The sequence below is a fragment of the Salvelinus namaycush genome, unplaced genomic scaffold (assembly GCF_016432855.1).
Source record: "Salvelinus namaycush isolate Seneca unplaced genomic scaffold, SaNama_1.0 Scaffold1254, whole genome shotgun sequence".
Lineage (NCBI taxonomy): Eukaryota > Metazoa > Chordata > Actinopteri > Salmoniformes > Salmonidae > Salvelinus > Salvelinus namaycush.
In genome coordinates, this window is record NW_024057958.1 from 9,955 (window position 1) to 75,665 (window position 65,711).

The window sequence follows — 65,711 nt, forward strand, 5'->3', positions numbered from 1 at the left end:
GTCCTCATGTCCTTCAGGGGTACCTACGGATTATGCCTGATTGAAAAAGAGCTTTTAACTACGAAATTATTTTTTTACCACAGCGATCAATTAAATTAGATATAAACTCAGTATGAGTTGTAAATGAAATTGGTTAGCGATTAAGGTGCATTTACAATGTGGCTGTAACACTGTTGGTAGTCAGCTGTTAGAAACATTACGATAGATAGTTACTGGTCAGTTAGAGACAGTAGGATAGATAGATACTGGTCAGTTAGAGACAGTAGGATAGTTACTGGTCAGTTAGAGACAGTAAGATAGATAGTTACTGGTCAGTTAGAGACAGTAGGATAGATAGATACTGGTCAGTTAGAGACAGTAGGATAGATAGATACTGGTCAGTTAGAGACAGTAGGATAGTTACTGGTCAGTTAGAGACAGTAAGATAGATAGTTACTGGTCAGTTAGAGACAGTAGGATAGATAGATACTGGTCAGTTAGAGACAGTAGGATAGATAGTTACTGGTCAGTTAGAGACAGTAGGATAGTTAGTTACTGGTCAGTTAGAGACAGTAAGATAGATAGTTACTGGTCAGTTAGAGACAGTAGGATAGATAGTTACTGGTCAGTTAGAGACAGTAGGATAGATAGTTACTGGTCAGTTAGAGACAGTAGGATAGATACTGGTCAGTTAGATACAGTAGGATAGTTACTGGTCAGTTAGAGACAGTAGGATAGATAGTTACTGGTCAGTTAGAGACAGTAGGATAGTTACTGGTCAGTTAGAGACAGTAAGATAGATAGTTACTGGTCAGTTAGAGACAGTAGGATAGATAGATACTGGTCAGTTAGAGACAGTAGGATAGATAGTTACTGGTCAGTTAGAGACAGTAGGATAGTTACTGGTCAGTTAGAGACAGTAAGATAGATAGTTACTGGTCAGTTAGAGACAGTAGGATAGATAGATACTGGTCAGTTAGAGACAGTAGGATAGTTACTGGTCAGTTAGAGACAGTAGGATAGATAGATACTGGTCAGTTAGAGACAGTAGGATAGATAGTTACTGGTCAGTTAGAGACAGTAGGATAGATAGATACTGGTCAGTTAGATACAGTAGGATAGATAGTTACTGGTCAGTTAGAGACAGTAGGATAGATAGATACTGGTCAGTTAGATACAGTAGGATAGTTACTGGTCAGTTAGAGACAGTAGGATAGATAGATACTGGTCAGTTAGAGACAGTAGGATAGATACTGGTCAGTTAGATACAGTAGGATAGATAGTTACTGGTCAGTTAGAGACAGTAGGATAGATAGATACTGGTCAGTTAGAGACAGTAGGATAGATACTGGTCAGTTAGATACAGTAGGATAGATAGTTACTGGTCAGTTAGAGACAGTAGGATAGATAGTTACTGGTCAGTTAGAGACAGTAGGATAGATAGATACTGGTCAGTTAGATACAGTAGGATAGTTACTGGTCAGTTAGAGACAGTAGGATAGATAGATACTGGTCAGTTAGAGACAGTAGGATAGATAGTTACTGGTCAGTTAGAGACAGTAGGATAGATAGTTACTGGTCAGTTAGAGACAGTAGGATAGATACTGGTCAGTTAGATACAGTAGGATAGATAGTTACTGGTCAGTTAATAGATAGTGGTCATAAGATCTGCCTGGGCAAAAACAAGGGATGAAATAACCATGTCAAAGGGTGTGAAAGGAAACCTTTTAAAGTATTTTAACACAGACTGAGTCACACAGACTGAGTCACACAGACTGAGTCACACAGACGGAGTCACACAGACGGAGTCACACAGACGGAGTCACACAGACTGAGTCACACAGACTGAGTCACACAGACTGAGTCACACAGACGGAGTAACACAGACGGAGTAACACAGACGGAGTAACACAGACGGAGTCACAGACTGAGTCACACAGACTGAGTCACACAGACTGAGTCACACAGACTGAGTCACACAGACTGAGTCACACAGACGGAGTAACACAGACGGAGTAACACAGACTGAGTAACACAGACGGAGTAACACAGACGGAGTAACACAGACTGAGTAACACAGACTGAGTCACACAGACTGAGTAACACAGACTGAGTAACACAGACTGAGTAACACAGACTGAGTAACACAGACGGAGTAACAGTGTGAAGACCGTACAGTCTTAAGGTGCCCCACTAGTTGCCTGGCTACCCTCCACACTGAGCAAGTCTCAAACAGCCAGGTTGTTCTCTGACCAGTCAGTCAGTCAGTCAGTCAGTCAGTCAGTCAGTCAACTACAACACAACTCAGCACAGTAACGTTACTGTAACTGGGCCAACACGTCACCATGGAAACACAGAAGCACGCAGTCCAACCTTCCTATTAGCAGTCAAAGCTTTTTTTTTTTTTAACGGCGTTAAGGTCATTTAAAAAAAATAAACTATTGTCTAAAGACTGTTTGAAGTGTTCGATGTATCGATTTAAAAAAGGACATTTAAGAAGCACAGATACTGTACCAAACTGTTCCACGACATCTAGTAACTAACAACACTATGTTATAGTCAACTGGGGCCCAGAGTTATCCCTGATCATGTGACCTGACCAGGAGACACGCCAGGCTCTAGTTATAAAAGTCACTGGTTTTATTTGATGTCCCCTTGCAGAGGAAAGTGTTAAGCCACATAAATGTGAAATATGTACATTTCTAATGTATTGTCCTGTGAGGAGACGGGTTAAAGGGCCACCGTATAACCTACAGCGCCTTCGGAAAGTATTCAGACCCCTTGACTTCTTCCACATTTTGTTACATTACAGCCTTACTCTAAAATTGATTCAATTGTTTCCCCCCCTCATCAATCTTCACACAATACCCCATAATGACATCACAATGCCCCGTAATGACATCACAATGCCCCATAATGACATCACAATACCCCATAATGACAAAGCATGAACAGCTTTAAGACATTTTGGCAATTAAAAAAGTTTACTACTGGAATATCACATTAACATAAGACCCTTTACAGCAATTACAGTCTTCTTGGGTATGACGCTACAAGCTTGGCACACCTGTATTTGGGGAGTTTCTCCCATTCTTCTCTGTAGATCCTTTCAAGCTCTGTCAGGTAGGACAGCTATTTTCAGGTCTCTCCAGAGATGTTAGATCGGGTTCAAGTCCAGGCTCTGGCTGGGTCACTCATGGACATTCAGAGACTTGTCCCGAAGCCACTCCTGCATTGTCTTGGCTGTGTGCTTAGGGTCGTTGTCCTGTTGGAAGGTGAACCTTCACCCCAGTCTGAGGTCCTGAGCGCTCTGGAGTAGGTTTTCATCAAGGATCTCTCTGTACTTTGCTCCGTTCATCTTTCCCTCGATCTTGACTAGTCTCCCAGTCCCTGCTGCTGAAAAGATCCCCACAGCATGATGCTGCCACCACCGTGCTTCACTGTAGGGATGGTGCCAGGTTTCCTCTAGACGTGACGCTTGGCATTCAGGCCAAAGAGTTCAATCTTGGTTTCATCAGACCAGAGAATCTTGTTTCTCATGGTCTGAGAGTCCTTTTGGTGACTTTAATTCCTTTGACCTCATGGCTTGGTTTTTGCTCTGTCAACTGTGGGACCTTATATAGACAGGTGTGTGCCTTTCCAAATCATGTCCAATCAATTGAATTTACCACAGGTGGTCTCCAATCAAGTTATAGAAACATCTCAAGGATGATCAATGGAAACAGGATGCACCTGAACTCAATTCAGAGTCTCATAGCAAAGAGTCTGAATACTTATGTAGATAAGGTATTTCAGTTTTTTTATTTTTAATAAATTTGCTAACATTTCTAAAAACCTGTTTTTGGTTCGTCACTATGGTGTATTGTGATGTCATTGTGGGGTTATTGTGATGTCATTCTGGGTTATTGTGATGTCATTCTGGGGTATTGTGATGTCATTCTGGGTTATTGTGATGTCATTCTGGGGTATTGTGATGTCATTCTGGGGTATTGTGATGTCATTCTGGGGTATTGTGATGTCATTCTGGGGTATTGTGATGTCATTCTGGGGTATTGTGATGTCATTCTGGGTTATTGTGATGTCATTCTGGGGTATTGTATGTAGATTGAAGAGGAACATTTTTTATTTAATCCATTTTCGAATATGGCTGTAATGAAACAAAACGTGGAAAACGTCAAGGGGTCTAAATACTTTACAAATGCACTGTATATAGTGAACACTACCCTATGGGCCCTGGTCAAAAGTAGTGCACTGTATATAGTGAACACTACCCTATGGGCCCTGGTCAAAAGTAGTGCACTATATAGGGAACACTACCCTATGGGCCCTGGTCAAAAGTAGTGCACTATATAGGGAACACTACCCTATGGGCCCTGGTCAAAAGTAGTGCACTATATAGGGAATAGGGTGGTTCATTCAAAAGGTGCACCAACGAAAAGGCAACTCCATATAAAAAAAATGGTCCCAGATCTGTTTGTGCTCTTGCCAGCTCCATTGATGTCATTGATGTGGGGCAAGACAGACAGGCTGTCTCTCAGACAGGCTGTCTCTCAGGCAGACTGTCTCTCAGGCAGACTGTCTCACAGACAGACTGTCTCTCAAGCAGGCTGTCTCTCAGGCAGACTGTCTCACAGGCAGACTGTCTCTCAGGCAGACTGTCTCTCAGGCTAGTCTATCCTCTCTCCTTCACATCCCTGTCCTCCTCTCCAAGCTAAGCTTCCAGCTTTAGCGTCGGACAATTCCCCTAATTCTCAGGTTTTCCAGAAAATCCCAACCCTCGACGATTACCGTAATCAGAGGGGGAATAAGCAGGAAACCCTGAGTTCTGCAACTCTAGCCGGGTTTCAGCTTCAGGACCGTTCTGAATCGGAAGTCCTGTTTCAGAAACGTTCCGAACATGGTTCCAACAGGAACACCACAGGGTTCCAACAGGAACACCACAGGGTTCCTATTGGAGCACAACAGGGTTCCATGAGGAAGTTGGGAGTCCACCCCCCCACCCTAAAGAGACTCCATTTTCTAAAGCGATCGCCTCTATCAAATAGTCCTATTTGGCTCAGTCGGTAGAACATGGCACTTGCAACACCAGGGTGGTGGGTTGGATTCCCGCTGGGACCACCTATAGCTTCTACACACTACTGTAAGTGTATGTTTCTAACTTTGAGGCTTTTAACCCCTTAGAGCTAATTAGCATAATAATAATAATAACAAAATCCCCATAAAAATCTGTCCGTTTAAGCTGAGAGATCTGTTGTTTTGTATCCATCCGCCGATGTCTCACTTCTGTATCTGCAGTGAAAGAGGTCGAGCGGGGTTTGTTTCCCAACGGTTTGGCCCCAACAAGCAGATCAACTTCCTGTCTGTAGCGTCCCAACGGTTTGGCCCCAACAAGCAGATCAACTTCCTGTCTGTAGCGTCCCAACGGTTTGGCCCCAACAAGCAGATCAACTTCCTGTCTGTAGCGTCCCAACGGTACCCCCCCCCCCCGGTACCAGTTGAAATGACAGGGCTTAGGCTGCAGAGGGTCAAAGGCAGTGAGTCTAGAGTCCACTAGACAAGAGTACAGGTGATACCGTATAGACCCCTCAAATTATAAACTGGACCTCAAAGCCAATTCCACTGCTATTTTCCACTCTCTCTTAGATCTGGGAGTTTTTCCCTCCATGGTTCCCCTCTAATCAGAGACTGATTTACACCTGGGAGTTTTTCCTGGTTCCCCTCTAATCAGAGACTGATTTACACCTGGGAGTTTTTCCCTCCATGGTTCCCCTCTAATCAGAGACTGATTTACACCTGGGAGTTTTTCCCTCCATGGTTCCCCTCTAATCAGAGACTGATTTACACCTGGGAGTTTTTCCTGGTTCCCCTCTAATCAGAGACTGATTTACACCTGGGAGTTTTTCCCTCCATGGTTCCCCTCTAATCAGAGACTGATTTACACCTGGGAGTTTTTCCCTCCATGGTTCCCCTCTAATCAGAGACTGATTTACACCTGGGAGTTTTTCCTGGTTCCCCTCTAATCAGAGACTGATTTAAACCCGGGAGTTTTTCCCTCCATGGTTCCCCTCTAATCAGAGACTGATTTAGACCTGGGAGTTTTTCCTGGTTCCCCTCTAATCAGAGACTGATTTACACCTGGGAGTTTTTCCTGGTTCCCCTCTAATCAGAGACTGATTTAAACCTGGGAGTTTTTCCTGGTTCCCCTCTAATCAGAGACTGATTTACACCTGGGAGTTTTTCCTGGTTCCCCTCTAATCAGAGACTGATTTAAACCTGGGAGTTTTTCCTGGTTCCCCTCTAATCAGAGACTGATTTAGACCTGGGAGTTTTTCCTGGTTCCCCTCTAATCAGAGACTGATTTAAACATGGGAGTTTTTCCCTCCGTGGTTCCCCTCTAATCAGAGACTGATTTAAACATGGGAGTTTTTCCTACATGGTTCCCCTCTAATCAGAGACTGATTTAAACCAGGGAGTTTTCCCTCCATGTTTCCCCTCTAATCAGAGACTGATTTAAACCTGGGAGTTTTTCCTACATGGTTCCCCTCTAATCAGAGACTGATTTAGACTTGGGAGTTTTTCCTGGACATGATTTGAAACTCAACCCCTACCAGGAAGTGGTGTTTTAACAAGGAACCAAACGGGAACCCATTTGTCCAATAGAAACGGTTGTTTTAGTTGAAGCTGTTCTGATCTACAGCAGCGACGATACGATCCTCCAACCAGCAGCGACGATACGATCCTCCAACCAGCAGCGACGATACGATCCTCCAACCAGCAGCGACGATACGATCCTCCAACCAGCAGCGACGATACGATCCTCCAACCAGCAGCGACGATACGATCCTCCAACCAGCAGCGACGATACGATCCTCCAACCAGCAGCGACGATACGATCCTCCAACCAGCAGCGACGATACGATCCTCCAACCAGCAGCGACGATACGATCCTCCAACCAGAATTTATTGGGAAAAAACCCCCAAAACTTCCGGTAAGTTCCCCAGGGAATTTCCCAATCCAACTCAACCCTAGCTACCAGGCCAGCCTACATCCAGATCGTAAGTCAGATGGCCGTTCTGCCAGCGTAGACAGGTGGTCTTGGGAGTGTTGGTACAGGTCGAAACGCTTGACTCGTTAGCATTTAGCTAGCATCCACTATGGGAATTCTCTACTACTTTGTTAGCATACCGCTAATTTGGCTATTTTTTAAAATTATTTCCCCCCCATTAATTCACAATGCCCGGTAATACCGTATAGCTCCGGTATGGCACAACGATGGTATAAAAGGTATTAAAGTCTGAATACCGTTCACCCCCCCCCCCCCTCTCTACAGTGATCACATCTATCACCTACCCAAGCCTACATCAGTGTGTTGGCCATGTTGCTGTTTTGCCAGCGCAGACATGTTGTCTTGGAGTGTTTGTACAGGTGGGACGACTGGCTGAAACGTTTGCCACACTTGAGGCAGGCGTAAGGTTTCTCCCCGGTGTGCACTCTGATGTGTTTCTTACAGTCGGTCAGGGTGAGGAAAGTCTTACAGCAGATTCTACAGGCGTACTTCCTGGCTCCTTCTACCACCAGGACGTTGTGTTCTGACAGGGCCTTCTTACACTTGGAGAGGACGTCCGCCGAGGCACGGGTCAGCTGGGGATGGGGGTGGTGGGGGGCGGAGGAGGAGGAGGTGGGTGGGCCTGACTCGTACCCCCCCGATCCGTTCAGAAGCAAGGGACCCCCTTCCCCAAGACTGGAGGAAGACAGGGCGTCTTGGAGAACGACCCCCGTTTCTCCTCCTCCTCCTCCTCCCGTGTGGTCGTTTTTAGGTGCGATGCGGCGGTATCCAGGAAAACCCAGGGAGCCCCCTCTAGAGGCGCGGGCCAGGGAGTGCAGGCCCAGGCTGGAGCGCTGGAAGTCCAGAGAAAACGGGTCTGGAAACCCCCCTCCTCCTCTGGGGTTTCCCAGCCCGTCATGCAGGGGATGCAGGAAGAGCGAATCAGCGTCTGTAGAGAATCCCCCGAGACCGTCGCCACCCAGCAGGTGCAGGTGGTTGGCCGACCCGGGACGGAGCATCGAGGCAGAGTTATTGGTCCCAGAGTGTTCCGGGCTCAGCAGGAAACGATGTGCCGCTGCCATCGCCTCGCCGGTTGTCGCGTTGAGGTCGTCGTCCCCGGCATCGACCCCCGCCCCTCCGCTTCCAAAGACCTTGGCGCCGAGGAAGCTAGAAATCCTAAAGCCAGACTTCTCATCGAGATGGCTACTACGGCCAAAACCACCTCCACTCCCCCGACCAAGACCTCCTTTCAGCAGGAGCTGGGAGCTGGGCCGGAGCGGCTGTTGGTCAGAGGAGGAGAGACTACGGTCACTGCTCTGTGGGCTCAGTTCTACCTTCTCCTCCTCTCCTCCTCCTCTACCTCCTCCAGGTCCCAGCTGGTCGCTACCATGGATGGTGATGTCATCAGCTGGCTCTGGGGAGCTCAGAGGCTCACACTTAACCACCACCTGGAGGAGAAGATAGGAGGAAGAGAGGAGAGAAGAGGAGGACAGAGAAGAGGAGAGGAAGAGAGAGGAGAGGAAGGGATAGAAGAGGAGAGAAAAGAGGAGAGGAGATGAGAGAGGAGGAGGAGAGAGAAGAGGATTAGAGGAGAGAAGAGGACGAGAGAGCAGAGAGAGGAGAAGAGGACAGAGGAGAAGAGGACAGAGGAGAAGAGGACAGAGGAGAAGAGGACAGAGGAGAAGAGGAGAAGAGAAGAGGACAGAGGAGAAGAGAAGAGGAGAGAGGAGAGAGAGGAGAAGAGAAGAGGAGAGAGGAGAAGAGGAGAGAGAGGAGAAGAGGAGAGAGGAGAGGAGAGAGAGGAGAAGAGGAGAAGAGGAGAGAGAGAGGAGGAGAGAATAGAGGAGAGGAGAAGAGGACAGAGGAGAAGAGGAGAGAGGAGAAGAGGAGAGAGGAGAAGAGGAGAGAGAAGAGGATTAGAGAAGAGGAGAGAAAAGAGGAGTGATACAGACATGAATGAGGACAACAGGACATGACCCATTACTTCCTACAAGGTTGGGTTTAAACCCTTTATTTAACCAAGGTAAAGCATGAATTACGGCTCGACAGTTGTTTCATACATTGCCAACTCTTAGGGGAAGTATTCGTCCCCAATGACACCCTATAACCTGAGCTATGAGCCCTGGACTAAAGTAGTGCACTATAGAGGGAATAGGGCCCTGGACTAAAGTAGTGCACTATAGAGGGAATAGGGGGATATTCAGGATGCAGGTTAAGTATTTCCTGGTAAAATGTTATTACCTGCCCCTGCTGCTCCAGTACTTCCTCCTCCTCCTCTTCCTCAGTTATCTTCACCTCCACCCCATCACCATGGTGACTCCCTCCATCCAGGGACTCCTTCCCCACACCCGCCTCCCCTCGCTCCTCCCCTTCGCAGCGTCCGCCGTCCGATTGGCTGGGCATCTGGGAGTCATCCTGGGACACGCCCCCTACTAGGCCGGTGATCGCCCCGTCCAGTCTGGTCTCCTCCCCCGTCTTGTGTGAGTCGGGGGAGAGTAGTCCCGCTTCCTCATCCCCGTGGGGTCCGGAGGGGCGGGGCCTTTGCCTGGGCCTGTCCTCAGATAGGCTAAAGCTCAGGGAGGGCTTTCTCTTGTGGAAACGTCGAATGGGGAAGGAAGCTTTCTGCTCCACTACACTGCTAACGCTAACACCGTCGCTACCACCCCTGGCCCCATCCTCCTCCACTCCGCCCAGGGCAGAGCTCACCAGGCTTAGACCCAGCTGCTGCAACAGGAACGACCGCTGGAGCCTGGACGTAGCAGCGTTAGCCGCTAGGTTAGCGTTAGCCGCTAGGTTAGCGTTAGCCTCTAGGTTAGCGTTAGCGGCTAGGTTAGCATTAGCCGCTAGGTTAGCGTTAGCGGCTAACTCGGCGGCTGCCTGCTGCTGCCTAAGTCTCTGCTGTTCTGCGTGGGTGTGTTGGTGCTGGCGGTGTTGTGTGGCCCGGTGGTCTGCCGGCGGGGACATGGGCATGGTGCGGGTGGTCAGGTAGTGCTTGCAGGCCTTGACTACGGCGTTCAGGTGGAGGTGAGAGGCAGCTAGCAGCACGTCCATCACGTTGCTCTCGCCTAGCATCAGGGTGGAGGTGTACATCATGTCCACCAGGGCAGCAAACGCCTCCGCTGTCACCACCTGCAGTAACACACATCATCACCCCTGTTATAAACTCATCCTCATCACCCGTTATAGACTCATCCTCCTCATCACCCCTGTTATAGACTCATCATCCTCATCACCCCTGTAATAAACTCATCCTCATCACCCCTGTAATAAACTCATCCTCATCACCCCTGTAATAAACTAATCATCATCACTCCTGTTATAAACTCATCATCCTCATCACCCCTGTTGTAGACTCATCATCCTCATCACCCCTGTTATAAACTCATCATCATCACCCCTGTTGTAGACTCATCCTCCTCATCACCCCTGTTATAGACTCATCATCCTCATCACCCCTGTTATAGACTCATCATCCTCATCACCCGTGTTATAGACTCATCATCCTCATCACCCCTGTTATAAACTCATCCTCATCACCCCTGTAATAAACTCATCCTCATCACCCCTGTAATAAACTCATCATCATCACCCCTGTTATAGACTCATCATCCTCATCACCCCTGTTGTACTCATCATCCTCATCACCACTGTAATAAACTCATCATCCTCATCACCCGTTATAGACTCATCCTCCTCATCACCCCTGTTATAGACTCAACACCCTCATCACCCCTGTTATAGACTCATCATCCTCATCACCCGTGTTGTAGGCTCATCATCCTCATCACCCATTATAAACTCATCATCCTCATCACCCCTGTTGTAGACTCATCATCCTCATCACCCCTGTTATAAACTCATCATCATCACCCCTGTTATAGACTCATCATCCTCATCAGTTATAAACTCATCCACCTCGTCACCCGTTATAAACTCATCATCCACATCTTAATCATCACCACCTTCATCGTCCTCACCTCGCTGTCCAGTTGTATCATGTTCATGCTGGCGTCTCCCTGGGCGACGGTGAACAGGGCTCTGAAGTGTGTGCTGCAAGCCGCCAGCACTGAGCGGTGGGCCTTAAAATGGCGGCTGCCCACCACAATGACACAGTCACACAGCTGGCTGTGGACGCGTTGGTAGTTCAGCTGCTGGAAGACCTACAATAATAATAATAGGAATCATGTGTTGCTCAGAGCACGGGTCGTGGGTTCGATTCCCGCTGCGTACATGTAAAATGTATGAACGCACCACTGTAAGTCGCTTGGGATAAAAGCGTTTGACAAATAGCATTATACTCTTATATTATATTATTATGAACAATACATTTTATTGTTAGAGCGTTTTTTTTCTCTCCATTTACTGACAGAAATCATAAAGCTGTTTGCATTACCTGGTCGAAGTGGCCCGGGAAGTCCATGACCTGCAGGGAAGGAGGGGAAGAGGAGAGAGAAGGAGGGGGGGAGAGAAAGGGGGGGGGAGAAAGGGAGGAGGAGAGAGGGAGGAGAGAGAGAAAGGGAGGGGGGGAAAGGGGGGAGAAGGGAGTGAGAAAAGGGGGGGAGAAGGGAGAGAGAAAAGGGGGAGAGAGAAAAGGGGGGAGAGAAGGGAGAGAGAAAAGGGGGGAGAGAAGGGAGAGAGAGAAGGGGGGGAGAAGGGAGTGAGAGTTGTAAAAATATCTGTTGTATAATAAATGTGAGGAAAATTAGGTCCTCTTCCTGACAAAATCTTTGATTGATTAATAAATTAGCTTTAAATTGACTGTCACTGGAGGGGACATTACAGTAGACTATGGTTGATGCTTTGTATAATACATGCTGTAGAAGGGTAGTAGCTACACTAACTATCACAATTAATTAGTTGAGTGTATTATTAACAAATAGATAGATGTCCTTGTTGAAGTTATTGCATAGCATAGGCTATTTCACGGTAAGTGAAAGTGGGGAACTAGTAACGATATTGAAGAGAATGTGTGAAATGTGTGAAATGAAAGCCAGTATGTCTACGTGAAGACATTAGTCCAGTACAAGCAAGTTAACGGTTAGCAAGGAAACTGTACAGTTTGTTGACGTCTAGGAGTCGAGTCTAGACAGCTAGCTAACTAAATAACTAACGTTACTGCCGTCTGTTAGCCAAGCCGATCATAGAGACTCCCCCCGTCTGGCGAATACTATCGTTGCTAGCTAAGCTAAGCTAACTAGCAAGCAAGTCAGCAACTGGATATTTAGTTAGCTAGCTAGTTAGCTACTTGCTCACTTTTGAGAAAGGCTGTGTAAAAAATAATTTAAAAAACATTAACACACAGCGATGGCGGTGAAGAAGCTAGCATGACCCCATGTGTGACCGACATTTTGTTTAAAATAACAGCCAAGGACAACAACAAACATCACCTCATCGAAGTAATTATTCTGTTTGCTCGCTAGGTGTATGGCTACAATGGCTATTCGTAATGCTAACTACCTAGCTAGATGTGCTAACGTTAACAGTTAAGTTTCCCCTAGAAAGCAGCAAAGCAACATTGATATAACTTGAGGAAACAATAAACGTGATGATAAATAAAAAAAAACGCAAACAATCAGCTAGCTTGCTAATGTTAGCTACCGGTACCTTGTTGTCGGTGCTACTCCCCGGGTCAGCGTGGACAAGCGGGGTTCATCAAGTCCACTAGACCGGACAGAACGAGGACTACCGACGGCTAGGCGGTCTTCATGGACCGCTAACGCTTCTCCAATGCTCACAGTCACATACTCAATATGCGAAACCCTTGTCCGACTGGTTGAACCCCCAAGGACAGACACAACACAGCTAAATAGCTATGACTCCATGTAGCTACTTTGAACGAATCTAAATTTAGTTTTTTTTTTTTTACCAAAGAGGGTCTTCTCAGGGGGGGGGGCGGTGGCTGGAGCTAAATGGTTGATGTTTTTCTCCCCCCAGACTCTGTAGGTGGCGCTACACTCCAATCACCTCACCGTGTTAACGAGTTGCAGTACCACTCCTTGCCATAGGACGTCGCTGCAGTTTGTGAGGCGAATATCTCTCCGATTGTTTATTGATCCGCGACTGACAACAAACATGGACGCAAACTGCACATTGGTTTGCTGTGAAGAGGAGAGAGAAGACGATAAAGCTGTTATTGGTAAATATACTATTTATGTCACAGGCAAATTATTCATTTTAAATACATGTTTAATTACACGATTGCAATTTAAGCGTCTCCAAGCGTTGACAACACTGAAATCCACCCTGTTCCGTAGTACACGTGGGTGCTCTCATGTTAGCGCAGTAACGTTACATGTGTACTTCGGGATTTTATTCTACTTCCCAATAGTCAAATTAACTAATGGATACCATTTTTATGTCTCTGCATCCAGTATGAAGGGAGTTCAGAGGTAGTTTCGCGAGCCAATGCTAACTAGCATAATGACTGGAAGTCTTTGGAATCTACTAGCGTGCTAGTAGTTACCATAGACTTTAAGTCATTGCGCTAACGCTAGTTAGCAACTTCATTCGAACTGCACGCAGAGACGACATTGGTAAAATTAGTTAGCAAACATTCAATTAACGTTAGCCGGGTGATATTATTTAATATTTAGTTAACATTATTTTTTAGGGACCAAACGGTAACAAACTATATTGATTTATCTTGCACCATCAACCATAGTTAGCCAGCAGAGCCGACCCATTTGCTAACTGCTACGCTAGGGGTCAGACCGCATTCCTGTGTAGATTAAGACAGAGCAGAGCCGACCCATTTGCTAACTGCTACGCTAGGGGTCAGACCGCATTCCCGTGTAGATTAAGACACAGCAGAGCCGACCCATTTGCTAACTGCTACGCTAGGGGTCAGACCGCATTCCTGTGTAGATTAAGACACAGCAGAGCCGACCCATTTGCTAACTGCTACGCTAGGGGTCAGACCGCATTCCTGTGTAGATTAAGACACAGCAGAGCCGACCCATTTGCTAACTGCTACGCTAGGGGTCAGACCGCATTCCTGTGTAGATTAAGACACAGCAGAGCCGACCCATTTGCTAACTGCTACGCTAGGGGTCAGACCGCATTCCCGTGTAGATTAAGACAGAGCAGAGCCCGTGGGAGATATGGCTCGGTTAACATACCAAAATGAGTTGTACTCCCAATTGTTTTATAGAGCCCCACAGTGGTGTCATAATACCCATAAAACCTAGCGGTTAAACAGGGAAATGATTTCAATTGTTGAAGAGTTTCTGTTGTGCCGTTACCGTGTGGTTCGACCGTTAAAGATCTTCTGAGATGTGTATCTCGGGGAACTTGATGGTTTTTTACCGTCTCCGCGGCAACGCAGTTAATGAGGATGGAGGCGTGCTTAGCCTGGTTCCTTCAGCTATTTTTTGTTTTGGTGACGTTGAGGGAGAGGTTGTTGGGTTGTTGTACCTGGCACCACGCCGTCGGTGCCTACCTCTTCCCTGTAGGCTGTCTCGTCGTTGGCGGTAATCAGGCCTACTACTGTCGTGTCGTCAGCAAACTTTTTAAGTTGGAACTGTTTTGAGGCCAAGCAGTCGTGGGTATACAGGGAGTACAGGAGGGGACTGAGGACACACCCTTGTGGGGCCCCCCGTGTTGAGGATCAGTGTAGAGGGGGTAATGTTGCCTACCTTCACCACCTGGGGGGGCGGCCCGTCGGGAAGTCCAGGACCCAGTTGCATAGGGAGGAGTTAAGTTACAGGGCCCTGAGCTTTGTGGTGAGCATAGAAGGCACTATGGTACTGAAGGCAGAGCTGTGGTCGATGAACAGCATCCTCACATTCATATCAATCAATCACCTTTCTCCTCAACAGTTCAGTTCTCTAACGGCAACCTGAGGAACACACAGCAGCTGGACTTCAGCTTCTATAAGAACGTGGATGAGACCAACCCGAGGAAGAAGAACCGACGCATGCTGGTGAGACCACTACACCTGGTGTAGCGTGACGTTGCCTCTAAAACGCTGATCTTGGATCAGTTTTGGATCTGTGCTCAGGAGCATAACACTGAGTTGATAAATATTGGACACTTTGGTAAAAGACCATTCCTTCTTTCTGTGTTTTAAGGTTACTTCTCTCTGACACGGTCTTCTTCCTGTGTTTTAAGGCTACCTCTAACGCGGTCTTCTTCCTGTGTTTTAAGGCTACCTCTAACACGGTCTTCTTCCTGTGTTTTAAGGCTACCTCTAACACGGTCTTCTTCCTGTGTTTTAAGGCTACCTCTAACACGGTCTTCTTCCTGTGTTTTAAGGCTACCTCTAACACGGTCTTCTTCCTGTGTTTTAAGGCTACCTCTCTCTAACACGGTCTTCTTCCTGTGTTTTAAGGCTACCTCTCTCTAACACGGTCTTCTTCCTGTGTTTTAAGGCTACCTCTCTCTAACACGGTCTTCTTCCTGTGTTTTAAGGCTACCTCTCTCTAACACGGTCTTCTTCCTGTGTTTTAAGGCTACCTCTCTCTAACACGGTCTTCTTCCTGTGTTTTAAGGCTACCTCTAACACGGTCTTCTTCCTGTGTTTTAAGGCTACCTCTCTAACGCGGTCTTCTTCCTGTGTCAGGTTGCAGAATCACAGAGACTCTCATATGTTGGGAGTAACTTTGGAACAGAATCCCTAAAATGCAACAACCTTTGCAAGTAAGTTTTTATTTAAGTTAAAAATAAAATAAAAAAATAAAAAAATTCAATATTTTCAAGAGCTCAAAACCATGTGTACCAGTATTTTGTCCTCAGCTGTTTACCAAAACAGTGGCAGGGTCACCATGTGTTATTATATTCCAGGTATTATGTGGGTGTGTTATATTCCAGGTATTATGTGGGTGTGTTATTATATTCCAGGTATTATGTGGGTGTGTTATTATATTCCAGGTATTATGTGGGTGTGTTATTATATTCCAGGTATTATGTGGGTGTGTTATTATATTCCAGGTATTATGTGGGTGTGTTATTATATTCCAGGTATTATGTGGGTGTGTTATTATATTCCAGGTATTATGTGGGTGTGTTATTATATTCCAGGTATTATGTGGGTGTGTTATTATATTCCAGGTATTATGTGGGTGTGTTATTATATTCCAGGTATTATGTGGGTGTGTTATTATATTCCAGGTATTATGTGGGTGTGTTATATTCCAGGTATTATGTGGGTGTGTTATTATATTCCAGGTATTATGTGGGTGTGTTATATTCCAGGTATTATGTGGGTGTGCTGAACAAGGAGACCATGAGGATGGAGGTTCACAGCGCTCAACTCTTCAACATGCAGCCCGTCATCCCAGGTACAGATAAAACCCCTTCAGCTTGGTGTCAATGTGACGTTCCACCTGCAGTCCGTCATCCCAGGTACAGATAAAACCCCTTCAGCTTGGTGTCAATGTGACGTTCCACCTGCAGTCCGTCATCCCAGGTACAGATAAAACCCCTTCAGCTTGGTGTCAATGTGACGTTCCACCTGCAGTCCGTCATCCCAGGTACAGATAAAACCCCTTCAGCTTGGTGTCAATGTGACGTTCCACCTGCAGTCCGTCATCCCAGGTACAGATAAAACCCCTTCAGCTTGGTGTCAATGTGACGTTCCACCTGCAGTCCGTCATCCCAGGTACAGATAAAACCCCTTCAGCTTGGTGTCAATGTGACGTTCCACCTGCAGTCCGTCATCCCAGGTACAGATAAAACCCCTTCAGCTTGGTGTCAATGTGACGTTCCACCTGCAGTCCGTCATCCCAGGTACAGATAAAACCCCTTCAGCTTGGTGTCAATGTGACGTTCCACCTGCTACACCAGAAACCAATTAGATGTGTTATAATTTAAATTCACAAGATAGAAAGGGTCAGCCAATCGAGAATGGAACCTCTGGACGCTGCCATTGGACGTGAGGCGGGAGAGTAGAGCAGCTTTCGTTGATAAGGAAACGTTTCCCTCGACGGCTGACGGCTGTAGTCTAGCAGGGTCGTGAGAATACAGAAGGTCTACTCTCCACAAGGCATCAACCACTGAGAGACAATCACACTGGTGGAGATCTGAGAGGATTTTTCCAGCCCTCTGATAGGCTAGGTGGAGGTTTCACCATATTACCTATCCTGGCCTTTCAATAGGTTGAAACAGGTGAGTTTTCCCCCGGGACTACAACAGTGTGTACTGAGGGCCTGGAGTTGGGCTGTTGGGGGGCCTGGAGTTGGCCTGTTGGGGGGACTGGAGTTGGCCTGTTGGGGGGACTGGAGTTGGCCTGTTGGGGGGACTGGAGTTGGCCTGTTGGGGGGACTGGAGTTGGGCTGTTGTGGGGCCTGGAGTTGGCCTGTTGGGGGGCCTGGAGTTGGGCTGTTGGGGGGCCTGGAGTTGGGCTGTTGGGGGGGCCTGGAGTTGGGCTGTTGGGGGGTACTGGAGTTGGGCTGTTTGGGGGTACTGGAGTTGGGCTGTTTGGGGGGCCTGGAGTTGGGCTGTTGGGGGTACTGGAGTTGGGCTGTTTGGGGGGCCTGGAGTTGGCCTGTTGGGGGGACTGGAGTTGGGCTGTTGGGAGGACTGGAGTTGGGCTGTTGGGGGGACTGGAGTTGGGAAACACTGACCTATACCAATCAAATCTCAGATCTCCACAAGTACCTAGAGGTTGATGTGTGATTGGGTCATCAACTTCTTCTGTTTTTTTTTAAAAAACAGGCTGGATGAATGTCTGTACAAAATCAAATGTGTATTTGTCACATGCGCCCAACACAACCGGTGTAGGTAGACCTTACCGTCAAATGCTGACTGACAAGCCCTTAACCAACAGTACAGTGACGTGCTGCGATCGTGTTGAGCTGGAGCGTCGTCGCTCTGACTTACTTTAACATGTCGTCTGTTTCCCAGGGGAGTCGTCGACAGAGAACGATACGTCCCAGAACACAGATCTTACATACAGGGAAAAGGTACCTTCATTCATTTCTGTTAAAAAATAGAACCTGGAACGGTCTACAGTTCTATCAGCCTTGAACATCTCCCCTCCCCTTTAGTCTCTGGTCCAGGGATTAGAAGTTTCCCCCAATACTTCCTGTCAGGTTTAACACGTTTTAAGTGTTGTTGTTGTGTTACTAAATCCACTACGGGCTACATTATATACACTGCTCAAAAAAATAAAGGGAACACTTAAACAACACAATGTAACTCCAAGTCAATCACACTTCTGTGAAATCAAACTGTCCACTTAGGAAGCAACACTGATTGACAATACATTTCACATGCTGTTGTGCAAATGGAATAGACAAAAGGTGGAAATTATAGGCAATTAGCAAGACACCCCCCAAAAAGGAGTGATTCTGCAGGTGGTGACCACAGACCACTTCTCAGTTCCTATGCTTCCTGGCTGATGTTTTGGTCACTTTTGAATGCTGGCGGTGCTCTCACTCTAGTGGTAGCATGAGACGGAGTCTTTGTTGCCCTCCTACGGCCTCCTCCACGTCTCCTGATGTACTGGCCTGTCTCCTGGTAGCGCCTCCATGCTCTGGACACTACGCTGACAGACACAGCAAACCTTTTTGCCACAGCTCGCATTGATGTGCCATCCTGGATGAACTGCACTACCTGAGCCACTTGTGTGGGTTGTAGACTCCGTCTCATGCTACCACTAGAGTGAGAGCACTGCCAGCATTCAAAAGTGACCAAAACATCAGCCAGGAAGCATAGGAACTGAGAAGTTGTCTGTGGTCACCACCTGCAAAATCACTCCTTTTTGGGGGGTGTCTTGCTAATTGCCTATAATTTCCACCTTTTGTCTATTCCATTTGCACAACAGCATGTGAAATTTATTGTCAATCAGTGTTGCTTCCTAAGTGGACAGTTTGATTTCACAGAAGTGTGATTGACTTGGAGTTACATTGTGTTGTTTAAGTGTTCCCTTTATTTTTTTGAGCAGTGTATATATCTGCATTTGATCACATCAATCATCAGAATGAATAACTAATCCCCCCCCCTCCCACAGTGATGTCATTATGGGGTATTGTGATGTCATTACGGGGCATTGTGATGTCATTATGTCAGAATGAATAACTAATCCCTCCCCTCCTACAGGTGGACTCTCTGATCGAAGCGTTTGGCACCAACAAGCAGAAGAGAGCTCTGTCTTCCAGGAGGCTGAACCAGGTGGGCAGTGAGGCCCTGCAGAGCGCTGTGGCCAAGGCTGCCCACTCCATCATAGACCAGAAGGGCCTGAAAGGTAACACACACACCTGTATACCTACACACACACACCTGTATACCTACACACACACACACACACCTGTATACCTACACACACACACACACACACCTGTATACCTACACACACACACACACACCTGTATACCTACACACACACACACACCTGTATATCTACACACACACACACACACACACCTGTATACCTACACACACACACACACACACACACCTGTATATCTACACACACACACACACACACACACCTGTATATCTACACACACACACACACACACACCTGTATATCTACACACAACACACACACACACACACACCTGTATACCTACACACACACACACACACACCTGTATATCTACACACACACACACACACACACACCTGTATATCTACACACACACACACACACACACCTGTATATCTACACACACACACACACCTGTATATCTACACACACACACACCTGTATATCTACACACACACACACACACACACCTGTATATCTACACACACACACACACACCTGTATACCCACACACACACACCTGTATATCTACACACACACACACACACACCTGTATATCTACACACACACACACACACACACACACACACACACACACACACACACACACACACCTGTATATCTACACACACACACACCTGTATATCTACCCACACACACACCTGTATATCTACCCACACGCACACCTGTATATCTACCCACACGCACACCTGTATATCTACCCACACACACACACCTGTATACCCACACACACACCTACAGTACATTTGGGAAGTATTCAGACCCCTTCCCCTTTTTCCACATTTTGTTACGTTAGTCTTATTACAAATATATATTTTTTTTTTATCCTCAAATCGACACACAATACCCCATAATGACATCACAATACCCCATAATGACATCACAATACCCCATAATGACATCACAATACCCCATAATGACATCACAATACCCCACAATGACAAAGCGAAAATAGGTTTAGAAATGTTTGCATATTTATTAAAAATAAACCAAAATAAGTATTTAGACCCTTTGCTATGAGACTCTAAATTGAGCTCATGTGCATCCTGTATCCATTGATCATCCTTGAGATGTTTCTACAACTTGATTGGAGTCCACCTGTGGTAAATTTAATTGATTGTACATGATTTGGAAAGGCACACACCTGTCTTTATAAGGTCCCAGAGTTGGCAGAGCAAAAACCAAGCCATGAGGTTGATTGTCCGTAGAGCTCTGAGACAGGATTGTGTCGAGGCACAGATCTGGGGAAGGGTACCAAAACATTTCTGCAGCATTGAAGGTCCCCAAGAACACAGTGGCCTCCATCATTCTTAAATGGAAGAAGTTTGGAAACCCCAAGACTCTTCCTAGAGCTGGCCACCCGGCCAAACTGACCAATCTGGGGAGAAGAACCCAGAGCTTCAGAGTTCCTCTGTGGAGACGGGAGAACCTTCCAGAAGGACAACCATCTCTGCAGCACTCCACCAATCAGGCCTTTATGGTAGAGTGGCGGGATGGAACCACTCCTCAGTAAAAGGCACATGACAGCCCGCTTGGAGTTTGCCGAAAGGCACCTAAAGGACTCAGATCATGAGAAACAAGATTCTCTGGTCTGATGAAACCAAGATGAAACTCTTTAGCCTGAATGCCAAGCGTCACATCTTCAGGAAACCTGGCACCATCCCTATGGTGAAGCATGGTGGTGGCAGCATCATGCTGTGGGGATGTTTTTCAGCAGCAGGGACTGGGAGACTAGTCAGGATCGAGGGAAAGATGAATGTACAAAGAGATCCTTGATGAAAACCTGCTCCAGAGTGGTCAGGACCTCAGACTGGGGCGAAGGTTCACCTTCCAACAGGACAATGACCCTAAGCACACAGGCAAGACAACGCAGGAGTGGCTTCGGGACAAGTCTCTGAATGTCTATGAGGCCCAGCCAGAGCCCGGACTTGAACCCGATCTAACATCTCTGAAGAGACCTGAAAATAGCTGTGCAGCGACGCTCCTCATCCAACCTATCAGAGCTTGAGAGGATCTGCAGAGAAGAACGGGAGAAACTCCCAAAATACAGGTGTGCCAGGCTTGTAGCGTCATACCCAAGAAGATTCTAGGCTGTAATCGCTGCCAATGGTGCTTCAACAAAGTACTGAGTAAAGGGTCTGAATACTTTATATACTTTATTTATTTTTCAATTATTTTATTTTTGCCAAAATTGTTAGACCTGTTTTTGTGATGTCATGATGGGGTATTGTGATGTCATGATGGGTTATTGTGATGTCATTATGGGTTATTGTGTGTAGGCTTTGTAGCTGTATATGTCTAGACACAGTCAGACCAGAAGGTAGTGGAATGTAACACACCTGTAGACGTACACACACACACCTGTGCAGTAACGTACACACACACACCTGTGCAGTAACACACACACACACACCTGTACAGTAACACACACACACCTGTAGACGTACACACACAACTGTAGAGGTACACACACACACCTGTACAGTAACACACAGCTGTAACATAGTGAATGTTTCCCCCCTGCAGCAGGAGGTGGTCCAGTCCCAGTAACATAGTGAATGTTTCCCCCCTCCAGCAGGAGGTGGTCCAGTCCCAGTAACATAGTGAATGTTTCCCCCCTCCAGCCCTGCAGCAGGAGGTGGTCCAGTCCCAGTAACATAGTGAATGTTTCCCCCCTCCAGCCCTGCAGCAGGAGGTGGTCCAGTCCCAGTAACATAGTGAATGTTTCCCCCCTCCAGCCCTGCAGCAGGAGGTGGTCCAGTCCCAGTAACATAGTGAATGTTTCCCTCCTCCAGCCCTGCAGCAGAAGGTGGTCCAGTCCCTGTAACATAGTGAATGTTTCCCCCCTCCAGCCCTGCAGCAGGAGGTGGTCCAGTCCCAGTAACATAGTGAATGTTTCCCCCCTCCAGCCCTGCAGCAGGAGGTGGTCCAGTCCCAGTAACATAGTGAATGTTTCCCCCTGCAGCAGGAGGTGGTCCAGTCCCAGTAACATAGTGAATGTTTCCCCCCTGCAGCAGGAGGTAGTCCAGTCCCAGTAACATAGTGAATGTTTCCCCCCTCCAGCCCTGCAGCAGGAGGTGGTCCAGTCCCAGTAACATAGTGAATGTTTCCCCCCCTCCAGCCCTGCAGCAGGAGGTGGTCCAGTCCCAGTAACATAGTGAATGTTTCCCCCCTCCAGCCCTGCAGTAGGAGGTGGTCCAGTCCCAGTAACATAGTGAATGTTTCCCCCCTCCAGCCCTGCAGCAGGAGGTGGTCCAGTCCCAGTAACATAGTGAATGTTTCCCCCCTCCAGCAGGAGGTGGTCCAGTCCCAGTAACATAGTGAATGTTTCCCCCCTCCAGCCCTGCAGCAGGAGGTGGTCCAGTCCCAGTAACATAGTGAATGTTTCCCTCCTCCAGCCCTGCAGCAGGAGGTGGTCCAGTCCCAGTAACATAGTGAATGTTCCCCCCTCCAGCCCTGCAGCAGGAGGTGGTCCAGTCCCAGTAACATAGTGAATGTTTCCCCCCTCCAGCCCTGCAGCAGGAGGTGGTCCAGTCCCAGTAACATAGTGAATGTTTCCCCCCTCCAGCAGGAGGTGGTCCAGTCCCAGTAACATAGTGAATGTTTCCCCCCCTCCAGCAGGAGGTGGTCCAGTCCCAGTAACATAGTGAATGTTTCCCCCCTCCAGCCCTGCAGCAGGAGGTGGTCCAGTCCCAGTAACATAGTGAATGTTTCCCCCCTCCAGCCCTGCAGCAGGAGGTGGTCCAGTCCCAGTAACATAGTGAATGTTTCCCCCCTCCAGCCCTGCAGCAGGAGGTGGTCCAGTCCCAGTAACATAGTGAATGTTTCCCCCCTCCAGCCCTGCAGCAGGAGGTGGTCCAGTCCCAGTAACATAGTGAATGTTTCCCCCCTCCAGCCCTGCAGCAGGAGGTGGTCCAGTCCCAGTAACATAGTGAATGTTTCCCCCCTCCAGCCCTGCAGCAGGAGGTGGTCCAGTCCCAGTAACATAGTGAATGTTTCCCCCCCTCCAGCAGGAGGTAGTCCAGTCCCAGTAACATAGTGAATGTTTCCCCCCTGCAGCAGGAGGTAGTCCAGTCCCAGTAACATAGTGAATGTTTCCCCCCTCCAGCAGGAGGTAGTCCAGTCCCAGTAACATAGTGAATGTTTCCCCCCTGCAGCAGGAGGTAGTCCAGTCCCAGTAACATAGTGAATGTTTCCCCCCTGCAGCAGGAGGTAGTCCAGTCCCAGTAACATAGTGAATGTTTCCCCCCTGCAGCAGGAGGTGGTCCAGTCCCAGTAACATGGTGAATGTTTCCCCCCCTCCAGCCCTGCAGCAGGAGGTGGTCCAGTCCCAGTAACATAGTGAATGTTTCCCCCCTGCAGCAGGAGGTGGTCCAGTCCCAGTAACATAGTGAATGTTTCCCCCCTGCAGCAGGAGGTGGTCCAGTCCCAGTAACATAGTGAATGTTTCCCCCCCTCCAGCCCTGCAGCAGGAGGTGGTCCAGTCCCAGTAACATAGTGAATGTTTCCCCCCTCCAGCCCTGCAGTAGGAGGTGGTCCAGTCCCAGTAACATAGTGAATGTTTCCCCCCTCCAGCCCTGCAGCAGGAGGTGGTCCAGTCCCAGTAACATAGTGAATGTTTCCCCCCTCCAGCAGGAGGTGGTCCAGTCCCAGTAACATAGTGAATGTTTCCCCCCTCCAGCCCTGCAGCAGGAGGTGGTCCAGTCCCAGTAACATAGTGAATGTTTCCCTCCTCCAGCCCTGCAGCAGGAGGTGGTCCAGTCCCAGTAACATAGTGAATGTTTCCCCCCTCCAGCCCTGCAGCAGGAGGTGGTCCAGTCCCAGTAACATAGTGAATGTTTCCCCCCTCCAGCCCTCCAGCAGGAGGTGGTCCAGTCCCAGTAACATAGTGAATGTTTCCCCCCTCCAGCCCTGCAGCAGGAGGTGGTCCAGTCCCAGTAACATAGTGAATGTTTCCCCCCTCGAGCCCTGCAGCAGGAGGTGGTCCAGTCCCAGTAACATAGTGAATGTTTCCCCCCTCCAGCCCTGCAGCAGGAGGTGGTCCAGTCCCAGTAACATAGTGAATGTTTCCCCCCTGCAGCAGGAGGTGGTCCAGTCCCAGTAACATAGTGAATGTTTCCCCCCTCCAGCCCTGCAGCAGGAGGTGGTCCAGTCCCAGTAACATAGTGAATGTTTCCCCCCTCCAGCCCTGCAGCAGGAGGTGGTCCAGTCCCAGTAACATAGTGAATGTTTCCCCCCTCCAGCCCTGCAGCAGGAGGTGGTCCAGTCCCAGTAACATAGTGAATGTTTCCCCCCTGCAGCAGGAGGTAGTCCAGTCCCAGTAACATAGTGAATGTTTCCCCCCTCCAGCAGGAGGTGGTCCAGTCCCAGTAACATAGTGAATGTTTCCCCCCTCCAGCCCTCCAGCAGGAGGTGGTCCAGTCCCAGTAACATAGTGAATGTTTCCCCCCTCCAGCCCTGCAGCAGGAGGTGGTCCAGTCCCAGTAACATAGTGAATGTTTCCCCCCTCCAGCCCTGCAGCAGGAGGTGGTCCAGTCCCAGTAACATAGTGAATGTTTCCCCCCTCCAGCCCTGCAGCAGGAGGTGGTCCAGTCCCAGTAACATAGTGAATGTTTCCCCCCTCCAGCAGGAGGTGGTCCAGTCCCAGTAACATAGTGAATGTTTCCCCCCTCCAGCAGGAGGTGGTCCAGTCCCAGTAACATAGTGAATGTTTCCCCCCTCCAGCCCTGCAGCAGGAGGTGGTCCAGTCCCAGTAACATAGTGAATGTTTCCCCCCTCCAGCCCTGCAGCAGGAGGTGGTCCAGTCCCAGTAACATAGTGAATGTTTCCCCCCTCCAGCCCTGCAGCAGGAGGTGGTCCAGTCCCAGTAACATAGTGAATGTTTCCCCCCTGCAGCAGGAGGTGGTCCAGTCCCAGTAACATAGTGAATGTTTCCCCCCTCCAGCCCTGCAGCAGGAGGTGGTCCAGTCCCAGTAACATAGTGAATGTTTCCCCCCTGCAGCAGGAGGTGGTCCAGTCCCAGTAACATAGTGAATGTTTCCCCCCTCCAGCCCTGCAGCAGGAGGTGGTCCAGTCCCAGTAACATAGTGAATGTTTCCCCCCTCCAGCCCTGCAGCAGGAGGTAGTCCAGTCCCTGTAACATAGTGAATGTTTCCCTCCTCTAGCCCTGCAGCAGGAGGTGGTCCAGTCCCAGTAACATAGTGAATGTTTCCCTCCTCCAGCCCTGCAGCAGGAGGTGGTCCAGTCCCAGTAACATAGTGAATGTTTCCCCCCTCCAGCCCTGCAGCAGGAGGTGGTCCAGTCCCAGTAACATAGTGAATGTTTCCTCCCTGCAGCAGGAGGTGGTCCAGTCCCAGTAACATAGTGAATGTTTCCCCCCTCCAGCCCTGCAGCAGGAGGTGGTCCAGTCCCAGTAACATAGTGAATGTTTCCCCCCTCCAGCCCTGCAGCAGGAGGTGGTCCAGTCCCAGTAACATAGTGAATGTTTCCCCCCTCCAGCCCTGCAGCAGGAGGTGGTCCAGTCCCAGTAACATAGTGAATGTTTCCCCCCTGCAGCAGGAGGTAGTCCAGTCCCAGTAACATAGTGAATGTTTCCCCCCTCCAGCAGGAGGTGGTCCAGTCCCAGTAACATAGTGAATGTTTCCCCCCTCCAGCCCTCCAGCAGGAGGTGGTCCAGTCCCAGTAACATAGTGAATGTTTCCCCCCTCCAGCCCTGCAGCAGGAGGTGGTCCAGTCCCAGTAACATAGTGAATGTTTCCCCCCTCCAGCCCTGCAGCAGGAGGTGGTCCAGTCCCAGTAACATAGTGAATGTTTCCCCCCTCCAGCCCTGCAGCAGGAGGTGGTCCAGTCCCAGTAACATAGTGAATGTTTCCCCCCTCCAGCAGGAGGTGGTCCAGTCCCAGTAACATAGTGAATGTTTCCCCCCTCCAGCAGGAGGTGGTCCAGTCCCAGTAACATAGTGAATGTTTCCCCCCTCCAGCCCTGCAGCAGGAGGTGGTCCAGTCCCAGTAACATAGTGAATGTTTCCCCCCTCCAGCCCTGCAGCAGGAGGTGGTCCAGTCCCAGTAACATAGTGAATGTTTCCCCCCTCCAGCCCTGCAGCAGGAGGTGGTCCAGTCCCAGTAACATAGTGAATGTTTCCCCCCTGCAGCAGGAGGTGGTCCAGTCCCAGTAACATAGTGAATGTTTCCCCCCTCCAGCCCTGCAGCAGGAGGTGGTCCAGTCCCAGTAACATAGTGAATGTTTCCCCCCTGCAGCAGGAGGTGGTCCAGTCCCAGTAACATAGTGAATGTTTCCCCCCTCCAGCCCTGCAGCAGGAGGTGGTCCAGTCCCAGTAACATAGTGAATGTTTCCCCCCTCCAGCCCTGCAGCAGGAGGTAGTCCAGTCCCTGTAACATAGTGAATGTTTCCCTCCTCCAGCCCTGCAGCAGGAGGTGGTCCAGTCCCAGTAACATAGTGAATGTTTCCCTCCTCCAGCCCTGCAGCAGGAGGTGGTCCAGTCCCAGTAACATAGTGAATGTTTCCCCCCTCCAGCCCTGCAGCAGGAGGTGGTCCAGTCCCAGTAACATAGTGAATGTTTCCTCCCTGCAGCAGGAGGTGGTCCAGTCCCAGTAACATAGTGAATGTTTCCCCCCTCCAGCCCTGCAGCAGGAGGTGGTCCAGTCCCAGTAACATAGTGAATGTTTCCCCCCTCCAGCCCTGCAGCAGGAGGTGGTCCAGTCCCAGTAACATAGTGAATGTTTCCCCCCTCCAGCCCTGCAGCAGGAGGTGGTCCAGTCCCAGTAACATAGTGAATGTTTCCCCCCTCCAGCAGGAGGTGGTCCAGTCCCAGTAACATAGTGAATGTTTCCTCCCTCCAGCAGGAGGTGGTCCAGTCCCAGTAACATAGTGAATGTTTCCTCCCTCCAGCAGGAGGTGGTCCAGTCCCAGTAACATAGTGAATGTTTCCCCCTCCAGCCCTGCAGCAGGAGGTGGTCCAGTCCCAGTCTGGAGTTTCTCATTACCTTCCGCCCTGCTACCACGACGCTGACACACCTCAACACGTCTACCTGTTTGACGACAGTATCCTTCACCTGAACTGGGGGGGGGGGGGGTGACCAGGTTAAGCTGTGTGTGTGTGTGTGTGAGTGAGAGAGAGAGCAGGTAAAGGCATGTCCCCAGGTTAAGCTGTGTGTGTGTGTGTGTGTGTGTGTGTAGCTCCAGGTTAAGCTGTGTGTGTGTGTGTAGCTCCAGGTTAAGCTGTGTGTGTGTAGCTCCAGGTTAAGCTGTGTGTGTGTGTAGCTCCAGGTTAAGCTGTGTGTGTGTGTGTGTGTGTGTGTGTGTGTGTAGCTCCAGGTTAAGCTGTGTGTGTGTGTGTGTGTGTGTAGCTCCAGGTTAAGCTGTGTGTGTGTGTGTAGCTCCAGGTTAAGCTGTGTGTGTGTGTAGCTCCAGGTTAAGCTGTGTGTGTGTGTAGCTCCAGGTTAAGCTGTGTGTGTGTGTAGCTCCAGGTTAAGCTGTGTGTGTGTGTAGCTCCAGGTTAAGCTGTGTGTGTGTGTAGCTCCAGGTTAAGCTGTGTGTGTGTGTAGCTCCAGGTTAAGCTGTGTGTGTGTAGCTCCAGGTTAAGCTGTGTGTGTAGCTCCAGGTTAAGCTGTGTGTGTGTGTGTGTGTAGCTCCAGGTTAAGCTGTGTGTGTGTAGCTCCAGGTTAAGCTGTGTGTGTGTGTAGCTCCAGGTTAAGGTGTGTGTGTCCTTACCCGAGTCCCAGTCCTGTCTCCGGTGGAGTACGATGCCCTGGATGCTGCTGGCTCCAAGATGGCCGCCCTGACCCCTGAGGAACTACAAAACATAACAGACGGAGGGTAGGACTACAACACTGCTACTGTTGATGTGTTGTTGTTGACATGTTGTTGAAGTGTTGTCTTGTTGTTGTTGATCATGGTATGGTGTTGACATGTTGTTGAAGTGTTGTCTTGTTGTTGACACGTGTTGTTGACATGTTGTTGACGTGTTGTCTTGTTGATCATGGTGTGGTGTTGACATGTTATGTTATGTTGACATGTTGTTGACACGTGTTGTCTTGTTGTTCCAGGTGTCAGAGCGTGGTGTTGACATGTTATGTTGTTGACGTGTTGTTGACGTGTTGTTGTCTTGTTGTTCCAGGTGTCAGAGCGTGGTGCGTCACTTGGAGAGCCTGCCCAGAGAGGGCGTGGCCAGAGAGAGACAGGCGCGCTGTGCCTTCTACCTCCTCATGATGCTCAAACTGGCACGGCAGAGACACATCAATCGCAAGTGTGAGTGTGTGTGTGTGTGTGTTTACGAGAAGCAAGTGTTGACTTTTTAAAAAAGTAATCCTCGTTTGAGCCTAAACCTGTAATGTTTACCGAGAATATGATCTCTGGGGAAATTGACTTTTAAAAACGGCACGCTGTCGACAATGCGCCTTTGATTGAATCCCGGCCTACGGGTTGTGTTAATGTTGTATTCTAGTCAGGCAGGAGGAGGGCTGTCCTCGTATCATTAAGGGTTGTGTTAATGTTGTATTCTAGTCAGGCAGGAGGAGGGCTGTCCTCGTATCATTAAGGGTTGTGTTAATGTTGTATTCTAGTCAGGCAGGAGGAGGGCTGTCCTCGTATCATTAAGGGTTGTGTTAATGTTGTATTCTAGTCGGGCAGGAGGAGGGCTGTCCTCGTATCATTAAGGGTTGTGTTAATGTTGTATTCTAGTCGGGCAGGAGGAGGGCTGTCCTCGTATCATTAAGGGTTGTGTTAATGTTGTATTCTAGTCGGGCAGGAGGAGGGCTGTCGTATCATTAAGGGTTGTGTTAATGTTGTATTCTAGTCGGGCAGGAGGAGGGCTGTCCTCGTATCATTAAGGGTTGTGTTAATGTTGTATTCTAGTCGGGCAGGAGGAGGGCTGTCCTCGTATCATTAAGGGTTGTGTTAATGTTGTATTCTAGTCGGGCAGGAGGAGGGCTGTCCTCGTATCATTAAGGGTTGTGTTAATGTTGTATTCTAGTCAGGCAGGAGGAGGGCTGTCCTCGTATCATTAAGGGTTGTGTTAATGTTGTATTCTAGTCGGGCAGGAGGAGGGCTGTCCTCGTATCATTAAGGGTTGTGTTAATGTTGTATTCTAGTCGGGCAGGAGGAGGGCTGTCCTCGTATCATTAAGGGTTGTGTTAATGTTGTATTCTAGTCGGGCAGGAGGAGGGCTGTCCTCGTATCATTAAGGGTTGTGTTAATGTTGTATTCTAGTCGGGCAGGAGGAGGGCTGTCCTCGTATCATTAAGGGTTGTGTTAATGTTGTATTCTAGTCGGGCAGGAGGAGGGCTGTCCTCGTATCATTAAGGGTTGTGTTAATGTTGTATTCTAGTCGGGCAGGAGGAGGGCTGTCCTCGTATCATTAAGGGTTGTGTTAATGTTGTATTCTAGTCGGGCAGGAGGAGGGCTGTCCTCGTATCATTAAGGGTTGTGTTAATGTTGTATTCTAGTCGGGCAGGAGGAGGGCTGTCCTCGTATCATTAAGGGTTGTGTTAATGTTGTATTCTAGTCGGGCAGGAGGAGGGCTGTCCTCGTATCATTAAGGGTTGTGTTAATGTTGTATTCTAGTCGGGCAGGAGGAGGGCTGTCCTCGTATCATTAAGGGTTGTGTTAATGTTGTATTCTAGTCAGGCAGGAGGAGGGCTGTCCTCGTATCATTAAGGGTTGTGTTAATGTTGTATTCTAGTCGGGCAGGAGGAGGGCTGTCCTCGTATCATTAAGGGTTGTGTTAATGTTGTATTCTAGTCGGGCAGGAGGAGGGCTGTCCTCGTATCATTAAGGGTTGTGTTAATGTTGTATTCTAGTCAGGCAGGAGGAGGGCTGTCCTCGTATCATTAAGGGTTGTGTTAATGTTGTATTCTAGTCGGGCAGGAGGAGGGCTGTCCTCGTATCATTAAGGGTTGTGTTAATGTTGTATTCTAGTCGGGCAGGAGGAGGGCTGTCCTCGTATCATTAAGGGTTGTGTTAATGTTGTATTCTAGTCGGGCAGGAGGAGGGCTGTCCTCGTATCATTAAGGGTTGTGTTAATGTTGTATTCTAGTCAGGCAGGAGGAGGGCTGTCCTCGTATCATTAAGGGTTGTGTTAATGTTGTATTCTAGTCGGGCAGGAGGAGGGCTGTCCTCGTATCATTAAGGGTTGTGTTAATGTTGTATTCTAGTCGGGCAGGAGGAGGGCTGTCCTCGTATCATTAAGGGTTGTGTTAATGTTGTATTCTAGTCGGGCAGGAGGAGGGCTGTCCTCGTATCATTAAGGGTTGTGTTAATGTTGTATTCTAGTCGGGCAGGAGGAGGGCTGTCCTCGTATCATTAAGGGTTGTGTTAATGTTGTATTCTAGTCGGGCAGGAGGAGGGCTGTCCTCGTATCATTAAGGGTTGTGTTAATGTTGTATTCTAGTCGGGCAGGAGGAGGGCTGTCCTCGTATCATTAAGGGTTGTGTTAATGTTGTATTCTAGTCAGGCAGGAGGAGGGCTGTCCTCGTATCATTAAGGGTTGTGTTAATGTTGTATTCTAGTCAGGCAGGAGGAGGGCTGTCCTCGTATCATTAAGGGTTGTGTTAATGTTGTATTCTAGTCGGGCAGGAGGAGGGCTGTCCTCGTATCATTAAGGGTTGTGTTAATGTTGTATTCTAGTCGGGCAGGAGGAGGGCTGTCCTCGTATCATTAAGGGTTGTGTTAATGTTGTATTCTAGTCAGGCAGGAGGAGGGCTGTCCTCGTATCATTAAGGGTTGTGTTAATGTTGTATTCCAGTCGGGCAGGAGGAGGGCTGTCCTCGTATCATTAAGGGTTGTGTTAATGTTGTATTCTAGTCGGGCAGGAGGAGGGCTGTCCTCGTATCATTAAGGGTTGTGTTAATGTTGTATTCTAGTCAGGCAGGAGGAGGACTGTCCTCGTATCATTAAGGGTTGTGTTAATGTTGTATTCTAGTCGGGCAGGAGGAGGGCTGTCCTCGTATCATTAAGGGTTGTGTTAATGTTGTATTCTAGTCGGGCAGGAGGAGGGCTGTCCTCGTATCATTAAGGGTTGTGTTAATGTTGTATTCTAGTCGGGCAGGAGGAGGGCTGTCCTCGTATCATTAAGGGTTGTGTTAATGTTGTATTCTAGTCGGGCAGGAGGAGGGCTGTCCTCGTATCATTAAGGGTTGTGTTAATGTTGTATTCTAGTCGGGCAGGAGGAGGGCTGTCCTCGTATCATTAAGGGTTGTGTTAATGTTGTATTCTAGTCAGGCAGGAGGAGGGCTGTCCTCGTATCATTAAGGGTTGTGTTAATGTTGTATTCTAGTCGGGCAGGAGGAGGGCTGTCCTCGTATCATTAAGGGTTGTGTTAATGTTGTATTCTAGTCGGGCAGGAGGAGGGCTGTCCTCGTATCATTAAGGGTTGTGTTAATGTTGTATTCTAGTCGGGCAGGAGGAGGGCTGTCCTCGTATCATTAAGGGTTGTGTTAATGTTGTATTCTAGTCGGGCAGGAGGAGGGCTGTCCTCGTATCATTAAGGGTTGTGTTAATGTTGTATTCTAGTCGGGCAGGAGGAGGGCTGTCCTCGTATCATTAAGGGTTGTGTTAATGTTGTATTCTAGTCGGGCAGGAGGAGGGCTGTCCTCGTATCATCCACACCAAGCTGATGAGGACCTTCACCGTGGAGACCTTCAATAACGGCAGGTAGCTTGTCCACTCACGATCACCCTACGCCCCTGGCCTTTCTAGGGAGTTATTCCTAGCCACCGTGCTTCTACACCTGCATTGCTTGCTGTTTGGGGTTTTAGGCTGGGTTTCTTTAAAAACACTTCGAGATATTAGCTGATGTACGAAGGGCTATATAAATAAATTTGATTTGATTTATATATAGTGCACGACCTTTGACCCGGGCCCATATATGGTCTGCTTCTCAAAGAGTACCCTACGTAGTGCACGGAGAGGAGACCTGTATTCCCTGAGTCAAAAACAGATTTAGTTAAATGCAGTAGCTACATTGGTATTAGTGTGTGTAGGGTGCAGAACGTTACTGATGTGTGTGTGTGTGTGTGTGTGTGTGTGTGTGTAGGGTGCAGAACGTTACTGATGTGTGTGTGTGTGTGTGTGTGTGTGTGTGTGTGTGTAGGGTGCAGAACGTGGTGTCTACGTCGATGCGTGTGAAGATGGCAGCGTACTGCCTGGCCCTGCTGCTCCACATGGGAGACATGACCTCTGACCTCACACTGCTACACAGAGACCTGGGGGTCACAGAGAAACGGTGAGAGACACTTACACAGAGACCGGGGGGTCACAGAGAAACGGTAAAGAGAGACCTGGGGGTCAGAGAGACCTGGGGGGGTTACAGAACAGGAGAGAGACCTGGGGGAGGGGTTACAGAACAGGAGAGAGACCTGGGGGAGGGGTTACAGAACAGGAGAGAGACCTGGGGGAGGGGTTACAGAACAGGAGAGAGACCTGGGGGAGGGGTCACAGAACAGGAGAGAGACCTGGGGGAGGGGTTACAGAACAGGAGAGAGACCTGGGGGGGGGGGGGGGGGGTCACAGAACAGGAGAGAGACCTGGGGGAGGGGTTACAGAACAGGAGAGAGACCTGGGGGGGGGGTCACAGAACAGGAGAGAGACCTGGGGGAGGGGGGTTACAGAACAGGAGAGAGACCTGGGGGAGGGGGGTTACAGAACAGGAGAGAGACCTGGGGGAGGGGTTACAGAACAGGAGAGAGACCTGGGGGAGGGGTTACAGGAGAGAGACCTGGGGGAGGGGTTACAGAACAGGAGAGAGACCTGGGGATGGGGTTACAGAACAGGAGAGAGACCTGGGGGGGGGGGGGGGGGGTCACAGAACAGGAGAGAGACCTGGGGGGGTTACAGAACAGGAGAGAGACCTGGGGGAGGGGTTACAGAACAGGAGAGACCTGGGGGGGGGGGGTCACAGAACAGGAGAGAGACCTGGGGGAGGGGGGTTACAGAACAGGAGAGAGACCTGGGGGAGGGGTTACAGAACAGGAGAGAGACCTGGGGGAGGGGTTACAGAACAGGAGAGAGACCTGGGGGAGGGGTTACAGAACAGGAGAGAGACCTGGGGATGGGGTTACAGAACAGGAGAGAGACCTTGGGGGGGGGGGGGGGGGGGGTCACAGAACAGGAGAGAGACCTGGGGGGGTTACAGAACAGGAGAGAGACCTGGGGGAGGGGTTACAGAACAGGAGAGACCTGGGGGAGGGGTTACAGAACAGGAGAGACCTGGGGGGGGGGGGTCACAGAACAGGAGAGAGACCTGGGGGGGTTACAGAACAGGAGAGAGACCTGGGGGAGGGGTTACAGAACAGGAGAGAGACCTGGGGGAGGGGTTACAGAACAGGAGAGACCTGGGGGGGGGGGGTCACAGAACAGGAGAGAGACCTGGGGGAGGGGGGTTACAGAACAGGAGAGAGACCTGGGGGAGGGGTTACAGAACAGGAGAGAGACCTGGGGGAGGGGTTACAGAACAGGAGAGAGACCTGGGGGAGGGGTCACAGAGAACAGGAGAGAGACCTGGGGGAGGGGTCACAGAACAGGAGAGAGAGAGAGAGAGAGACACCTCAAACACAAAAGAAACAGCGTTACTGATATTTTCTCTGTGTGTGTGTGTGTGTGTGTGTGTGTGTGTGTGTGTGTGTGTGTGTGTGTGTGTGTGTGTGTGTGTGTGTGTGTGTAGGATCGTGGAGGTGGCCAAGTCGATGGGGTTGACCCTGGTCAGACATGGCTGTGTGAAGGGGGACGATGGGGCGACAGCTGAAAACAGACTGGCCACTCTGGTGCTGCCCCTCGTCAAATACCAACCGTTCATAGAGATACGCAAACGCAAAAAAATGCATTAGAGGAAGACGAGGAAGACGAGGGTAACGCTTCGAACACACCGACAGCGTCATTGAGCTAAATAGTACGCAGCATCGTCTGGTTCTGTCTGCAACCGAAGTTCAACATTCACCTTCTGCTACCGTTTCTGTCAAGCCGTCTGCAGCAGACAGTTTGACGCGTCCGCCGTTACGCACCACACCGAACGCACTGCAACGCAGGGCTGCAAGGATAACGCAGCGTTTTCATTGGATATGAAGGTACTTCTGGTGTACCAGAATGTAATGACGCTGTCGGTGTGTTCGAAGTGTAAGGAGAAGGGGGAGAGGAAGACATGGGTAAGGAGGAAGAGAGAAGGGGAGAGGGAGACATGGGTAAGGAGGAAGAGAGAGGGGAGGAAGACATGGGTAAGGAGGAAGAGAGAAACATATTCCTCGAGCGGGAAAGCAGGTGAGATAGAGATGGACACTAGAAACCCTCCTCAAAGTATTCTTTAAACAAATAAAACATTTAATGTAATAAACTAAATCCAGGTTGTGTGTGAGTTCCTACCGTCAGAACATTACCCGTCTGGGAGAACTGAGGAAGTGACTCGTGTGGTGAAAACATGTAGAAAGCGCAGTAAAAACACTAGTAGACATTTCAGTGAGGAAACTGGATTTTTTGGGGGAAACTTGAATGTCATTAAGGCTAGGAGTTATTCCTAGTCAGGTAAAACTCCAATCCCTAACCACTGATACCACACCAGTCACATGACACTGTCCATGATACCACACCAGTCACATGACACTGTCCATGATACCACACCAGTCACATGACACTGTCCATGATACCACACCAGTCACATGACACTGTCCATGATACCACGCCAGTCACATGACACTGTCCATGATACCACACCAGTCACATGACACTGTCCATGATACCACACCAGTCACAGTGGTAAATGCTGTATAGAAGCTCCTCCAGTAGTGGGGATCTCATAGCTCAATGACACTTCTAGAACCCTCTGGGGAGGACAACGTTCTAGAACCCTCTGGGAGGACCATGTTCTAGAACCCCCAGGGAGGACAATGTTCTAGAACCCTCCAGGGAGGACAATGTTCTAGAACCCTCCAGGGAGGACAGTTCTAGAACCCTCCAGGGAGGACAATGTTCTAGAACCCCCCCGGGGGAGGACAACGTTCTAGAACCCCCCCGGGGGAGGACAACGTTCTAGAACCCCCCCGGGGGAGGACAACGTTCTAGAACCCCCGGGGAGGACAATGTTCTAGAACACCCAAGACAGGCAACGTTCTGTGTCCAGCCATTCCACAACATCTGCAGAGTTCAAGTGTTCCTAGATCAACATGTCAGAGGAATGTTTTAAGAAAACAATGTTTTGAGACAGGAGAGGTCAGGGCTGAACTCTTGACCCCTGGTGAGGAGGTCATCCAATCCGTCTTCAGCGCGGGGTTGCTAGGGCCTCAGAGGATGGTGCAGAAGACGCTGCCGTTGTTATGGCAACCGCTCTCGACGGTGGCGGTGATCCTGGTAGTCATGGAGATGGCAAAGTGGGAGGGGTGACAGGAGGAGGAGGAGGGGGGGAGGGATGAGGGACGGTCAGAGAGGGGGCGGGGGGGAGGGTTCTCCAAAACCCAGGGAGGGGCAGAGGAACATGTCCTGGCAGGAGAGAGCAGAGGGGGGGGGGGGGTTGAGAGGAGAGACGAAGAGGAGAGGAAACGGGATGAGGGAAGAGGAGGGGTAAAATGTATTAACCCATTAAATAGCTAGAAGGAAGTGTCCATACTTGGTGAGTAGCATTGAAAGTCTGTTGCCTAGCTACCTGTTGCTATGTTTTAGCACGCTGTTGTTGCGCAGCGCGCTGCTGTCGTTGCCGGGGTCGCGGTGTAGCGGGGGTTTGACGTTGCCGGGGTGACCCTGGAACACCAGGTTGTCGTGGACGACGGCCTTTGCCGGTCCCAGCACGGCGATGCCACACCCCTGTACCGGCTGGACTCGATTACGCAACACCTACACACACAAAGTATTTATTTAATACCCAGGGTGATGATGATTGTGTGTATGTGTGTTGTGTGTCTGAGCCCAGCTCACCTTGACATCGGCGCTGTCCGTCAACCGTATCCCGTAACCACGGTTACCCACCACGTCGTTCTCCACCACCTGTCCATCGCCCCGGAAACTAACGCCATGGCCGCCGTTGTCATACACACCGTTGCCGCGGAGTTCCACCCGACACTCCCTCTCCACGGCGACGCCACCGCGCCCGTTTCCATGGACGCAGTTAGCAACTAGTCGAGTCAGCTGACTGCTCTGTAGCACGGCAACACCGGCGCCACGGTTACCGTTCACTAGGTTAGCAACGACATTCAGCGGTTCACTGCTCTTCACGTATAAACCAACCGCTAGACAGAGAGAGACAAACAGAGAGAGAGACAGACAGAGAGAGACAGAAAGACAGAGAGAGAAAGACAGAGAGGCAGAGAGAGAAAGACAGAGAGAGGCAGAGAGACAGACAGAGAGAGACAGAGTTTATGTTCCATATCAGTGATTTAACAACAATGCTGTGTTTAGATGGTACGAGGTAAACGGTAGACCAGATGTCATTGTTCTTGGCCCTCTTCTCTCTCCAAGTCACTCAGCTCCGTCATATCCTCACATGGTCTCTCCTATCACTGCTATGAGGATGGACCTCTCCTCTTCTCTCTATACACCAAGTCACTCAGCTCTGTCATATCCTTACATGGTCTCTCCTATCACTGCTATGAGGATGGACCTCTCCTCTTCTCTCTATACACCAAGTCACTCAGCTCTGTCATATCCTTACATGGTCTCTCCTATCACTGCTATGAGGATGGACCTCTCCTCTTCTCTCTATACACCAAGTCACTCAGCTCCGTCATATCCTCACATGGTCTCTCCTATCACTGCTATGAGGACGGACCTCTCCTCTTCTCTCTATACACCAAGTCACTCAGCTCTGTCATATCCTCACATGGTCTCTCCTATCACTGCTATGAGGACGGACCTCTCCCCTTCTCTCTATAGACCAAGTCACTCAGCTCTGTCATATCCTCACATGGTCTCTCCTATCACTGCTATGAGGACGGACCTCTCCCCTTCTCTCTATAGACCAAGTCACTCAGCTCTGTCATATCCTCACATGGTCTCTCCTATCACTGCTATGAGGACGGACCTCTCCCCTTCTCTCTATAGACCAAGTCACTCAGCTCTGTCATATCCTCACATGGTCTCTCCTATCACTGCTATGAGGACGGACCTCTCCCCTTCTCTCTATAGACCAAGTCACTCAGCTCTGTCATATCCTCACATGGTCTCTCCTATCACTGCTATGAGGATGGACCTCTCCTCTTCTCTCTCTACACCAAGTCACTCAGCTCTGTCATATCCTCACATAGGGCTGGGCGATATGGCCAAAATATTATATCACGGTATTTTATGTTTTTGATTAATAAAAGTTGTAAATGTGCTTTATGAGTAGTGCGTGGCCCTTGGGTGGCAACACATATATTCTAAGTGATTTCAATGTGTCTTTCTCCATTCTGATTGGATTGAAGTTGAATTGAACAGTATAAAACAAAACAAAACATAATTTTCATCAATTTCTGTATTTGAGATCGTTTCCACACTGCCATGTAGAGTTGCACGATATGGGCAAGTCACCTGGGCCTTATTTTTAACCAAATGTTGTGATTTAAGAGCAAAACACTTGTGTTAACTGTTGGAATCATAGGAATTTAATGTATATTCTAATTATATAGTTACAATATAATAGTGGGCACTTTTAATACAGTGTTGTTGGACATGACAACGAATGAAAATGCCAGGGAGAAGTTATTATTGTGACAGGGTAGGAACTAATGTGTTGATGATAGGTGTTTCCTAGGGGACCCTATAATCTTTGGCTACATTGAATGTTTTCTCTTAGCTACTTCATGTAGCTAACTGATACTTGCTTTTCCGTTTACCTCTTTAAATTTAGAAGACACTGTTGCACAAACAACATGCTAGTTAAGGTCAACACAATCACTGGTATTATCAGGCTGTATAGCTAATTACGCTTGCTCTGACTCATTAAGTTACATGTATTAGCTAGCTAGCGATTAGCATTAGCGGCTAACAAGATTTAGGAACAACTTGCTAAGAAAAGACAAGCTAACTGTTAGCAGATGTAAGAAACACAAGCTAATAGTGTACTTATAGAATACTAGTAGATTTATATTTTAAGAAGCAAAAGTGACAACTGCATCGTTGTCATCGACAGTGTTGATTGCGTTGCGTTGACCGTGCAGACGGGGACGCGGAAGTGCCTCCTGGTTGAGGAACATCAAATGCGCTCCTTGAGTGACAGGAGGGGTGGCCTGTGTCTGTGTGGACAGCGGCATAGAGAGACCGGAGAGAAGTAAACAATAAAAATGGCCTTATCACATTGAACAAACCAAACATTCAAATGCCGGTATAGAAGGTAAAGTAAAAACCCAAACCAATCCGACCTATCGCTGCTATGAGGATGACACTCAACTACTCTTCTCTCTCCCCCCCCCCCCCCCCCCCCCCCTTCTGACAAGCATCTCTGAGTGCCTGGCAGATATCTCAGCTTGGGTGTCTGCCCACCACCTCAAGCTCAACCTCGACAAGACAGAGCTGCTCTTTCTCCCGGGGAAGGCCTGCAGGCTGAAGGACCTCTCCATCACGGTTGACAACACCACAGTGTCGCCCCTCCCAGAGTGTAAAGAACACTGGCGTGACCCTGGACAACACTCTGTCGTTCTCTGCAAACATCACAGCAGTGACCATGTCCTGCAGGTTCATGCTCTACAACATCCGTAGAGTACGACCCTACCTCACACAGGCAGTGGCGCAGGTCCTAATATCGTCTGGATGACTGCAACTGGCTGTTGGCTGGGCTCCCCGCTTGTGTCATCAAACCCCTGCAACTTACCCAGAACGCAGCAGCCCACCTGGTGTTCAACCTTCCTGAGTTCTCCCATGTCACCCCATTCCTCCTCACACTCCACTGGCTTCCAGTCGAAGCTCACGTCCTCTACAAGAGGAACTGCCCCCTCCCTACCTTTTAGGCTATGCTCAAACCCTACACACTAACCTGGGCACTCTGTTCTGCCAGCCTCCATTGTGGCTCTACAGTGTCTACAGTCTCACCTCCATTGCGGCTCTACAGTGTCTACAGTCTCACCTCCATTGTGGCTCTACAGTGTCTACAGTCTCTCCTCCATTGTGGCTCTACAGTGTCTACAGTCTCTCCTCCATTGTGGCTCTACAGTGTCTATAGTCTCTCCTCCATTGTGGCTCTACAGTGTCTACAATCTCACCTCCATTGTGGCTCTACAGTGACTACAGTCTCACCTCCATTGTGGCTCTACAGTGTCTACAATCTCACCTCCATTGTGGCTCTACAGTGTCTACAATCTCACCTCCATTACGGCTCTACAGTGTCTACAATCTCACCTCCATTACGGCTCTACAGTGACTACAGTCTCACCTCCATTGTGGCTCTACAGTGTCTACAATCTCACCTCCATTGTGGCTCTACAGTGTCTACAATCTCACCTCCATTGTGGCTCTACAGTGACTACAGTCTCACCTCCATTGTGGCTCTACAGTGTCTACAATCTCACCTCCATTGTGGCTCTACAGTGTCTACAATCTCACCTCCATTGTGGCTCTACAGTGACTACAGTCTCACCTCCATTGTGGCTCTACAGTGTCTACAATCTCACCTCCATTGTGGCTCTACAGTGACTACAGTCTCTCCTCCATTGTGGCTCTACAGTGTCTACAGTCTCACCTCCATTACGGCTCTACAGTGTCTACAGTCTCACCTCCATTACGGCTCTACAGTGTCTACAGTCTCACCTCCATTGTGACTCTACAGTGTCTAGTCTCCTCCATTGTGGCTCTACAGTCTCTCCTCCATTGTGGCTCTACAGTCTCTCCTCCATTGTGGCTCTACAGTGTCTCCTCCATTGTGGCTCTATAGTGTCTACAGTGTCTCCTCCATTGCGGCCCTACAGTGTCTACAGTCTCTCCTCCATTGTGGCTCTACAGTCTCACCTCCATTACGGCTCTACAGTGTCTACAGTCTCCTCCATTGTGGCTCTACAGTGTCTCCTCCATTGTGGCTCTACAGTGTCTACAATCTCTCCACCATTGCGGCCCTAGAGTGTCTACAGTCTCTCCTCCATTGTGGCTCTACAGTGTCTACAGTCTCACCTCCATTACGGCTCTACAGTGTCTACAGTCTCTCCTCCATTGCGGCCCTACAGTGTCTACAGTCTCTCCTCCATTACGGCTCTACAGTGTCTACAGTCTCACCTCCATTGCGGCTAATGCAGTTTCCCTCCACCAGAGCCGTGCTGATGGAGCGCCGGGCGGAGAGACGTTCGTCCTCGCTGTCAAGGTCACCTTCCCATGCCAGCAGCTCTCCTTCCTCATGGAAGTTCTCCTGTCCTCCTCCTCTTCCTCCTCCCTCCTGCCTCCCTTCCCTGGTCCCGCCCCCGTCAGGGTCCTTTCGGCAGAACACGGCCAGCCCGTACATGCGGTTATGGGTAATGTAGTTTCCCAACAGCTGAGGGAGGCTGGAGGACATCAACCACACACCACAGCCCTTGTTGCCTAGGAGAAGGGAGAGGAGAGGAGGACAGGAGAAGAGGAAGTGACGTCAGCAAACATGAAGTGTGTCTGTGTATTACTCACTGTAGATGTGGTTTCCCTCTATGAGACCACGGCCTCTCTCCCCCACCACCACCCCGACAGAGAGGAGGACAGGAAGTGACGTCAGTGAACAGGAAGTGTATTACTCACTGTAGATGTGGTTTCCCTCTATGAGTCCACGGCCTCTCTCCCCCACCACCACCCCGTCAGAGAGGAGGACAGGAAGTGACAGGAAGTGACGTCAGCGAACAGGAAGTGTATTACTCACTGTAGATGTGGTTTCCCTCTATGAGTCCACGGCCTCTCTCCCCCACCACCACCCCGTCAGAGTAGCCATGACAGATGTAGTTGTTCCTCAGGACCGGGTCGCCCCCCCGCCTGCTTTCATGCGTCCCTTGGAGGGGTGTGTACTCGTGCCAAGGTCTTTTTTTCAGCTAAAATTCGCCTTTAATGGGTTGATTCACTGCTTGGCTTCTTCCTTCTGGTCTTGAGCCCCCCTCGGGATGTGCAGTGGTTAGACCTGCTGTCCTCGACCTCTGAATGCTCGGCTATGAAAAGATTTGTCATTATGGGCGTCTATTGTGTAATTTATCGGAAAACGATTGAATCCTTTTTAGAATAGCTGTATGTAAAAAAAAAAGTTTAAAGTCTGAATACTTTCGCGAAATGCACTGTAATATCACGGTTCAAGCAATGAACTAACAGGTCATAGAACAGAATTATCACAATTATCACAATACATATCGGTTGTTTGGCTTTTCTTTCTTCTGTCTTGGCTTCCACAGTGTTTTCCCAAACCCACGGATGCAGATTGTGGTCTAGCTGTCTAGTGATATTGGTGTCTAGCTGTGGGCTAGTTTGTCTAGTGATATGGTGTCTAGTGGTAGCTAATTTGGCTAGTGATATTGGTGTCTAGCCTGGGGCTAGCTGTCTAGTGATATGGGTGTCGAGCTGTGGGCCTAGTTGTCTTTGATATTGGTGCTATCTGTAGGCTAGTTGTCTAGTGATCTTGGTGTCTAGCTGTATGCTAGTTGTCTAGTGATTTGTTGTCTACTGTAGACTTATTTTCTGATTGTTTGGTGTCTAGGTGTCTAGTGATATTGTTGTTAGTGATATTGTGTCTATCTGTAGCTAGTTGTCTAGTGATATTGGTTCCAGTTATATTGGGTGTCCTAGTGATATTGGTGTCTAGGATGTTGGTGTCTACGTTAGGCTATTTTCTAGTGATCTTGGTTCCTCTGTCTGACTATTGTCTGTGATATTGGTGTCTATACTGTACTATTGTCTAGTGCTATTGGTTGTCAGTGTCTATTGATATTGTTGTCTAGTTATATTGGGTCTAGCTGTAGACTAGTTTCTAGTGATATTGTTGTCTAGCTGTAGCTTAGTTGTCTGTGATATTGGTGTCTAGCTGTATTGCTAGTTTGTCCTATTATATTGGTTCTAGCTGTAGACTAGTTGTCTATTGATATTGGTGTCTAGCTGAGGCTATGTCTCGTGATCTGGTGTCTAGCTGTAGGCTAGTTGTCTAGTGATATTGGTGTCTAGCTTTAGGCTGTTGTCTAGTGATATTGGTGTCTAGCTGTAGCTATGTTGTCTAGTGATATTGGTGTCTAGCGTAGACTAGTTTGTCTCGTGCTATTGTTTTCCTAGCTGTAGACTAGTTGTCTATGATATTGGTGTCTAGCTGTAGACTAGTTGTCTAGTGATATTGTGGTCTAGTTGTAGGCTAGTTGTCTAGTGATAGTGGTGTCTAGCTGAGGCTGAGGTTTCTATTCGATATTTGTGTCTAGCTGGAGAATAAGTTGTCTAGTATATTGGTGTCTAGCTTGTAAGGCTAGTTGTCTATTGATATTGGTGTCTGGCTGTAATGTCTAGTTGTCTAGTGATATTGGTGTCTATTGATATTGGTGTCTGAGCTGTATGCTAGTTGTCTAGTAATTGTGTCTATCTGTAGGCTAGTTTGTCTAGTGATTTGGTGTCTAGAGCTGTATGCTAGTTGTCTAGTGATATTGGTGTCTCGCTGTAGCTATTGTCTAGTGATATTGGTGTCTAGCTGTAAGACTAGTTGTCTAGTTATATTGTTGTCTCGCTGTAGCTAGTTGTCTAGTGATATGGTTTCTAGTGATATTTGTGTCTAGCTGTAGGCTAGTTCTCTAGTTATATTGGTGTCCTAGCTGTAGGCTAGTTGTCTAGTGATTGTGTGTCTAGCTGGAGGCTAGTTGTCTAGTGATATTGGTGTCCTGCTGGTAGACTAGTTGTCTAGTGATATTGGTGTCTAGCTGTAGGCTTTGTCAGTGAATTGGTGTCTAGCTGTAGGCTTTTGTCTAGTGATAGATTGGTGTCTAGCTGTTGGCTAGTTTGTCTAGTGTATTGGTGTCTAGCTGTAGGCTATTGTCTAGTGATATTGGTGTCTATCTTAGGCTAAGTTTGTCTAGTGATATTGGTGGCTATTTGTCGGCTAGTTTCCTAGTGGATATTGGTGTCTAGCTGTATGCTAGTTGTCTAGTAGATATTGGTGTCTAGCTGAGCTAGTTGTTCCTAGTGATATTGGTGTCTAGCTGTAGACTAGTTTGTCTGTGATATTGGTGTCTACTTAGGCTAGTTTTCTAGTGATAGGTGTGTCTAAGCTGGTAGACTAGTTGTCTAGTGATTGGTGTCCTAGCTTTAGACTTAGTTGTCAGTGTATTGGTGTCTAGCTGTAGACTAGTTTGTGTCTAGTGATTTGGTGTCTACTGTAGCTAGTTGTCTAGTGATATTGGTGTCTAACTGTAGCTAGTTGTCTAGTGGATATTTGGTGTCTAGTGATTTGGTGCTAGCTGTAGACTATTGTCTATGATATTGGTCTAGCTGTATACGTATTTGTCTAGTGATAGTGGTTCCCTAGCTGTAGGCTAGTTGTCTAGTGATATTGGTGTCTATCGTAGACTAATATATATATCTAGTGATATTGGTGCCCCCCCCTCTACTGTAGCTAGTTGTCTAGTGATATTGGTGTCCTAGCTGTAGAGCTATTGTCTATTTATCGTGTGGTCTAGCGTAGGCTAGTTGTTCTAGTGATAGTGGTGTCTAACTGTAGGCTCGTTGTCTATGATATTGGTGTCTAGGCTGTAGACTCATTTGTCTAGTGATAATTGGTGTCTGCTGTAGGCTAGTTGTCTAGTGTTTGGGTGTCTAGCTGTGTCCTAGTTGCTAGTGAGATTGGTGTCCTAGCTGTAACTATTTGTCTAGTGATATTGTGTCTGCTTAAAACTATTGTCTAGTGATATTGGTGTCTAGTGAATATGGTGTTAGTGCTATTGGTGTTACTGTAGACTAGTAGTCTAGTGATATTGGTGTCTAGCTGTAACTTAGTTGTCTAGTGATATTGGTTCTAGCTGTATGCTAGTTGTCCTAGTGATATTGGTGTCTAGCTGTAGACTAGTTGTCTAGTGATATTGGTGTCTAGCTGTAGGCTAGTTGTCTATTGATATTGGTGTCCTAGCTGTAGCCTATTGTCTATGATATTGGTGTCTAGCTGTAGACTAGTTGTCTATGATCTTGGGTGTCTGCTGTAGGCTAGTTGTCTAGTTGTTTGGTGTCTGAGCTTAGTCTAGTTGTCTATGATATTGGTGTCTAGCTGTAGGCTCTTTTCTAGTGATTTGGTTATCTAGCTGTAGGCTAGTTGTCTAGTGATTTGGTGTCTAGCTGTAGAACTAGTTGTCACTAGTGATATTGGTGTCTCTGATATGGTGTCTAGCTTAGACTAGTTTGTCCTACTGATATTGGTGTCCTAGCTGTAGGCTAGTTGTCTATTTTTATATTGGGTGTCTAGTTGTCCTAGTGATATGGTGTCTAGTGATATTGGGTGTCTAGCGTAACTAGTTGTTCTATGATATTGGTGTCTATCTGTAGGCTAGTTTGTCTATGATATTTTGTTCTAGCTGTAACCTAGTTGTCTATTGATATTGGTGTCTAGCTGTAGGCTAGTGTGTCTGTGATACTGTGGTGTCTAGCTGTAAGGCTAGTTGTCTAGTGAATTGGTGCTAGCTGGAGGCTAGTTGTCTAGTGAATTGTGTCTTAGCTGTAGGCTAGGTTGTCTAGTGATATTGGTGTCAGCGTGTAGGCTAGTTGTCCTATTGATATGTGTCTAGCTGTAGGCTAGTTGTCTATGGTATTGGTGTCTAGCGTAGGTTCTAGTTGTCTAGTGATATTGGTGTCTAGCTGTAGACTAGTTGCCCTAGTGATATTGGTGTCTAGCTGTAGGCTAGTTTGTCTAGTGAATAATGGGTGTCTAGCTGTAGGCTAGTTCTCTAGGGATATTGGGTCCTACTGTAGGCTAGTTCTCTAGTGATATTGGTGTCAGCTGTAGGCTTTTGTCCTAGTGATATTGGGGTCTGCTGTAGCGAGTTGTCTAGTGATATTGTGTCTAGCTGTAGGCTAGTTGTCTAGTGATAGTGTGTCTAGCTGTAGGCTAGTTGTCCTAGTGAGATGGTGTCTAGCTGTAGGCTATTGTCTAGTGATATTGGGGTCTGCTGTAGCTCATTTCCTAGTGATCTTGGTGTCTAGCTCTGTGCTAGGTTGTCTAGTGATATTGTGTCTAGCTGTAGGCTAAGTTGTCTAGTGATATTGGTGTCCCTAGCTGTTGGCTAGTTGTCTAGTGATATTGGTGTCTAGCTGGTAACTAGTTGTCTAGTGATATTGTGTCTCAGCTGTAGACTAGTTTGTCTAGTGATATTGGTGTCTAGCTGTAGGCTAGTTTCTAGTGATATTGGTGGTCTAGCTGTAGGCTATTCTCTAGTGCATATTGGTGTCAGCTGTAGGCTAGTTGTCTAGTGTATTGGTGTCTAGCTGTAGGCTAGTTGTCTAGTGATATTGGTGTCTAGCTGTTGGCTAGTTTCCTAGTGATATTGGTGTCTGTGTAGACTAGTTGGTCTAGTGATATTGGTGTCTCGCTGTAGACTAGGTGGCTAGTGATATTGGTGTCTGTGTAATTGGTGTCAGCTTTAGGCTAGTTGTCTAGTGATATTGGTGTCTGCTGTAGGCTTTTGTCTAGTGATATTGGTGTCTAGCTGTATGCTAGGTGTCCTATTGATATTGGTGTCTAAGCTGTAGGCTAGTTTGTCTAGTGGATTGGTGTCCCCTAGCTTGTAGACTACTTGTCTAGTGATATTGGTGTCTAGCTGTGGCTAGTTGTCTTAGTGGTATTGGGTTCTCTCTGTAGGTTAGTTGTCTGGTGATATTGGGTGTCTAGCTGTAGGGCTAGGTTTTCTAGTGATATTTGGTGTATAGTATATTGGTGGTCTAGCTGTAGGCATAGTTGTCTAGTGATTTGGTGTCCGTTCTGAGGCTGTTGTCCTAGTGATATGGTGTCTAGCTGTAGGCTATTTGTCTGAGTTTTTTGGGTGTCAGCTGTAGGCTTAGTTGTCTAGTGATTTGGTTGTCTAGCTGTAGGCTAGTTTCTAGTGATATTGGTGTCCTAGCTGTAGGCTAGTGTCCTATGATATTGTGTCTAGCTGTAGACTAGTTGTCTAGTGATATTGGTGTCTAGCTGTAGGCTAGTTGTCTAGTGATAGTGGTGTCTAGCTGTAGGCTAGTGTCTGTGATATTGTTGTCTAGCGTAGACTGTTGTCTAGTGATATTTGTGTCTAGCTGTAGGCTGTTGCTAGTGTATTGGTGGTCTAGCTGTGGTTAGTTGTTAGTTGATTTGGTGTCTAGCTGTAGCTATTTGTCTAGTGATTTTGGTGTCTATGATATTGGTGTCCTAGCTGAGGCTAGTTTCCTATGGATTTTGGTGTCTAGGCTGTCGGCTAGTTATCTAGTGATATGTGTCTAGCTGTAGGCTAGTTGTCCTAGTGATTTTGGTGTCTAGCTGTAGCTATTTTGTCTATGATATTTGGTGTCTAGCTGTAGGCTAGTGTCTAGTGATATTGGTGTCTAGCTGTCAGCTGTTTGTCTAGTGATTATTGGTGTCTAGCTTAGACTAGATTGTCGTAGTGATATTGGTGTCTAGCTGTGGGCTAGTTTTGTCTAGTGATATTGTCTGTCTCGCTGTAGCTAGTTGGTCTATGATATTGTGTCTAGCTGTAGGCTAGTTGTCTTGTGATATTGGTGTCTAGCTGTAGGCTAGTTTTGTCTAGTGATAGTGGTGTCTAGCTGTCTAGTGCATTGTGTCTAGCTGTAGGCTAGTTGTCCTAGTGATATTGGTGTCTAGCTTTAGGCTAGTGTCTAGTGGTATTGGTGTCCTAGCTGTAGTCTAGTTGTCTAGTGGGTATTGGTGTCTATCTGTAGGCTAGTTGTCTAGTGATATTGGTGTCTACTGTTAGCTATTTTCTAGTGATATTTGGTGTCTAGCTGTATGGCTTAGTTGTCTAGTGATATTGGTGTCTAGCTTTGGCTATTTTCTAGTGATTTGGTGGTCTAGCTGTATAACTAGTTGTCTAGTGATATTGGTTCTAGCTGTTGGCTAGTTGGCTAGTGATTTGGTGTCCAAGCTGTAGGCGTTGTCTAGTGATATTGGTGTATAGCTGTAGTGCTAGTTTGTCTAGTGATATTGGTGTCTAGCTGTATGCTCGTTGTCTAGTGATATTGTGTCTAGCTGTAGGCTAGTTTTGTCTATTGATATTGTTGTCTGCGTGGGTGCTGGTGGATAAGTTGTCTATGATATTGGTGTCAACTGTAGACAGTTGTCTAGTGATGTTGGTGTCTAGCTGTAGGTCCTAGTTTTCGAGTGATATTGGTGTCTAGCTGTAGGCTAGGTTGGTCTAGTGATATTGGGTGTCTAGCTTAGACTATTGTCTCGTGGTATTGGTGTCTAGTGATATTGGTGCTAGCTGAGACTAGTTGTCTATTGATATTTGGGTGTCTAGCTGTAGGCTAGTTGTCTCAGTGATATTGGTGTCTAGCTGTAGGCTGTTGTCTAGTGATATTGTGTCTAGCTGTAGCTAGTTGTCTAGTGAATTGGTGTCTACTGTATGGCTAGTTGTCTAGTGATATTGGTGTCTAGCTGTTGGCTAGTTGTCTAGTGGTTATTTGTGTCTAGCGGTAGGCTAGTTGTCTAGTGGTTATTGGTGTCTAGCTGTAAGGCTAGTGTGTCTAGTGGATATTGGTTTCTAGCTGTAGGCTATTGTCTATGGATTGGGTGTCTAGCTGTATGCTAGTTGTCTTTGATTTGTGTCTAGCTGTATGCTAGTTGTCTAGTGATTTGGTGTATAGCGTAGACTAGTTGGTCTAGTATTGGTGCTCTAGCTGTAGGCCTAGTTGTCTAGTGATATTGTGTCTGCTGTGGGCTAGCTGATCTAGTGATATTGGTGTCTAGCTGTAGGCTATTGTCCTAGTGATATTGGTGTAGCTGTAGGCTAGTTGTCTAGGGATATGGGTCCTAGCTGTAGCTAGCTGTCTAGTGATATTGTGTCTATGATATTGGTAGTCTAGTGCTTATTGGTGTCTACTGTAGCCTAGTTTGTCACTATGATATTGGGTGTCTAGCTGTAGGGCCCGCCTAAAGTTTTTTTGTCTAGTGATAGTTGGTGTCTAAGCTGTAGCTTATTGTCTAGTGATATTGGTGTCTAGCTGTAGGCTAGTTGCTAGTGATATTGGTGTCTAGCTGTAGACTAGTTGGTCCTAGTGATATTGGTGTCTAGCTGTAGCTATTTGTCTATTGATATTGGTGTCTAGTTGTCTAGTGATATGGTGTCTGTGATATTGGTGTCTAGATGTAGACTAGTTGTCTGTGATATTTGGTGTCTAGCTTGTAGACTAGTTGTCTAGTGATATTGGTGTCTAGCTGTAGTGACTAGTTGTTCTAGTGATATTGGTTGGCTAGTTGTCTATGATCTTGGTGTCTAGCTGTAGACTATTTGTCTAGTGATATTGGTGTCCTAGCTGTAGCTATTGTCTAGTGATATTGGTGTCTCGCTGTAGGCTAGTTGTCTAGTGGTATGGTGTCTAGCTGTAGGCTAGTTGTCTAGTGATATTGGTGTTAGTGATATTGGTGTCTAGCTGTAGGCTATTGTCTAGTGATATTGGTGTCTACGTAAGGCTAGTTGTCTAGTGATATGGTGTCCTAGCTGTAGGCTAGTTGTCTAGTGATATTGGTGTCTAGCTGTAGACTAGTTGTCTAGTGATATTGGTGCTCTACTGTAGGCTAGTTGTCTAGTGATATTTGTGTCTAGCTGTAAGGTATTTGTCTAGTGATATATTGGTGTCGGTGATATTGGTGTCTAGGCTGTAGCTAGTTGTCTAGTGATATGGTGTCGTAGCTTGTAGAATAGTGTCTAGTGATATTGGTGTTAGCTTGTGCTACGTCTAGTGATTTGGTGTCGAGCTGTAGGCTAGTTGTCTAGTGATATTGGTATCTAGCTGTAGACTAGTTTGTCTAGTGATATTGGTGGTCAGCTGTAGGCTAGTTGTCTAGTGATATGGTGTCTAGCTGTAGGCTATTTGTCTAGTGATATTTGGTGTTCTAGCTGTAGCTAGTGGTCTAGTGATATTGGTGTCCTAGCTGTAGTCTAGTCTAGTTGTCTAGTGATATTGGTGTCTAGCTTAGGCTAGTTGTCTGTGGATCTTGGTGTCTAGTGATATTGGTGTCTAGCTGTAGACTAGTTGTCTAGTGATATTGGTGTCTAGCTGTAGACTAGTTGTCTAGTGCTATTGGTGTCTAGCTGTAGGCTAGTTCTCTAGTGGTATTGGTGTCTAGCTGTAGACTAGTTGTCTAGTGATATTGGTATCTAGCTGTAGGCTAGTTGTCTAGTGCTATTGGTGTCTAGCTGTAGGCTAGTTGTCTAGAGTGAATATTGGTGTTAGCTGTAAGGCTAGTTGTCTAGTGATATTGGTGTCTAGCTTGTAGGCTAGTTGTCTAGTGATATTGTGTCTAGCTGTAGCTAGTTGTCCTCGTGATATTGGTGTCTAGCTGTAGACATTTGTCTAGTGAATTGGTGTACTAGCTGTAGACTAGTTGTCTAGTGATATTGGTGTCTAGCTGTAGGCTAGTTTTTCTAGTGATTATTTGGTGTCTAGCTGTAGACTAGTTGTCTAGTGTATTCGGTGTCTAGCTGTAGGGCTAGTTGTCTCGTTGATGATTGGTGTCTAGCTGTTAGCTTAGTTTCTCTATGATATTGGTGTCTAAGCTGTAGGCTAGTTGTCTAGTGATATTGTGTCTAGCTGTAGGGACATAGTTGCTGAGTAATATTTGTTGTGTCTAAAGCTGTAGCCTAGTGGTCTAGTGATATTGGGTGTCTAGCTGTATAACTAGTTGTCTAGTGATATGGTGGCTAGTCTGTAGACTAGTTTCTAGTGATATGTGTCTAGCTGTAGGCTCTTGTCTAGGTGGATATTGGTGTCTAGCGTAGACTAGTTGTCTAGTGGTATTGGTGTCTAGCTGTGACTAGTTGTCTAGTGATATTTGTGTCCTAGCTGTAGGCTTAGTTGTCTAGTGTATTGGTGTCTACTGTGTAGGTAGTTGTCTAGTGTATTGTTGTCATACTGTGGGCTAGTTCTCATAGTGATTGGTGTCTAGCTGTAGGCTAGTTGTCTATTGATATTGGGTGTCTAGCTGTAGCTAGTTGTCTAGTGATATTGGTGTCTACTGTAGGCCTAGTTGTCTAGTGATATGTTGTCTAGCTGTAGGCTAGTTTCTAGTGGTATTGGTGTCTAACTGTAGCTAGTTGTCCTAGTGATATGTGTCTAGTGATATTGGTGTCTAGCTGTAGACTAGTGTCTAGTGAATTGGGGTCTAGCGTAGGCTAGTGTCTAGTGATATTGTGTCTGCTGTAGGCTAGTTTCTAGTGATATTGGTGTCTAGCTGTAGACTAGTGTCTATGATATTGGTGTCTAGCTGTAGGCTAGTTGTCTGTGATTTGGTGTCCTAGCTGTAGACTATTTGTCTAGTTATATTGGTGTCTAGTGTAGGCTATGTGTCTGTGATATTGGTGTCTAGCTGTAGGCTAGGTGTCTATGATATTGTGTCTAGTGATATTGGTGTCTAGCTGTAGACTATTGTCTAGTGATATTGGTGTCGTAGCTGTAGCTAGTTGTCTTTGTATTGGGTCTAGCTGTAGGCTAGTTGTCTAGTGATATTGTGTCATAGTGATATTGGTGTCTAGCTGTAGGCAGTTGTCTAGTGTATTGGTGTCCTAGCTGGTAGACTAGTTGTCTAGTGATATTGTGTCTAGCTGTAGTAGACCTAGTTGTCTAGTGATAATGGTGTCCTTAGCTGTAGGCTAGTTGTCTAGTGATATTGTGTCTAGCTTTGTAGGGCTAGTTGTCTAGTGATATTGGTGTCTACTGTAGCTAAGTTTCTAGTGATATTGGTGTCTATTGATATTGGTGTCTAGCTTAGCTAGTTGTTCTAGTGATATTGGTGTCTAGCTGTATACTATTTGTCCTAGTGAATATTGGTGTCTAGCTGAACTAGTTGTCGAGTGATATTGGTATCATCTGTAGCTAGTTGTCTAGTGTATTGTGTCTAGCTGTAGACTAGTTGTCTAGTATATTGGTGTCCCTAGCGTAGGCTAGTTTCCTAGAGTGATTTGTGTCTAGCTGTAGTCTATGTTGTCTTAGTGATATTGGTGTCTAGTGATATTGGTTCTAGCTGTAGACTAGTTAGTCTAGTGATAATTGGTGTCTAGCTGGTAGCTAGGTGTCTAGTGATTTGGTGTCTAGCTGTAGGCTAGTTGTCTAGTGATATTGTGTCTAGCTGTAGACTAGTTGTCTAGTGATATTGGTGTCTTAGCTGTTGGCTAGTTGTCTAGTGATATTGTTGTCTAGCTGTAGCTAGGTTTTCTAGTGATATTGGTGTCTACTGTAGACTAGTTTCTAGTGATATTGGTGTCTAGCTGTAGCTAGTTGTCTAGTGGTATTGGTGTCTAGTGATATTGGGTTTCTAACTGTATGCTAGTTGTCTAGTGGATATTGGTGTCTAGCTGTAGGCTAGTTGTCTATTGATATTGAATATCTAGCTGTTGGCTAGTTGTCTAGTTATATTGGTGTCTAGCGTGTAGGCTATTGTCTAGTGATATTGGTTCTGCTGTAGTGCTTAGTTGTCTAGTGATATGGTTCTAGCTGGACTAGTTGTCTAGTGGTATTGGTTCTAGCTTTAAGTCTATTTTCTAGTTTATATTGTGTCCTAGTTGTCTAGTGATAAAGTGAAAAAATGTCTGGTAGTTCTGTCTATGATGTTATGGAGAACACATTACGCACAAGCCCGGGGTAAAACAAACCAATGAGCTCTAACAGCTGGTAGTTCTGTCTATGATGTTATTGGGAACACCATTACCCACAGCCCCTGGACAACAAACCAATGAGCCTCTAAACAGCTGGTATTCTGTCTATGTAATGTATGGAGACACCATTACCCACCAGCCCCTGGAAAACAAACCAATGAGCATCTAAACTGCTGACTCAAAATCAAACAATGATAAATCAGGATAAATAAATGTATTGGAATAAATGCTTTTCTTTTTTAATCAATTGCGCATGACAAACAAATGGCGAAAATGAGGGAGTAGAACGGAAAATCGATCGTTTGAAGGAGTCAAGCTGAGGCCGAATGTTGGAGTTTTATTTTTAAATTAACACTGTAAACATATTTACCACTACATTAAAACAAATAAGAATAATGGTTAATTAGCATTATTTAGGGGGAGCTAACGGGGAGGGGAGCGGAGTCCCCCCTGTATTCGCATCGGTTTACACAACATTTTTGCCTCCGTGGATCGATTTATACTTTTCTGACCTGTCCAAAAGCTTTTGGCAAGCTGACGCGCGCATTCAGTTAGGCACTTAGTTATTAAGGCGTGTTACGCACTATGCCAAAGTCCTACATATGAATGGAACTCAATGTAGCTTTTTGTCGATATAATTGCACAGGATGAGAACATTTATGGATTTTTTAAGGTATTTTTGATCTTTATCCCGCCCGCTCGCTACCTCGCCGACCGCTCGCCCATCGGTATTGAAGACCAACACCCGACCTTCATCCCACAATATTTATGAGCCCCTTCTCCGCGTTTTGGAACTGCGGTTTATGAGTTCAACATGTCAGCATCGACGTAGTGTGTGTGTTTGTGTGTGTTCCTTACGCAAAAACTTATTTCGTCCTTCTTATCCGCTTCTCCCTCAGTTCTCGGTCCGTCTTCAGCCTCCTCTCTCTCCTCTTCTCTCTCCCTCACCCTTTTCTCAGACTCTCTCTCCTCTTCATCTCTCCAACGTTCTCTGACTCTCTCCTCTCTCTCCCCTTCCCTCTCAGTTTCTCTCTGTGCTCCAGCCTCTCTCTCTCCTCTTCTCTGCAGCCTCCCCCCTCGCTCCCCTCCCTCCAGTGTAGAGGGCGTCCTTGGTTGTCCATGGTTTGCCTTGCCGCAGTGAGGTAGATTCTGGTTCGCTGCATGTTTTTCTAAGCTTGATCCGCACGAACCAGGCGTTGTTCCGCTATATCTCAAGAAGTCAATGGTCTATGTACGCTATATTACCGTATTTAAAACCACACTGTGGGATGGTTGCGGGGCTTCATCCAATGTGCTTACACGGTAGATTCAATATAGTCCTAGTTCTACAGATGTAGTGAATACGACTTACGTTAGTAGATCGCGGTTGCTGGCTAACTAGGTACTCCACTAAACGCAGATGTGTGAAGCCTAATTGTGCTATTATTTTCCGACAAAAAAGTATGACCAGCCATAATTTCATGTTTTATATAACGTTGTACCGATGTTCGAAAAGAGTTGAAGCGCCCACGACGATCCAATGTGTTGCAGTTGACCACCCCGTCGATGTGTTGCTAGTTGGTACCAATTCCCTTGATGGTGATGATGATGATGATGACTCAGTGACAGACAGACGTCATATGTAACATCTTCCTCACACTAGCGTTAGTTAGATTGTTAGCTGGCCTGTTTCACAATGTAATGTGGCCCGATGGCGCTCATTTTTTCCCCAGGAGAATGAGCAGCAGCTATGTCTGCAGAGTTTAAACTAAGTCCAATACAAGACGGTCATCATTCATGATATAGGCAGTGGAAGTCACCATCACAACGAAGTGTAGGTCTGTAGTCTAGTCTACACGAACCTAGTCTGTCTGTAGCCTAGTCTACACTACCTAGTCTGTCTGTCTGTCTGTCTGCTATTAGACCTAGTCTCCACTAACCTAGTCTGTCTGTCTGTCTGTCTATGGACCAGTCTACACTAACCTAGTCTGATCTGTAGGCCTTGCTACACTAACCTAGTCTGTCTGTAGGCCTAGTCTTACACTAACCTAGTCTGTCTGTAGGCCTAGTCTACACTAACCTAGTCTGTCTATAGGCCTATCTACACTAACATAGTCGTCTATAGGCCTAGTCTACACTAACCTAGTCTGTCTGTAAGGCCTAGTCTACACTAACCTAGTCTGTCTATAGGCCCTAGTTCTAAAAACTAACTAGTCTCTCTCTAGGCCTAGTCTACACTACCTAGTCTGTCTTGTAGGCCTAGTCTACAACTAACCTAGTCTGTCTGTAGGCCTAGTTCTACACTAACTTAGTCTGTCTATAGGCCTAGTCTACACTAACCTAGTCTGTCTGTCTGTCTGTCTATAGGCAGTACTACACTAACCTAGTCGGTCTATAGCCAAGTCTACACTAACTTAGTCTGTCTATAGGCCTAGTCTAACTAACCTAGTCTGTCTGTCTGTCTATAGGCCTAGTCTACCTAACCTAGTCTGTCTATAGAGCTAGTCTCCACTAACCTAGTCTGTCTATAGGCCTAGTCTAAACTAACCCAGTCTGTCTGTCTGTCTGTCTGTCTGTCTGTCTGTCTGTCTGTCTGTCTATAGCCTAGTCAACTAACCCAGTCTGTCCTGTCTGTCTATAGGCCTATCCTACACTAACCTAGTCTGCTATAGGCCTAAGTCTACACTAACCTAGTCTGTTGCTGTCTATAGCCCTAGTCTAAACTACCCAGTCTGTCTGTCTGTCTGTCTGTCTCTGTCTGTCTGTCTGTCTGTCTGTCTATAGGCCTAGTCTAAACAACACCCAGTCTGTCTATTAGGCCTATTTTAGTCCCTGTCTTTCTATAGGCCTAGTCTAAACAACCCAGTCTGTCTATAGGCCTAGTCTGTACTGTCTAAGGCCTGTCTAACACCCAGTCTGTCAATAGGCCTAGTCTGTCTGTCTATAGGCCTAGTCTAAACTAACCCAGTCTGTCTATAGCCTAGTCTGTCTGTCTATAGGCCTAGTCTAAACCAACCCACGTCTGTCTATAGGCCCTAGTCTGTCTGTCTATAGGCCTAGTCTAACCAACCCAGTCTGTCTATAGCTAGTCTGTCTGTCCCTATAGGCCTAGTCCTAAACAACCCATCTGTCTATAGGCCTAGTCTGTCTGTCTATAGGCCTAGTCAAACTAACCCGTCTGTCTATAGGCAGTCTGTCTGCTATAGGCTAGTCTAAACCACCCAGCTGTTATCAGCTATCTGTCTGTCTATAGCCTGATCTAAACTAACCCAGTCTGTCTATAGGCCAGTCTAAACCACCAGTCTGTCTGTGTTTCTCCTGTCCCCAGGTGCCCACCCTCCCTATCAGATCCATGTCACTGGCAGCAGGGAAGCGCAGCAGCAGCGCGGCGGGTGTAGTAGGTGTCCACCTCCCGGTGGAGGTATGGCGTGTGGTCCTTGCCTACCTCCCCCTCCCAGAGCTGGGCCGCTGCAGCCTGGTGTGGCAGGCCTGGAGAAGAGCTGATCCTCTCCCTGGATAACACCGTTGGAGACAGCTTTGCCTGGGCCTGCCCGAGTGTCCTCGACATCCCAACTGGCCCAGGTACTCGTCGTGGGAGATGGTGGTCTCTGACGTACAAAGGTCCTTCGTTCACATTTCTCTAACCCCGTGTGTCTGTCTCCGTAGTCGGCCTCACCTGGCCCGTCATCCTGGAGAGAAGCTCTGAGCAGCATGCCATCGCCAGTCGTACCTGGTCCCGTCACGCCCACCCTGAGCTCCAGCCCCCTCCGCCTGCCTTCACCTGTTCCGCCGGAGGAGGAGAGGAGGTGTGGCAGAGTGGGGTCGGCCTGGAGCTGGAGACGCTGAGGGGGGCGTTGGGTGTAGCTGGGTCGTACGACCGGGTGGTGCTGCACCCCGGGGTCTACGAGGACAGGCAGAGTTGGTACTGAAGGTGACTTAACTGATTGGCTGCTAGTTAAAGGGACTTACTGATTGGCTGCTGTTTTCTTGATGATGCAATTCCTCGTTAAAGGGGACTTACTGATTGGCTGCTGTTGTCTTGATGACACAATGTCTAGTTAAAGGGACTTACTGATTGGCTGCGTTGTCTTGATGACACAATGTCTAGTTAAAGGGGACTTACTGATTGGCTGCTGTTGTCGTGCTGACACAATGTCAGTTAAAGGGGACTTACTGATTGGCTGCTGTTGTCTTGATGACACAATGTCTATTTAAAGGGGACTTACTGATTGCTGCTGTTGTCTTGATGACGCAATGTCTAGTTAAAGGGGACTTACTGATTGGCATGCTGTTGTCTTGATGACACAATGTCTAGTTAAAGGGAACTTACTGATTGGCTGCTGTTGTCTTGATGACGCAATGTCTAGTTAAAGGGGACTTACGGATTGGCTTTGCTGTTGTCTTGATGACACAATGTCTAGTTAAAGGGACTTCAATGATTGGCTGCTGTTGTCTTGATGATGTTTTACTAGTCTGTTAGTATCTGTTAATATCTGTTATGCATTGTTAGTATCTGTTTAGTATCTGTTATATCTGTAGTATATTGTATCTGTTAAGTTCTACCTGTTAGTATCTGTTGTATCTGTAGTATCTGTTAAGTATATTAGTATCTTAATGTCTGTTAGTATCTGTTAATATCTGTTTAATGCCTGTTCGTATCTGGTTAATATCTGTTAATATCTGTTTAATATCTGTTAGTATCTGTTAGTATCTGTTAATATCTGTTAATGCCTGTGTAATATCTGTTAATGCCTGTTATATCTGTTAGTATCTGTTAGTATCTGTTAATTATCTGTTAATGCTGTTAGTATCTGTTACTGCCTGTTAGTACTGTTAATATCTGATAATGCCTGTTAGTATCTGTTATATCTGTTTAATTTTGTTTAGTATCTGTTAATGCCTGTTAGTATCTGTTAATATCTTTAGTATCTGTTAATGGGCCCTTGTGTTTAATATCTGTAATGCCTGTTAGTATCTGTTAATGCTGTTAGTTCTGTTTAATATATTATTATTTAATGTCGTTTAATATCTATTAATGCCTGTTAATATCTGTTAATGCCTGTTAGTATCTGTTATATCTGTTAATGCCTGTTAGTACTGTTAATGCTGTGAGTATCTGTTAATAAATGCCTGTTAGTATCTGTTAATGCCTGTTAGTATCTGTTAATATCTGTTAATATCTGTTATATGCCTGTTAGTATTGTATATCTGTAATATGTGTTAATGCCTGTGTACTGTTAATGCCTTTAGTAATCTGTTAATGCCTGTTAGTATCTGTTAATGCCTGTTAGTCATCTCTTAAGTACTGTTAATATATTAGTATCTTATGTCGTTAGATCTGTTCATGTCTGTTAATCTGTTAGTATCTTTAGTATCACTATTGTATAGTCTGCATTTGCTAAATGAAAAATTGCCCTTTTTTGACCCTGCCAGGTGCTGTGGGGTGGTGGGTTAGGGCGGCTGGGACGTGGCTCTCCTGGTCAGTCTGGGAGCAGCAGTGTCCCACAGCCCGGCTCTCCAACCTGGTCTTCATGCCTGCATGGTTCCCACCACCGTTGTATACAAGGTACATCAAATCAGATCACATTTGATAAAACACTTTTTACAACAGTACATGTGACAGTGCTTTACAGGCTGACTGGCTGGGGTGTTGGACTGGCTGGCTGGGGTCTGGCTGACCGGCTGTGTTTCTGGCTGTCTGACTGGGGTGTCTGGCTGTCTGACTGGGGTGTCTGGACTGTCGACTGGGGTGTCTGGGCTGACCGGCGGGTTTTCTGGCTGACCGACTGGGGTGTCTGACTGTCTGACTGGGGTGTCTGGCTGACCGGCTGGGGTGTCTGGCTGTCTGACTGGGGTGTCTGGCTGACCGACTGGGGTGTCTGGCTGACTGGCTGGGGTGTCTGCTGTCTGACTGGGGTGTCCTGGCTGACCGACTGGGTGTCCTGCTGGGGTGTCTGGCTGTCTGGCTGACTGGCTGGGGTGTCCTGGCTGTCTGACTGGGGTGTCTGAACTGTCTGACTGGGGGTTGGCTGGGGTGTCTGGCTGACTGGCTGGGGTGTCTGGCTGTCTGACTGGGGTGTCTGGCTGACTGACTGGGGTGTCTGACTGGGGTGTCTGGCTGACTGGCTGGGGTGTCTGGCTGTCTGACTGGGGTGTCTGGCTGACTGGCTGGGTGTCTCTGTCTGGGCTGTCAGTCAGTCAGGCTGTAAGCAGTGCCATCTGTTAATACTCTGTTAGAGCTCTGTTAATACTCTGTTAGAGCTTGCTGCAGTTTCACCTTTTCTCTGTATCATTCTCTCTTCCCTCCGGCCCTCTACACCCTCCTGCCCTCTACACCCTCCTGCCCTCTACACCCTCCTGCCCTCTTCCCCCTCCTGCCCTCTACACCCTCCTGCCCTCTACAACCCTCCTGTCCTCTACACCCTCCTGCCCTCTTCCCTCCTGCCCTCTCCCCCTCCTGTCCTCTTCCCCCTCCTGCCCTCTACACCCTCCTGCCCTCTACACCCTCCTGCCCTCTTCCCCCTCCTGCCCGTCTACAACCTCCTGCCCTCTACACCCTCCTGTCCTCTACACCCTCCTGCCCTCTTCCCCCTCCTGCCCTCTACACCCTCCTGCCCTCTACACCTCCTGCCCTCTTCCCCCTCCTGCCCTCTTCCCCCTCCTGCCTCTACACCCTCCTGCCCTCTACACCCTCCTGCCCTCTTCCCCCTCCTGCCCTCTCTACACCCTCCTGCCCTCTCCCCCCTCCTGCCCTCTACAACCCTCCTGCCCTCTTCCCCCCTGCCTCAACCCTGCCCTGTCCCTCGACACCTCCTGTCCTCTACACCCTCCTGCCCTCTTCCCCCTCCTGTCCTCTTCCCCCTCCTGCCCTCTACACCCTCCTGCCTCTAACACCCTCCTGCCCTCTTCCCCCTCCTGCCCTCTACACCCTCCTGCCACTCTTCCCCCTCCTGCCCTCTTCCCCTCCTGCGCCCTCTTCCCCTCCTGCCCTCTTCCCCCTCCTGCCCTCTTACACCCTCCTCCCTCCTCCACCAGACGTCGTCAGGTCATGTCCAGTTGGACAACGGTAATTTCGAGGGAGCTCAGCTGCAGATCCGGGCACCCAGGAACCTGCCACCCCGCTTCTGCTCATTCTCACAGGGAAGCTCAACCAGTTCCTGGGCGTGACCCTCAGCCTGTTGGATAGCTGTGATTTCTCAAAGTGATTCGGCGTCCGTGACGGTTGAGGCGCTCCATGACGGAGCGGAACTGGGCCTGTAAACACACTGCCCGTCTGGCTCGAATCACCACATCCTGGGACCCGCTGGGAGTGGTAGCCCAGCTGGAGACACCTTGGGCGGGGCATTCAGGAGCCACACAGCCCCCTGGGGCTACCATCACCTCTGAGGACTGGAGCAAAGGGAGAACGGGGAGGAGAGAGGAGGGGAGGAAGGAGTGTGTCAGGATCGGTGATTGAGGACGGCTGAGCGACAGCCCCTCCTAGTGAGGAGGAGGAAGGAGGAGGAGGAAAAAGGAGGGAACGGTTCAGGACAGGCAACAACAGTCTAAACTACAGACTGGCCCACAGTCACACGGCCTCTCTCATCTCCTCGGACCCAACCAGGACGACTCCCCCTCTCTGACCCCTGAAGTCCGAACCACTAACCGAGGAGCTCCAACTGACCCCGGAGCCCAGTCGCTGGTCGAGACAGTGCGGGGTGCGTGCTGAGGCGCTGCCTGTGTTCGGACGGCAAGGGCTGGTTGCACGTGTGTAACCACGGAAACGCCAGGTTGGAAGGAAACGTGTTCCGGGGGCTGACCTATGCCGTGCGCTGCTCCAGAACGCCACGGTAACCAGATAGGGCTGCGATCTGATAGTATTGGTTGGTTTTGTTTGATGTATATATCCTCCCTTAACTGAATGTGTTTTAGATAGTAATGTACACTACCGGTCATTCGAGGGTTTTACTTTATTTACTATTTTTACATTGTAGAATAGACTAGTAAGACATCAAACTATGAAATAACACATATGGAATCATGTATTAACCAAAAAAGTGTTAAACAAATCAAAATATATTTTCTATTTGAGATTCTTCAAATAGCCACCCTTTGCCTTGATGACAGCTTTGTGTAGATCAAAATGATTGTATCTCATTGGTGTGTGTATTTACATGTGTGTTGTGTGTGTGTGTGTTCCAGATTGTGATGCTCCGTAACGAGGTGTGTGAGTGTCGTGCGTCGGGCGGTTTTTCCTGCGTCTGTCGCTACAGGTCTGATCGCTGACACAACATCCACATCCAACGGGAGGCGGGGCTTGACATCCGCAAGGGGGCGGACCCCATCATCCTGGTAGTTCTATTCATTCTATTTCACATCTGTTCGTCTCTGAGTCATTACATCTTCCTGTTCGTCTCTGATGTCATCATGTTCTGTCCTGTTCGTCTTACAGTGCACTGTGGTATTTTCCCTCTCTACACAGAACACCTTCAAATGGGTGTCAATCATATGTCTTTCATCTGGTAGAATTTACAGGAATGGTGATCTAAAATAACAACTGATCAAACTGTCTCTCTCTGTCTCTCTCTCTGTCTCTCATCTCCTTCTCTGTCTCTCTCTGTGTCTCTCTCTGTCTCACTCACTCAGTGTACAGAATACACGCGGTTTGCGTTCGGCATCGTGGTCCTTGGCAACGGAGGGGTTCCATCCGTGAGCACCAGATCATAACAACAGGAGCAGGAGTCTACATTCTGTTCAACGGGAACCCTGTAGTCAGGTATGAGGGGTGGGTCTACATTTGTTCACCAGGAACCCTGTGGTCAGGTAGGAGAGGGAGTCTACAACTGTTATACAGGAACCGTTTAGTTCGGTAGGAGAGGGTAGTCTACATCTGTTATACAGGAACCCTGTGTCAGGTAGGAGAGGTCTACATTCTGTTCAACAGGAACCCTGTAGTCAGGTAGGAGAGGGGAGTCTACTTCTGTTCAACGGGAACCCTGTAGTCAGGTAGTAGAGGGTTTTCTACATTCTGTTCACAGGAACCCTGTAGTCAGGTAGCAGGGGGGGGGGGGGGGGTCTACATTCTGTTCAACAGGAACCCTGTAGTCAGGTAGGAGAGGGTAGTCACATTCTGTTCAACAGAACCCTGTAGTCAGATAGGAGAGGGTATTCTACATTCTGTTCAACAGGAACCCTGTAGTCAGGTAGGAGAGGGGGGTCTAACTTCTGTTATACGGAACCCTGTAGTCAGGTAGGAGAGGGGGTCTACATTCTGTTCAACAGGAACCCTGTAGTCGGTAGGAAGAGGGGAGTTACATTCTGTTCAACAGAACCCTGTAGTCAGGTAGGAGAGGGGGGTCTACATTCTGTCCACAGGAACCGTGTAGTCAGGACGGTAGGTTAGTCTACATTCTGTTCAACAGGAACCCTGTAGTCAGGTAGGAGGGGAGGGGGGGTCTACATTCTGTTCAACAGGACCCCGTAGTCATATAGGAGAGGGTAGTTACATTTCTGTTCACAGGAACCCTGTAGTCAGGTAGGAGAGGGGGGTCTAATTCTGTTCAACAGGAACCCTGTAGTCAGGTAGAGGTAGTCTACATTCTGTCAACAGGAACCCTGTAGCAGGTAGAAGAGGTCTACATTCTGTTCAACAGGAACCCTGTAGTCAATAGGAGAGGGTAGTCTACATTCTGTTCAACAGAACCTGTAGTCTTCAGGTAGGGAGGGATCTACATTCTGTTCAACAGGACCCTGTAGTCAGGTGAGAAGCGTAGTCTACATTCTTTTCAACAGGAACCCTGTAGCCAGGTAGGAGAGGGGAGTCTACATTCTGTATACAGGAAACCCTGTAGTTCAGTAGAGGAGGGGGGGTCCTACATTCTGCTCAACAGGAACCCTGTAGTCAGGTAGAGAAGGGTAGTCTACATTCTGTTATACAGGAACCCTGTAGTCAGGTAGGAGAGGGGGGTCTACATTCTGTTCAACAGGAACCCTGTAGTCAGGTAGGAGAGGGTAGTCTACATTCTGTTCAACAGGAACCCTGTAGTCAGGTAGGAGAGGGGGGTCTACATTCTGTTCAACAGGAACCCTGTAGTCAGGTAGGAGAGGGGGTCTACATTCTGTTATACAGGAACCCTGTAGTCAGGTAGGAGAGGTCTACAGTCTGTCACAGAACCCTGTAGTCAGGTAGAAGGGTAGTCTACATTCTGTTATACAGGACCCCTGTAGTCAGTTAGAGAGGTCTACATTCTGTTATACAGGAACCCTGTAGTCAGGTAGGAGAGGTCTACATTCTGTCAACAGGAACCCTTTAGTCAGGTAGAAGGGTAGTCTACCTTCTGTATCCGGAACCCTGATGTTCAGGTAGGAAGGGTCTACATTCTGTTCAACAGGAACCTGTAGTCAGGTAGGAGGTAGTCTACATTCTGTTCAACAGGAACCCTGTAGTCAGGTAGGAGAGGGTGGTCTACATTCTGTTCACAGGAACCCTGTAGTCAGGTAGGAGAGGGGAGTCTCATTCGTTATACAGGAACCCTGTAAGTCATGGTAGGAGAGGGGTCTACATTCTGTTATACAGGACCTGTAGTCAGGTAGGAGAGGGGGGTCTACATTCTGTTATACAGGAACCCTGTAGTCGGTAGTAGAGGGGGGTCTACATTCTGTTCAACAGGACCCTGTCGTCAGGGTAGGAGAGGGTAGTCTACATTCTGTTCACAGGAACCCTGTAGTCAGGTAGGAGAGGGGGGTCTACATTCTGTTATACAGGACCCTGTAGTCATGTGAGAGGGAGTCTCATTCGTTTTCAACGGGAACCCTGTAGTCAGTAGGAGAGGGTGTCTACATTCTGTTCAACAGGAACCCTGTAGTCAGGTAGGAGAGGGTCGTCTACATTCTGTTCAACAGGAACCCTGTAGTCAGGTAGGGAGGGAGTCTACATTCGTTCAACAGGAACCCTGTAGTCAGGGTAGGAGAGGGGGGTCTACATTCTGTTATACAGGACCCTGTAGTCAGGTAGGAGAGGGGAGTCTACATTCTGTCAACGGAACCCTGTAGTCAGGTAGACTATATATAATATTTTTATATATATACACTATATATAGATATTATACACTATATATATAGATATTATACACTATATATCGATATTATACACTATATCTAGATATATATACACTATATCTAGATATTATACCTATATATAGATATTATACACTATTCTAGATATTATACACTATATCTACGATATTATACACTATATATCTAGTATTATACACTATATATCTCAGATATTATACACTATATAAGATATTATACACTATATATCTAGATATTATACACTATATATAGATTTATACACTATATATAGATATTAACACTATATATAGCTATTATACACTATATCAGATATTATACACTATATCTATTGATACACTATATATCAGATATTATACACTATATATATCTAGATATTATACACTATATATAGATATTATACACTATATCTAATATTATACACTATATCTAGATATTATACACTATATCTGATTTATACGACTATATATAGATATTTACACTATAATATATCTAGATATTATACACTATATATATCCAGATATTATACACTATATATAGATATATATACCTATATATAGATATTATACACTATATATAGATATTATACACTATATAAGATATACACTATGTATCAAGATGTTATACAACTATATATCTGATATTATCCACTATATCTAGATATTATACACTATGTATCAAGATGTTATACACTATATATCTAGATATTTATACACTATACATCTAGATATTATACCTATATATATATATTATACACTATATATCTAGATATTATACACTATACTAGATATTATACACTATATATATATATATTTACACTATATCTAGATATTTATCACTATAATAGATATTATACACTATATTAGATATTATACACTATCTATAGATTTATACCTTATATCTAGTATTTACCATATATATCTAGTATATACACTATATTCTAGATATTACACTATATATAGATTTATACATATATATAATATTAATACACTATATATAGAGATATATACCTATATCTAGATATTTACACTATATATATAGATATGTATACACTATATATAGATATTATACACTATAATATAGATATTAAACACTATATATAGATATATACACTATATATCTAGATATTATAACACTATATATAGTATTATACACTTATATAGATATTATACACTATATATGTAGATATTATACACTATCTAGATATTATACTTATATATATAGATATTATACACTTTATATATAGATATTATATCACTATATAATATAGTAATGTTATACACTATATATAGATATTATACACTATATATATAGATATTATACACTATATATCTAGATATTATACACTATATATAAGATATTATACATTATATATATAGATATTATACACTATATATATAGATATTATACACTATATATATTAGATATTATCACTTATTTAGATATTATACAATATATGATAGATATTATCACTATCTAGATATTATACATTATATATATAGATATTATACACTTTATATATAGATATTATACACTATTATATATATAGATGTTATACACTATAATATAGATATATACACTAATTATATAGATATTATACAACTATATACTGATATTCTACACTATATATAGACTATTATACATTATATTATATATATTTATACACTATAATATATAGATATTATACACTATATATCTAGATATTATACACTATATGATACCATACTTAATATATATATATTATACACTTATATAGATATTATACACTATATATAGATATTATACACTAATATATATAATAGTTAACACTATATAATTCTACACTATATATATCTAGATATTTACCGATATATCTAGATATTATACATTATATATATAGAGAATTATACCATTTATATATAGATATTATACACTATATATATATAGATGTTATACACTATATATAGATATTATACACATATATATATAGATATTATACACTATATATATTATATTTTATACACTTATATAGATATTATACACTGATATATATTAGATATTATACACTATATATAGATATTATACACTATATTCTGATATTATACCTGTCTAGAGACATTCAACACTATATATCTAGATATTATACACTATGTCTGGAGACATTCAACACTATATATAAAATATATCATTATTTGACATCCCTCTCCCTCCAACCTTCTCTCTCTCTCCTTCCATCTCTCCAACTTCTCCCTCTCTCTCCTTCCCTCTACCCCTCCCTCCCTCTACATTCTCTCTCCTTCCTCTAACCCCTCCCCTCCCTCAACCTTCTCCCTCTCTCTCTCCTTCCTTTTTCCTCCCTCCCTCTCTCCTCCGTGGTACCATATCTTCCAGGTCAGGCGGCAGGGATTGCTGTGAATGAGAACGGCAGAGGGGTGTAGTCGGTACTTACACACACACAGCAGCACACACACACAACAGCAGCACAACACAACACACACACACACCACACACAGCAGCACACACCACACACACACACTCACACACACACACACACCACCACACGCCATCTTGACTGAATTGTGAAAAGTAACTTATGAAATGAAATGTATTATTCGTGATATTATGTAATGTAGGTACTTTAATCTATCTATCCATTCTCCCCTCCCTCCTCCCCAGAGAATGTTGATCAGGGAGAACCAGTGGGGGGGTGCAGACCAT

At 46.8% G+C, this 65,711-nt stretch overlaps 3 protein-coding genes and 1 pseudogene across 3 annotated transcripts; 2 read left to right on the forward strand and 2 right to left on the reverse strand.

Annotated features, from left to right (window-relative positions):
• Positions 1–7,335: 7,335 nt before the first annotated feature.
• LOC120036221 (zinc finger and BTB domain-containing protein 5-like) lies at positions 7,336–12,805 on the reverse strand. The gene is made up of 6 exons (XM_038982701.1): positions 12,630–12,805; positions 11,419–11,448; positions 11,003–11,185; positions 9,949–10,154; positions 9,267–9,774; positions 7,336–8,473 (listed from the first exon to the last, which is right to left on the reverse strand). Exons 2-6 carry the CDS (start codon positions 11,443–11,445, stop codon positions 7,337–7,339), a joined length of 2,061 nt encoding a protein of 686 aa, XP_038838629.1. The 5' UTR covers positions 11,446–11,448; positions 12,630–12,805; the 3' UTR covers position 7,336.
• Positions 12,806–12,959: 154 nt separating this feature from the next.
• LOC120036224 (DNA-directed RNA polymerase I subunit RPA49-like) lies at positions 12,960–34,607 on the forward strand. The gene is made up of 12 exons (XM_038982704.1): positions 12,960–13,161; positions 14,843–14,946; positions 15,586–15,662; positions 16,218–16,303; positions 17,868–17,926; positions 19,065–19,209; positions 27,211–27,315; positions 27,996–28,089; positions 28,391–28,521; positions 31,842–31,923; positions 32,363–32,494; positions 33,932–34,607. The coding sequence occupies exons 1-12, from the start codon at positions 13,098–13,100 to the stop codon at positions 34,092–34,094; spliced, it is 1,242 nt and encodes a 413-aa protein (XP_038838632.1). The 5' UTR covers positions 12,960–13,097; the 3' UTR covers positions 34,095–34,607.
• On the reverse strand, positions 34,553–55,298 carry LOC120036222 (F-box only protein 10). Its single transcript, XM_038982702.1, has 6 exons — positions 55,214–55,298; positions 41,033–41,158; positions 40,426–40,725; positions 36,166–36,476; positions 35,897–36,084; positions 34,553–35,733 (listed from the first exon to the last, which is right to left on the reverse strand). Exons 1-6 carry the CDS (start codon positions 55,296–55,298, stop codon positions 35,538–35,540), a joined length of 1,206 nt encoding a protein of 401 aa, XP_038838630.1. The 3' UTR covers positions 34,553–35,537.
• LOC120036223 lies at positions 55,297–60,632 on the forward strand (annotated as a pseudogene).
• Positions 60,633–65,711: the final 5,079 nt, after the last annotated feature.

Excerpts from the sequence above, each read along its gene's own strand:
- LOC120036221 (XM_038982701.1), bottom strand. The coding sequence starts at position 11,445 with ATGGACTTCCCGGGCCACTTCGACCAG. Across the intron at positions 11,186-11,418 it reads TCCCGGGCCACTTCGACCAG|GTCTTCCAGCAGCTGAACTA; the intron begins GTAATGCAAACA and ends TTATTATTGTAG. Across the intron at positions 9,775-9,948 it reads CGGGCCACACAACACCGCCA|GCTCCAGCGGTCGTTCCTGT; the intron begins GCACCAACACAC and ends TGCTACGTCCAG.
- LOC120036224 (XM_038982704.1), top strand. The coding sequence starts at position 13,098 with ATGGACGCAAACTGCACATTGGTTTGCTGTGAAGAGGAGAGAGAAGAC. Across the intron at positions 15,663-16,217 it reads AAATGCAACAACCTTTGCAA|GTATTATGTGGGTGTGCTGA; the intron begins GTAAGTTTTTAT and ends GTTATATTCCAG. Across the intron at positions 32,495-33,931 it reads CTGGGGGTCACAGAGAAACG|GATCGTGGAGGTGGCCAAGT; the intron begins GTGAGAGACACT and ends GTGTGTGTGTAG.
- LOC120036222 (XM_038982702.1), bottom strand. The coding sequence starts at position 55,298 with ATGGATCTGATAGGGAGGGTGGGCACCTGGGGACAGGAGAAACACAGA. Across the intron at positions 36,477-40,425 it reads CTGCATTAGCCGCAATGGAG|CGGTTGGTTTATACGTGAAG; the intron begins GTGAGACTGTAG and ends CTCTCTGTCTAG. Across the intron at positions 36,085-36,165 it reads CGGACAGCGCCGATGTCAAG|GTGTTGCGTAATCGAGTCCA; the intron begins GTGAGCTGGGCT and ends TTGTGTGTGTAG.